The 72089-nt window shown below is 32.7% G+C and overlaps 7 protein-coding genes, 1 long non-coding RNA gene and 2 other non-coding genes across 14 annotated transcripts; 4 read left to right on the top strand and 6 right to left on the bottom strand.

Annotated features, from left to right (window-relative positions):
- Positions 1-836: 836 nt before the first annotated feature.
- Positions 837-3926, bottom strand: LOC123920046 (protein TRANSPORT INHIBITOR RESPONSE 1-like). Its single transcript, XM_045972175.1, has 3 exons — positions 3240-3926; positions 2163-2655; positions 837-2046 (listed from the first exon to the last, which is right to left on the bottom strand). Exons 1-3 carry the CDS (start codon positions 3701-3703, stop codon positions 1255-1257), a joined length of 1749 nt encoding a protein of 582 aa, XP_045828131.1. The 5' UTR covers positions 3704-3926; the 3' UTR covers positions 837-1254.
- Positions 3927-32197: 28271 nt separating this feature from the next.
- On the bottom strand, positions 32198-35600 carry LOC123919775 (tubby-like F-box protein 3). Of its 3 annotated transcripts, none has more exons than XM_045971952.1 (6): positions 35392-35600; positions 34026-34113; positions 33680-33809; positions 33419-33598; positions 32716-33210; positions 32198-32539 (listed from the first exon to the last, which is right to left on the bottom strand). In XM_045971952.1, the coding sequence occupies exons 1-5, from the start codon at positions 35413-35415 to the stop codon at positions 32736-32738; spliced, it is 897 nt and encodes a 298-aa protein (XP_045827908.1). In that variant the 5' UTR covers positions 35416-35600; the 3' UTR covers positions 32198-32539; positions 32716-32735. The 3 variants fall into 3 exon arrangements, with proteins under 3 accessions (XP_045827908.1, XP_045827838.1, XP_045827768.1); XM_045971882.1 differs by having other exon boundaries at positions 34737-35561; XM_045971812.1 differs by having other exon boundaries at positions 32720-33210; positions 34737-35540.
- Positions 35601-38366: 2766 nt separating this feature from the next.
- On the bottom strand, positions 38367-39081 carry LOC123919715. The gene is made up of 2 exons (XR_006813312.1): positions 38691-39081; positions 38367-38521 (listed from the first exon to the last, which is right to left on the bottom strand). It is a non-coding gene; the product is annotated as an uncharacterized LOC123919715 (long non-coding RNA).
- Positions 39082-43747: 4666 nt separating this feature from the next.
- On the top strand, positions 43748-48145 carry LOC123919502 (protein NETWORKED 4B-like). Of its 2 annotated transcripts, none has more exons than XM_045971522.1 (3): positions 43748-44069; positions 44653-44808; positions 45837-48145. In XM_045971522.1, the coding sequence occupies exons 2-3, from the start codon at positions 44703-44705 to the stop codon at positions 47498-47500; spliced, it is 1770 nt and encodes a 589-aa protein (XP_045827478.1). In that variant the 5' UTR covers positions 43748-44069; positions 44653-44702; the 3' UTR covers positions 47501-48145. The 2 variants fall into 2 exon arrangements, with proteins under 2 accessions (XP_045827478.1, XP_045827410.1); XM_045971454.1 differs by lacking the exon at positions 43748-44069 and adding an exon at positions 44414-44516.
- A 16-nt stretch (positions 48146-48161) lies between these two features.
- LOC123919634 (classical arabinogalactan protein 26) lies at positions 48162-48761 on the bottom strand. The gene has a single exon (XM_045971632.1). It carries the CDS (start codon positions 48759-48761, stop codon positions 48315-48317), a length of 447 nt encoding a protein of 148 aa, XP_045827588.1. The 3' UTR covers positions 48162-48314.
- A 1443-nt stretch (positions 48762-50204) lies between these two features.
- TRNAL-AAG lies at positions 50205-50285 on the top strand. Its single transcript has one exon. It is a non-coding gene; the product is annotated as a tRNA-Leu (tRNA).
- A 479-nt stretch (positions 50286-50764) lies between these two features.
- On the bottom strand, positions 50765-59430 carry LOC123919401 (protease Do-like 2, chloroplastic). Its single transcript, XM_045971360.1, has 21 exons — positions 59182-59430; positions 58861-58983; positions 57917-57967; positions 57538-57611; positions 57397-57460; positions 56983-57027; positions 56654-56761; positions 56232-56309; positions 56061-56127; positions 55847-55905; positions 55605-55704; positions 54376-54455; positions 53104-53160; positions 52921-53024; positions 52435-52522; positions 52254-52339; positions 52126-52150; positions 51968-52039; positions 51659-51709; positions 51512-51572; positions 50765-51421 (listed from the first exon to the last, which is right to left on the bottom strand). Exons 1-21 carry the CDS (start codon positions 59299-59301, stop codon positions 51171-51173), a joined length of 1764 nt encoding a protein of 587 aa, XP_045827316.1. The 5' UTR covers positions 59302-59430; the 3' UTR covers positions 50765-51170.
- A 116-nt stretch (positions 59431-59546) lies between these two features.
- TRNAP-AGG lies at positions 59547-59618 on the bottom strand. Its single transcript has one exon. It is a non-coding gene; the product is annotated as a tRNA-Pro (tRNA).
- Positions 59619-60638: 1020 nt separating this feature from the next.
- On the top strand, positions 60639-64849 carry LOC123919136 (mitochondrial substrate carrier family protein ucpB). Of its 2 annotated transcripts, none has more exons than XM_045971327.1 (9): positions 60639-60772; positions 60856-60987; positions 62166-62227; positions 62314-62550; positions 62631-62801; positions 62907-62956; positions 63674-63806; positions 64111-64148; positions 64319-64849. In XM_045971327.1, exons 1-9 carry the CDS (start codon positions 60733-60735, stop codon positions 64413-64415), a joined length of 960 nt encoding a protein of 319 aa, XP_045827283.1. In that variant the 5' UTR covers positions 60639-60732; the 3' UTR covers positions 64416-64849. The 2 variants fall into 2 exon arrangements, with proteins under 2 accessions (XP_045827283.1, XP_045827290.1); XM_045971334.1 differs by having other exon boundaries at positions 60646-60772; positions 60859-60987.
- Positions 64850-66480: 1631 nt separating this feature from the next.
- On the top strand, positions 66481-66954 carry LOC123888346 (prostatic spermine-binding protein). The gene has a single exon (XM_045937383.1). The coding sequence runs from the start codon at positions 66481-66483 to the stop codon at positions 66952-66954; it is 474 nt and encodes a 157-aa protein (XP_045793339.1).
- Positions 66955-72089: the final 5135 nt, after the last annotated feature.

Genomic DNA, 72089 nt, shown 5'->3' with positions numbered 1-72089 from the left:
TTTTACTTTTATGAGAAATACTATTTAATAGTAAAACTTTTTGAACAGAATACGGTAGCTATGCTGTCTCATGAGAAGCTAGAAAAGAATAGAAGAAATAAAGGGTTACTTCTTCTCTTTGATTATTAGTAGTATACTATGTAGTACTATATTACTTGGTCACTCAGTCTCACTTGCCTGAATATCAGGTGGTGGGTGAGTATCGTAGAAGTTGAGATTGAATCAAAGAAAAAGCTGTACTGTACTGGACACCATCCAATGTCACGTGGCTCACCAGTCGAGACTCTCTTTCCCCAATAAACATTGAATGAAAAGCAAGTGTCAACACACCAGAGAGAGGGTATTTACCACACTTCCCTTGCTATGACTGTGATGGAGTAAATTCATTTTCTTTGATAACAGTGATTAGTACGAGTACTACTCAAACAACACCAGAGATACCATTTGCAGGGAGGTTATAAGACACATCTTGTGTTGGGTTTGGTTTTTTACCCACTGTTTAAGCTGAAGCTCCCGTGAAATACGACAACCAGTTTTGGTTCCCTATGATACAAAGATATTCGATTTTGGTACGTAACAGTCCTAAACGAATCTCGCTAACCAGAAAGAAAAAGTCTAAGAAGCCTTATTGCAGTTCCAAGAACAACAGACAATAGAGAAGAAAAGAAATCTTGCATTTTCAAATGAAAAATTACCACTTCAATTAGTAAAAAGGAAACTCCATTAATTAATTATTGATTGATTACTGGTGGGATGCGATGGCCCATTTAGCCATTCCAATTGTACCTTGCATAGTTACATGAGAGATGCATCAACATTGCAAATAAATGATGATGTACTAGAATACATGGATTTTATTCCTTTGCATAGGTCAATAATAACAATGACCCCACCAATATCTTAATACTCGACCAAAGTATCATGCATATAAATTATGCAGAAGTCATTGAAAGATAATAATACAAAAATAAATAATTGAACAAGTTTAACAACTCAATCTCATGTCCACATACAACAACAAAGTTCCGGTTTTATTCGTGATTATCTAGTAGCTCAGCCAAAAGTTAAAAATGAATGGCAATGGAGCTCAAGCTTTCTGTATACCCACCCTCTGCTGTACCTTGCTCAGCAACCAACCATAACAGAAGCATAGGACGGTCAGCAGTTTAAATTCACTGTAGGGTACGTTGAGCATGTACCTGCCATCAACAAGTCACTCATCAAATGTTCTTCGTTATTGAGTAGCACAGTCATTCAAGATATGCAAGAATCATCTTCCATTGTCCATACATAACCAGGCATGTCCAATCTAGGCCCAGAAATGGTCCTGTATATGTATAGCTTCTCAACAGGACTGCTATCTGGCCTTGAATCTGGAGGTCCTCTTTCATCAATGACTTCAACATTGAGCCTGGGCAACTTCTGTCCCAACAGTTTACATGCTCCAAAACTCACTGAGCAAGAGGACATCCAAAGGGATCGCATTGTCTCCAACTTTGCAGCGTTGGCTAAAAGAGCTTTGTCACCAAAGGGGCAGTCCCTGATCTCCAGCTTCCTAAGGTTGTCACACCCAGACAGCACATGATGGAGTCCCAGATCACTATCTCCAGCAAAAGCCACAGAAAGCATCTCAAGCTTCTTAGCATGAGTCCCAATATACTCAAAAACACGGTCAGTAAGAAGCCCTGAAAGGGAAAGGCGCTGAAGGCCCTTACAATGCTCGACAATAGCTCCAAAACCAGCATCCAAAGGTTGAAGGGTAAGATAGTCAGGAGTTCGAGGCTCAATAATACAGAGTCTAAAACGAGTCATATTAGGCCTGTTCCGAGCAATTATATTTAGTGCCGCATTGGTCATTTGACGACAAAAATATAGAACTGAATGGAGCTTGGGACAACCTTCAGACACAGAAACAAGGCCCTGCTCAGTCAGTGCTACATTTAGTTCCAACCCAAATGGGTCCGAAGGAAACACTCTCAACTCCCTCAGGTCCTTACACGTTGCAGCAAGCATGTCAAGGCCAGCATCTTCTATGTAATCCAGCACCTACATATTAGTAATAACCTTAATCAGCATACATTTACAATGCAATTTTGTTGCAGTGAACCAACATACAAACATAAACATGCTTTAATGGAACATATTATATAAACCATACATACCCATAAGCGCTGCAAACTCTGGCATTGACCAACAAGCTTGATAAGATCCGGGCTTTGGATTGTAGCATAACTCAAGTTTAGTGAAGTGAGTCTAGAGCATACTGGATATGCTGCAGGAAGGTAGGATGGGAGCACATCCCAAAAGCCGGACAAGCTCTTCATTTGCTTGCACCCAGAAAATGCTGTTGTCAGGTTTGAAAAGACATCTGGCCGCATCTCGCTCGTGTAGGCTCCAGTACCTAACTCAACCAGCTGAGGAGCCCCACGAAGAAGATTGGCAAGCTTATCAAGGGGCGCAGCACGATTGAGGCGGAGAGTCTGCAAGTTAGGACACCTACTAACCAGGCGCTCTAGTGCAGGAAAATTCACCTCATTTGCTAAACAAGAGATGTTTAGAGAAACCAATGATGTGTATGAATCAGGAAAATGACTTAGCCAATGACCACAAATGTCCTCCACTTCACTCTCCCGCAAGTCCAACTCCCTCAAATTCCTACAATTCCCATAAACACCCAATAGATTAGTTAATAACACCTTAAAGGGTCACACTAGTTCATAAACTGAATCTTCGAAATTAGACACTAGGCCATTGACACCAACATCAACAATAACCCAATATTTACATTTACTTGTCTAACATTTTAGATACACCCCTAACATTCATAATACAAAAAATCAGACAAAAATTAAACTAAGATTCACATTCACATTAAAGTATCTCTAAAAAAGCCTGTTAAAATAAATTATTAAGTTTTTCAGTAAAGCATTTAGGACAGAAAACATTTCTTTTAATTAATAGTGAGTCCTTATAATTTCTAAAAATGTCTAAATATTTCCTAATCGGTCCATATTAAAAAAAAACAAAAAATGTATATTATTACCAAATATAATCTTAGATTCTAGATTATAATTTCACCTGTCAGAACTCAGAATACCAAATCTGTATATCATTTCCATATCATAACCGTACAAGTGTGAAAATCTGAACAATTCATTTCACTTAACAGTCCTAAATAAATAAAAATGACAAATAAAAAGAAGAAAGATGGGAGAGAAAAAGAGAAACTGTAAATGAACCTGCAATTGGCAGCAATGGCAGCAAGTCCATCAGTAGTGAAACCTTCACAAGAAGTAAGAACCAAAACAGTGAAATTCTTAAAAGATTTAGCAATAAGATCCAAACAATCATCACTAATTATCATTCTCTTAAGCTTAATCTCTTCCAAACAAGGATAAGCAACAGCCATAGCTTTGATCCAAGGACAAACATAACCACCCCAACCTTCAGGTACTAAATTGAAGTCAGCAAAGTGTGGTTTCCCTTTCAGTGTTATAGATCTCAGTTTCGGAAACCGTTTTATCACCATCGCCGGACTCACCGCATAACAGTTTCCGACGAAGATTCTCTTTCTACACCACCGCTCGATCTCGTACCATGATTTACATACCAACGAGATCGAGCCTCTGTCAGTTGTTGATTCAATGAATGAGAACACATGCTCGAGAACTTCTTCGGGGAAAGAGTACGCTACTCGTTGCATAACGACGTCGTTTTCTGTATTATTACAATTACAATTGAAAATGGAAAAAATTGTGGTAAAGTACGAAAGAAGAATAGAGTTAGATCTGAAATGCCATTGATGAGGTGATGAGTTCTATAGAGAGAGAGAGAGAGAGAGAGAGAGAGAGAGAGAGGATAAGAAATTTGTGTTGTGATTGTACTTGTTTGTATGTATACACGGTGGTGAGGTTAGAAAGTAACTAGGGTTAAATAGGTGTTGTCGTGAGGTGATGGGAAGAGGTTTCTGTGATTGGAGAGTGTTGTGACGCGTGGAGATGAGGTTGGTTAGGACCGTTGGATTAATTGTTGAAGATTTGAGAGAAATGAACGATAAGGATGTGGTTTTTTTAGATGAGGTGTTATCATGTCTATTGTAATGGTGTGTGGAAGGGAATCTTATGATTTGAATTATATGGTTTCATCATGAATTGCAAGTGGGGCCGCTTTTTTTTTTTTTTGTAAGATTAAGGTATCAGTAATAGTTACACATGGCAATAAAACTCATACCCGCGAGTACCAACCAAACCATACCCGCTTTGACGGGGAAAACCCGAGTTGATTGGGTTTGGGTTCGGGTTTTCCCCGATTTCAAAAGATGAGTTTGGGACGGGTAATTGGTACATTGATACACATCCCGAACTCGTCCCCGAACCCGCCCCGCTTATACTAAAAATTAGATTTCACCTCTTTTAAATTAGAAACGCTTAAACAATCTCTTAAATTACGTTCATATATTTATTTTTTATTTTAATTTAAGTATTATACAAACCATTTTCTCTATATTTTTTTTTTCTTTATTTAAAAAAATATTGTTGAGAGAAAATAATTTTGGACATTTAACTTTTTTTTTAATAAAAAAATACTAAAATATAATCTACATTCATGTAGAAAGAGGCGTAATGGGGATACCCGAAACCCGATGGGGATACCCGATCCCCGTTGGGTATGGGTTTGGGGTTATCATTTTTATCCCCGCTTGAATTTGGGATGGATTTGGGGAAACCCAAACTTTATGGGTTTGGGTTTGGGTTTGGGGAGGGCAAAACCCGTCCCCGTCCCGCCCCATTGCCATGCCTAGTAATACTAGTAGTGGTATTTTTGTCCAAAAAATGTACTAGTAGTAGTACTACTAATTAATATTACTAATAATTTACATAAAAGGCAAATTATATGAGGAATTGTGAAAGGATTGTATAGTACACTGAATTAACAAAATTTCAAGATGGTATCTTTATTTTTGGTGTTTTATTTACAATAAGGTGTGGTCATGATATTTTTATTTTTATTTTTTAGAATGGAGTGGAGTATATCCACAAAATCTATCTCAATTGGCATAAATATCGAAATTGCTAGTGTTAGACGTCAGAATTGAGGTTCAAACTCCGATTACTCCATTTTTCACACTAGACCAAACATCATAGTGACTTGTCATTATATATTTTTTTTTTTTAAGAAGCTAAATATATTCACACAAAATCAAGTATAAAGTGTACCATTTTAGGAATGGTCAGGAAAAAAAAAGTTATTGATGCAGCTGAGAATGTTATAGTTCAAGTATTGACTTTGTGTTATGAAATATTGTGTGCTAGAAATAAAAGATGTTTCGAAAGGACTCATGTTGATGTGAATATCATTGTTTAAAATACGGGTAGAACTATTTTTAATTTTAAGAATGTTAGTTGAGTATTGTTGAAAATTCTAAGTGGAGGTCCAAATATACCTATATTTGATGTTCATTGGATAGCCACATCTAGTGTTTCTTATAAGTTTAATGTTTATGCAGCACGTCCAATTGAGGAAAGTAAATGGGGAATTGATGTTGTGTTGAGAGATATGTTGATGGTGTCGTGGTTGCTGCTGCTAGCTTTTGACAAATCTTTTCATTACACCAGATTCAAAGGTGACAAAAGTTTTAGCTATGCAGAAGGATTTGAAATTTGCAAAAGATATACCTTTTTTGAATCTTATAACGGAATTAAATACTTCAATTGTGGTTTTGACGACAATCAGTAACAATCTCTTCACAATGAGTTCACTGAGCTCTCATCACCCTTTTTTATCCCCCTTTGGTTCTATTATTGAATATTGTATTAATTTTAATGTCTTTTATACAAATTAATTTTAATGTTTTCTTTCATAGTTTAAATTTTGTTCATATTAGACATGAAGCTAATTAAACTGTCTATTATTTAGCTAAATATATACACTCTTTACAATTCGGACCGAAATTCTGGCACACAGTGGACAAATGTTGTGACAAATGCTGCAACAGTTGTCTAATATAAATCACGCTGAAAACTAACAGAATAATAAAGAACACAATGAGTTTGTTAACCTGGTTTACTGCAACATCATTTACTCTGGGGAATACCAATCCAGGAGGAATCCACTATTAGTACTAGTTCTAAGTTACCAGCAAACATCCAAGTTTACAACTTATCACCTAGCTACTGTCCGTGCTAACTCTACCTAGGAACTCCTAGACATGATACCCCGTCTCACTCCCTAACTATCACACAACCTATGATATGAACACAGTAACAATCTCAACGTGAAGATACTCTTCAAGACACAAATTCTAACTCTGTACTTAAAAGCTTAAGAGTAGGCACAGAACACTAACCTTCTTGCTTAAAAGCTTTGGAGTTAGTACACAACTTACAACTCAAAACCCTAGTCCTGAGCTTGCATCAAAGTGACACAAGAAATACTCACAATTAACAAAGAACAATCTAAATCCTAAAACACACGCTTTGTCAAAACATGGCTTAGATGATTAAAAAATAGGTTTAGGTCTTCATATATATATATATATAGCCTGAGTTAGCATGAGCTTGTTGCACAAGTAAAGGCTTCAAAATACAGCTGAAATTTGCGATGGTCAACTCACAAGATTTACTCTAAAATAATTCTTCAAGAAAGATTCACTTCAAAAAATATTTGATATTTGATGCATTCCAAAAATATTGAAACATATTTTTGGAGTGAATAAAATAAACAAACCGTCTTGTGTAACTTGCAGTGGAAGACGCGTCTTGACTTGTTGGATGAGCATGAACTTATTTTTAAATCAAACTTCAAAACGATATCAGTAGAAAAATAATACACGCTCTCAGGTGACATATGTTATACACACATGCTACGACATCCTGGTCAACAACTGGCTATTATTTGTTTTTACAAAATTGTAGCCAACATTCAAAATCCAACAAAGACTATATAGGAATTGTTCTTATATTTTTTTGCCCCTTATTAGGCATGAATTGTCCTGCTTAATACCTATAATTTTGAGTTATTTCTTATAATAAATACTAATGATATATATATATATATATATATATATATATATATATATATATATATATATATAGTCAATAATAGCATTTAATCTCCGAATATTTTATAAAGTTCATGAAGTTGCGAGTTTGGATAATTTTAGTAAAAAAAAAAGTCTGATAGAACCCCTTTTATGGTTTGTGTGCAATATTGCACATGTTAGAGCAACCAAAAGTAGGAATGTTTTATTAAAAATAACAATTATATAATAAAAAATTACGCATTTAATATAAAATGCACAAATTTCAATACAAAATTACTATTTTTTTTTTTACAAAAGCAAACTTAATTCATATCATTCATCAAATATATAGTGTTCAGTACAATGAGGAATCGACTCAAATATAGAGCGACTAGATTTAGATTATATGAATCTCTGTTACAAAATTTTAATTTTTTTTAACAAAAGATGAATTAAATATGAATTTTTTAGTTTTTTGCACATGAAAATTCATAAATAATTTATCGTATGTAAAAAATTCTAAATTTTTATCAGAGATGTTCTTATAATATTATGAACATGAATACAAAAAATCATTCAAAAATGTGAAAGTATACACGAGTTGAATGAAATGTAAGGACTAAAAACATAGAAGGAAAAAACTTTAAGGACTAAAAAGTGTGAAAAAAATCTTTAGAGAATAGAGATCAAAAACATATTTAACCCTAAAAAAACTATATTTTACAAAAAAAAATTTTGAAAATTAGTCATAAAATGTTGATATTAGGCGAATGAATGAATGAATGAAATTATGAAGGGGGTGAATGAAAATGATGATGATAACATAAGCCGTCCAATCATATGTGACTGTTTTCATTCTAAATTCTGACAGTGAGATATTTGTTTTCACAATGTCTAAAAACTCATTAACCCAAACAGTCGGCCAATCTACCCATAGCCATAGGTAATGAATTGAAATGACTATAGCTTCTCTTTTAATCATCATTTTTCCATTATTTACTTTTAGTTCATCCAATCTTTAATATTATTTTATTTTTTTAAATTTATTGAAAATTTAATTTATTTAGTTCATATTATTGACTAGATACATTAGATTTTAAATAAATCTAAAAAATAAAGTATGTCTTATATTAAGGACCAAAAGGAGTATTACGAGACTACTAGTAGAGTATGAATCAGTCATCTATCATACTCCCGTTTGCGTTTTTTTTATAAGACTAATCAAAACAAACAAAAAGGAAAAAAGAAAAAACGACCGCATCGTTTCGGAAAATATCTAAAAAATCTTTTAGAAGAAATACGTGGATAGTGAGATTGAAATTATGGAGAGGCTCCAAAATTGGCTAAAATATCCGTACAAGTACTTTTTAAACTTAAAAGTTTTATTTACCTCATAAGAAGTGATAATCTCTTCACTCCAAATTTGTTTTATAATGAAAAAAAAATCTGTTCACATAAGGTAATACTAGTAATCTAGCATAGTAATTTTTTCGGTCTTAATTATAAATAAATATTCACTTTTCAGAAGTATCAAATATAGTTTTTATGTATTATTATAAGTTTGTCAATGTAGTTTGTGAAAAAATATAGTTTATAAAAAATTAAAAATACAATTTTCATTAGTAGAAACTAATAAAGTAACATAAAAACCGATTTATTTACATAAACTCAAAAATAACTTATTCCAAAATCCTAATTAATGTATCCGATTGATAATAAAAATTATATCTATACATCAGTTATACAATTTTTTTTAAAAAAACATTTATTTATAATCAAGGCCTGAAGAAATACTAATAAAAAGTTCACTTCAAACATTACAAAAAAAGAAGTATAAATAATCATTGCATCAATCTCTCTATCTATCGTTTATAAAACAATAAAAAGAACGAACTTAGTTGTCTTGCACGTATACCCATTATATTATCAGCAGTATATCGTGATTAAGATTTAAAGATACCATTAATCAATTGAGATAATTAATTAATGGGTTTAATATTAAGCCCACGCACGGTTCTCCGGGATTCTCTATCCTTCCAGTGGAACTGGCTTGGACTTTTATTAGTATTGTGTACCATTGTTTAAGGTACTCTCATTATATTGATGATTAGAGAAATGTTTTTGAGAAACAAATGCTCTCATCCAAGTTGAAATGCAAGTGAAAATAGGATCAACTCATATGAAATTAATTTGTACAAATATTACCATTATTTATAATCTTATTTGATCATGAGGTTCTACCAGGTGAAATGTAGGTATCATCTATACAATTGTGTTTATAAAAAGAATGTACCTGCAAGACACTTCGACGCTCCAATATAAAAATGTGAAGTGAGAGGTTTTTGAATAAGATACACAAGCCCTTTTGTATAAAAGGGTAGATACAAATACAAGCATCTAATGCTGAACCACGACCATCAATGTGATGGTGAGTGTAACGGTCTCGACATTGATGAATATTAAAATTTTTGTCTTAATGTTATGATTGACATTAAAGACCAATCTTGCTCATTAGACCGAACATGGCAGATTGGACCATGGTTTAACCCAGGACATTACAAATTGTCTTGTAATTCAGTCACTTGTTTAGTAGTCAGTACCATCCTTTTACATATCAAACGCATTCATACTGAGAATATAATAGAAGTTATATATATATTAAGAATATAATAACATGTATTTAAATATATTTATTGCAAAAGCTATGATAAAACTTTTCAAAATAAAAACTATACACAAATTAAATACCAACAAAGACACTAGTTGAGGATTCAAAATTTAGATTTTTTTTTTCTTTTTTTTATCAAATGCAATATTTAAATTAAGTTGTTAATATTATATTTTTCAGTACATAACTTTTATCATTGATTCCTTAGCTAGTGTGGATACTGATTAGTGATTAGCATGACTCAAAGAACTTTTCATATTTGTATATATATTCTTAGCAGTCTACTGTTGAGCCATTAGTTTAATTAGCTTCGATTGATGAGAGACATTATAATTAAAATTATTGTATTGGCTTGCTCGTGCTCTTGTTGATTTTGAAGAATATAATATTTGATTTATAATGTTTAAAATGACTTGGGTTTCTTGTTTTGTGGAAATCCTCTCCTGTACACGTGAAGTGGTGCAAACCAAGGTCGACGATGAAGAAGGAGAAGACAAAAAAAATAAATTAATTAAATGAAATAAATGTAGGGGAAGAGTAGAAGCAACTATAAGAACCCTATGGTGTGTGATAGATCGGAATGCATGGCGGCACACATGCTGGTAATATCATAAATGGAATGACAAAGACACAACTTTGCTATAACTATTAATTCCTACTATACAAGATTTGACATATTCGTGTACGTCAGCTTACTCAGTTGGTAAAGACATCACATTATATGTGCAGGAGCTGTGTTCGAATTCTGGACACTTCACTTATAAGGTGAGAAGGTGAAATTTTTAGCCACTAGACTACGTGACAAAACAAAATTGACATATTCACGGAAGTTTAGATGAGATGACACAAATTTCTTTTAGTTTAACCTATGTACTGGGTTCGATCTCTGATTTGTACATGCGACAACATTAAAACTCTTAAAAAAAATTATGTTTGAAAGATTAATTTGTAGTTGCGTGCAAATTATATCTAATTTAGGAAAAAAGAGAAAGGAAAAAAAAATGTTAAATAGTATACCCGGTGCACTAGTTAAACACATAAATAAGCAAATTTTGTCTTGAAATTCGTATATTCAATGCGTTGAAAATGTAAAGAATTTAACATATTGAATAGGATTAATTGGCTTACTGCTGTAACCAGCTCAATCATGTAAACTTCTCACTCTACCGACAAATTTAATTTACTAACTTTTGAATTATCATTTACAACTCATTCACCCACCTTAATTAGTTGATGTTGATGTATAGGGATATGTATGTGGCAACACGGATTGAGCTCATTGGGTCGATATGTTTAACCCAACTCTTTTTTGTAAGAGTATTGAAAGTTTTTATTTGTCTATGATTTGTCCTACATTAGAATGGTAGAGTCTAAATATGATAATATAATAAAGGAAAATGTTATTCCAACACAATTTTTAAATAAAAATACAATAAATATATATTTTTTATTTTTTTAATATTATTTGCATGCATCGATTTCCGTGCATGTGAGTGGTAAAAAAATATGTCAATTTTGTATCCCCAAATTTTGTGTTTAGATAACACTCCTCTATAATGAAGAAGCCAAGTTTGATTTGATCAAATTATTTAATGGTGAAGTTTATACTACACCTCGATAATTAAAGGGATATATTCAACAACTCATGCGAATAAATCATATATATATTTACAATTATTTTTAATCAATTTTTATTTCACGTGCATAACTTGTTATCATTAATTATTAGATAAATAACTCCAAAATATTAAGAGTAGCGTAAAAAAAACTTATCTAAATTTAATTTTATATTTACATCTCAAAGCTTTGAAACCACCGATCACCTCAAAATCAACATATTTTCCATCTTTTTTCTTGCGTGTGCTTTGAAATCATGTTAAAAAGGCATGTGAAATCATATATATTTATGATGAATGATTGTTTTTTTGGATGAGATTATAGGATTCTGTTGGAACAAAGAGCACAATATTGTGTAAATTGAAAATAAAATTTTTGAGTCTCACTTCGGGTACTAGAATATACTAGTGTGTATAGTATACTAGTGTGTATTTGGAAAATAATTAAATTAACTCTTATTTATTTATTTATTTAATTCATGATTAATTTGGAAAACATCACGTGGAGAATGCAAAATGAAGTAGTCAAAGGTCTTGAGTTCTGGTACCATATATCTAGCATTGTTAGTTGTTGCTTGATAGGGTAATATATTGGTTTAAGGGTTAAGCCTTTACAATTATTATAACTGCTAGCTGCCGCCACAAAAATAGAAAAAAAATAGATAATTGAGCAAATAGAAGTCGGTGGTATTGGTGTGAGCATTTGAAACCTGTGTCCTTCATGAGGTTAGTAAGAATTATGTCATTCAAAGATACTCTTGTCACATACTATTATTACTGTTAACCCGTTGGAAAATCAAATCAAGTAGTATGTTGAAAAGTATAGAGAGTACATATGGTCAGGTATTTTTTCTTCCGTTTTTGGAATATTATTAGTCGAAATGATCTTAATGAATCATATGATGCTAGTTTTATTTAAGCTCTAAGATTATGAGATGATCCGAATACTAGTGATGCAGTAACTAATACATATTTACCTGCAATTGTTTTTACATCTTAAAAGAAGTAAGAAACTCTTTGAATTTTATTTGGCTAAGATTCTTTAAGGTGTTGTTATAACTAACTAGAATGATTTTGCAAATTAGATAGTTTTGCAATAATTTTTGTTCCTAATAGTTTAGCGAAGAATTAAAGTTATGTGGTGAGTAATACTAGTATTAGTATTATTCTTATATTCAAGAGTGATTCTATTATCACAGTTCCTTCAAATTTAAAAATGGTCATAGCGTCATATTCCCTATGATTTGAATGGTCTTAGTTACCATATAAAAATGGTCTCGGTACCATATTAGAACGGTCATAGCACCGTATTAGAATGAACTTAAAACCACCATAGCGCAATGGTTTTAGTATCATATTTGAGGGTGTAATTCTTGCCCGATATCTACGGTGCAATATTTATCGGTATCAGTAGAGAACTGGGCTGTTTTATCCTGGAGACTTCGTGGTTGATCGTCTGCCTTGCACAATTTTGGGCAGTGCCGCGAAACGTCTTAAAGAAAGCGTATTCACCCGCGACTCAGTCCAGTAATCTCTTCGGTGGCTGAAAATTATTTTTTAACGATTTTGAACATCGGAAACAACAATTTTAAGACGTTTCTTTCTGCCATGTCTACCGAAGAAATTACTGGCTCAAATTATGATGTTGCTAACTAGAACAAACCATTTTGGTTTGAAGGGAATCACTTTAAAGATTGGCAATAAAAAAAAAAAAAAAAAAAAAAAAAAAAAAAAAAAATTATGTTGTTATAATAACAACAGAGTTGCTATTATTTTGAAGGAAGATATTCCAATTTTACTTTAAAAAATTTAACAAGCTATAAGGATAAATGGCTAAGTAATATTCCCTCAAATGTCTGATAACATGTCTTCGCATTGACGAAGAAGTTAGCAAGAACATAAAAAGAAAGTATTTGTTGTCTCGAACAACAACACTAAAAAGTAAATCCACCATTATGGAATGACCCTGGATCACAATGTATCTTATACAATTGTGATATACTATGTCATATGGCACATAAGTGCAGTACCGAATCAAATACCGCTACACAGACTATAACAAAAGAGTTAATTGTTATATAATTTACTAAGATCAACCTTGTTGGTAGATCAAGTGGGTGGTGGACAGTTTTTCCTTACGGGAATTTCTATATAATTTTTTGTCTTACTTTGTACTATGGGATTCAATACCTAATATAAATGGACATGAATTGATTCCATTCGTGCAATCTTCATATAGAAGCACAAAATATAATTTCCCATTTATAACGAGTACGAAACTATTCATGAAACAATTGTCTCTTATATAATGGTAAAATGAAAAGAAAGTATAAATTCTTTGATGAGCTGGTTGTTATAATCATACTTAATTTCGGCATTGAAACTCATTTTTATGAATTGGTTGTTTTGTGCTAGATAAGTGTCTAATTACAAGAACAAATTTCTAATTATGAAATTTTGAAGAAAAGACAATCTAATTTGTCTTATTTTAGAACTTGGTTTATCTGGCCTATGTTTAAATTCCAGAAATCAAGAGAGTTAAACTCACTAGTAGAGCCTATGAATATGTACTCATTGAGTATATAATTGATAGTAAAGCTAATAGGGTTTATGACCTATATGCTAAAATGGTGATAGAATCGAATGAAGTTGATTTATATAAAAACAAATTTCTCTTTAAATTGAGAAATAGTGGGGGCACTAGTGGGGGTATTGCAGCTGATCACATTCTAGTGATCAGAAGCAGTTATGAGAACATCGAACAAGATGTTACGGAACCTCGAAGAGGTAAGATAGCAATAGTTGATAAAGAGTGTGAACCTTGTTGCATGGTTTATACATTAGAAGAGAATCTAACTAGCTTTCAAGAAGCGTTGTCTTCCTTGAAGGTTGATATATGGCAAGAGGCCATAAAAGATAAGATAGATTCTCTATGGTCTAATAAGACTTGACATTTGAAAGAATTGCCTCCTGAGTACAAACCAATGAGTTGTAAATGAATTTTGAAAAATAATCTAAAACATTATAGAAATTTTGATAAATACAAGGCTCACCTTGTTGCCAATAGTTTTAGAAAAAGAAAAAAATAGATTTCTTCAAAAGTTTTTCTCTGTCACAATAATAACATCCATAATGGTACTAAAATATTTTGATGCTATTTATAACTGAATAGTACACCAAAGGGATGTCAAAACTATTTTTCCTTTGTTTTTATGGTGACTGGAAGAAGAAATTTATTTAGAACAACTTGAATATTTTGTAACTCATGGGTGACAAGAAAATTAAATTCTATAAGTTATACAGTACTTTATATGGTGTTAAATAAGCCATAAGAAATGTCATGAAGAGTTTGACAATTTGATGATATCAAATGAATTAAAAGTGAATGAAAGTGACAAATGTATTTACTATAAATTAGTAGATAGCATTTGCATTATCATATGTCTCTATGTAAATGATTTACTTGTTAGAGCAAAAATTCATGTTGTGAATGGAGTGAAATCATTGTTGTCTAACAACTTTGATAAGAAAGAGTTCGAAAAGGTAGACGTAATCTTATTTATTAAGATTATTAACTCATAAATGAGAATTCTTTAAATCAATCTCACTATGTTGAGAAGATCTTTAAGAAGTACAATTACTTTGGCAGTAAACGTACCTGCACACCTTACGATCCAAGTGTAAAATTATTTAAGAACATTGTGAAGGTGTTAAACAAATTGAGTATGTGAGCATCATTGACAGCCTTTGGTATGTCACTGATTGTATTAGACCCGACAATGCATTTGTTGTGGGTATTGTTGTCCAGGTTTATCAGTAAACCTAATAATGAGCATTGATATGCTATTGACAGGTTCATGAGATACCTTAAAAGGACCATGAATCTCAGATTATATTAGCAGAGATTTCCTGTTGTACTTGAAGGATACAGTGATGTAGATTGGAATATATTGTCATATGATTCCAAAACAACTAGTAACTATATTTAATATATAGTAGAGAACTGTATGTTGGAAATCAAAGAAACAGACCATATTGGCTCTGTCCACTATGGAATCTGAAGTGATAGCATTATCGACTGCTAATGAAGAAGCAAGACAGTTGAGATACTTGCAAGATGAGATTCCTTTGTGGAATAATCAATGCCAGATGTGTAGATCCATTGCGATAGTACCGCGGCTATTGCATAAATTGAGAACCGTTATTATAACGGTATGAGACGTCAAATAAGAAGAAAGCACAGCATAGAGAGAAAGTTACTCTCTAAGAGAGCTGTAAGAATGGGTCATGTACACACTGATGAAAGTTTAGCAGATCCTTTGACGAAAGGAATAGCTAAAAATGAAGTCCATAATACATCAAAGAAGATGAGACTAATGCCTATGAATTGCTCATAATGGTAACCCAACCTAAAAGACTGGAGATCCCAAGAATTAGGTTCCAATGGGTAAACAACAAGTTGTGAGTGGTAGTAAATGATCATGCAAGTGAAGAAGCATGAATCCTGAAGCGAATGTGAAAGGATGAGATAATAGAAACTCTTAATGAGATCTATACTCTAATATGAGTGGAGTACCAAGCTTCAGGAGTACTCCAGATAGACTCACCTATATGAATGTGGAACTGAGGCCGGTTCCTATGGAGTTTTGGGGCGAACTCCTAGAGCGTTCATGAAACCGGGATACACGTGCAGGGCCATTAAAGCACGGGCTTTTAAGATACACCTTAAGAGAGGTTGTGTGCGGGTTTGAGAAAAATCTGAGATAGAGTTCAAGACAAGCGTCACTCTTGTTAAATCGGGCTCTTACTTGCTATGTGAAGGTTCAAGACAAGCGTCACCTTTGCTTATGCACAATCTTATAGAAGCATTCTATGCTATTTTGGAATTTTCTTTTAAATTCAAGTGGGGGATTGTTGGAACAAAGAGCACAATATTGTGTAAATTGAAAATAAAATTTTTGAGTCTCACTTCGGGTACTAGAATATACTAGTGTGTATAGTATACTAGTGTGTATTTGGAAAATAATTAAATTAACTCTTATTTATTTATTTATTTAATTCATGATTAATTTGGAAAACATCACGTGGAGAATGCAAAATGAAGTAGTCAAAGGTCTTGAGTTCTGGTACCATATATCTAGCATTGTTAGTTGTTGCTTGATAGGGTAATATATTGGTTTAAGGGTTAAGCCTTTACAATTATTATAACTGCTAGCTGCCGCCACAAAAATAGAAAAAAAATAGATAATTGAGCAAATAGAAGTCGGTGGTATTGGTGTGAGCATTTGAAACCTGTGTCCTTCATGAGGTTAGTAAGAATTATGTCATTCAAAGATACTCTTGTCACATACTATTATTACTGTTAACCCGTTGGAAAATCAAATCAAGTAGTATGTTGAAAAGTATAGAGAGTACATATGGTCAGGTAATTTTTCTTCCGTTTTTGGAATATTATTAGTCGAAATGATCTTAATGAATCATATGATGCTAGTTTTATTTAAGCTCTAAGATTATGAGATGATCCGAATACTAGTGATGCAGTAACTAATACATATTTACCTGCAATTGTTTTTACATCTTAAAAGAAGTAAGAAACTCTTTGAATTTTATTTGGCTAAGATTCTTTAAGGTGTTGTTATAACTAACTAGAATGATTTTGCAAATTAGATAGTTTTGCAATAATTTTTGTTCCTAATAGTTTAGCGAAGAATTAAAGTTATGTGGTGAGTAATACTAGTATTAGTATTATTCTTATATTCAAGAGTGATTCTATTATCACAGTTCCTTCAAATTTAAAAATGGTCATAGCGTCATATTCCCTATGATTTGAATGGTCTTAGTTACCATATAAAAATGGTCTCGGTACCATATTAGAACGGTCATAGCACCGTATTAGAATGAACTTAAAACCACCATAGCGCAATGGTTTTAGTATCATATTTGAGGGTGTAATTCTTGCCCGATATCTACGGTGCAGTATTTATCGGTATCAGTAGAGAACTGGGCTGTTTTATCCTGGAGACTTCGTGGTTGATCGTCTGCCTTGCACAATTTTGGGCAGTGCCGCGAAACGTCTTAAAGAAAGCGTATTCACCCGCGACTCAGTCCAGTAATCTCTTCGGTGGCTGAAAATTATTTTTTAACGATTTTGAACATCGGAAACAACAGATTCAGATACATATAACCATGTTGGATAGTGAGATTCATTGTTCATCTTTGTGGTTGAGAGATTGAGAAAATGTTAACAACTAAGGTTTGTTCTTGTGAGAACTTTTGAAGCTAATTTCTTAGAACTTTTTTGTATATCTCGTAAAAACTCATTGACAATGAATAAAAGAGTTGCTCTATTCTCCTATATTGTTGTTTTGGTTTGATTGAATTGGCTTCCGCTTAAATTGTTATAGACTTAAATTATTTTTAGTCTCTTAACTTTATTTTAGTTTCTAATTAAGTTGATCATTTATCTTTTAAAAGTTTGAAGTTGATTTCTTATCTTTTAAAGTTGATCTCTCCCGTCAAATTTTTCACTATTATCGTTAAATTTGGACACGTGTCATCTTTCTAAGTGTGGTTTTCACGCGTAAAATTTGGTTGGTAGATCGTCGGAGTATAGTGCAAGTAGTTAGTACACAAGATGTGTGTTGTAAATTTTAAAGTACCGAATTCTATTCATCATTTTATAAATTTAGACTACATTTTTTTTCATTCTCATATCAAGGAGTTGGAGTTTTATATTTCAATAGTGTTCTAGTACACCTTAAAATCCCACATTATTTGAAAATCGAGGCAATATATAATTCATATATAACATTCATACTCAACCAAACGTCTTTTATAAATGATAAAATTGTGAAGAGCTTATAAAAAACATCTCATAAATAATATTCGTAATAATGGTTCTCCCAATTTTTTTTAAATAAATCCTGGCATGTCTTATCGTTCTCAACTTTGCTTTCTCAATCAAAAGGACAACAACATTATTTTCTAAATAGTAATTTTCGTTTTGTCTTATTTTTCAAAATAATCAATGTACATAATTTCTCGTGAGCATGAAATAAAACAGGAGCTGCAGCAAACTTTTGTTGACCTTCAAAACAGAAGAAGATATAGAAGAATAAAAAAGGTGCTATTTTTCAAGGCTATAAGGTGCAGAAGATCATTGACTACTGGATTGTATGGACTATATATGGAGTAGTACCACTTGGGAGAGAATCTTTACAAAAATTAGGTAGTTTTGATTGATTAACATAATCATAAAAATTGGTAATGTCTAAAAAGATAATGAGAATTACTACCTTTTTCATTTTCTTATCCATCTTTTTTACTTTATTGTCTTAGCATTGGACCTAATAATCGCTTGAGAGATGCACTTATATAATACTAAACTCTTTATTTATTTTTAATATGAGACATTTTTATTTATTTTTTAATTTAGTCTAATTTAACCTAAAAATCCAACTTATAAAAGAGAGTTGAAAGTGTATTTTTACATAAACTTTTTTAAGGATTTATCTTCTTTTTTTTCCTTTCACCACTAATATCTGGCCCCACTGCACGTCTAATCTGATTCGGGATCAATTCTGCCATCAAGTGGTTTTAGTTTCCTTCTGATCATAGTTGCAGGGGATAGAACTGCGATCCTCCCTACTAAGTCTAGCGTCAATCAACTACTTCACATCACAATAAATTAGGGAAAGCATAGCATAAATTGTGATTCAAACGTGATTTGTATTTAATTCGGAGAGGCCACATACGTACGTAACTAAACATGCCTTCTAGTCTACATCAAATAAGATTTTCAATTAGCTACACAATCGAAAGATTGTGATAGAGTCAAGTAATACTAAAGTTTTTTTTTTCCAAGGAACTGCAACTACATGTCCGGACAAAACAAAAAATGTAAAATATGATTATTTAAATTATACTCCCTCCGTCCCAAAATATAAGTAAAAGTAAGTCAACAAAAGTGAATGTATTTGGTCTAAATTTTGAACCAAATACATTAAATTTGTTTGACTCACTTTTGTTTATATTTTGGGACGGATGGAGTATTGGATATTTTAATTTAGTGCAAATCTAAATTATACAACATATTTGTAAGTCAACAAAAGTGAATGTATTTGGTCTAAATTTTGAACCAAATACATTAAATTTGTTTGACTCACTTTTGCTTATATTTTGTGACGGATGGAGTATTGGATAATTTAATTTAGTGCAAATCTAAATTATACAACATATTTGTATGTTTAGAACACAAAAAAAATGTGCATGATCGATGAACCATTATCTTATGTGTGAAGCAAAAGTGTGTACATCAGAATACTAAAATAGTATGTTGTGGCTTGACTATCTTGAATCTTCATTGAAATGTGGACGATATATGGAACAAAAATGGCCACTTTTGGCACAGTTTTAGTAGCAATCTTTGCATATTTTGTTTTGGGGGAACAACTTTACATTGGTAAGTGTTGTTTTAACATTTTACTTTTCAATTAATCACATCTATTTGTAATTAGTATATCAATTAAAAATGAATAGTTTGAAAAAGTTATTGAACAAATTTTACTTACTTTTCGATTGAATTTTGAATTATCAGACACTTTTCACATGAGAATCGGAGAATTAAGACAAAAAAATTATTGGCCTATACTAGATGCAATGGAAAAAAGTGATAAAAAAATAAAAGAATTCATAACAACAAATCTTTTCTTTTTTTTGACATAACCAACAAATCTTTTCTAACACACATATCAACAAGAATGCAAAACACATGCAAAGACTTCTTGCAATATACTCTAAAATGAGTAATCATAGAAGATCCTACAAAAAGGTTCAATTATATATCTTGTTGAAATTTTGAGCTAATTTGTACAATTACGAGTGAATATGAATTTATTTTTTTTTACTAAATGAATATTAATATATATTTTTGTTCACTATATATATACATACACTGAGTGGTCATATATTCATATATACTTTGTGGATTTTGCAGTGTATAGTATAGCAGCAAAAAACACACAAAAGGAAGCAAACATGACATGACTAATGGTAACAGAAAATCCATGTTATGTCCAATTTTCAAACCATTTATGACACTCCCTAAGAAAAAAATAATAATAATCTAGCTGGGTAATGCAATGCAGCGTTGCATTACATATGAAAATATGAGATCAACCTAGGAGTATGTTTACTACGGGGTCCCCCAACCATGTTAAAATTTTGAAGCAATGAATTTAACTACTAAGTAATTTGGACAGTAAAAGCTATAATAATTAATTTAATTTTGTTGCTATTTTAAGCTACAATTAGAAAGAAAGTGTACGTATACGTAGTTGTGGATGGGGTGTCATTGACATGGACTAGTCACTTTAACTAAGCTAGGAAGTCACCATTCAGTTAATTTTCATTTTTTATCCTTAAAAGTAACAACAAAGCCATGTTATGTAGACAGTCTTTTCTAAAAGGGTAAATAACTTTATGCTTATTTTTCTACTACGTGACAAATACTCATTTGGCACGCCTATTGAAAGGTCAATCCTTTGCATTTTATGTTTCATGATTTGTACAATTGTAACCTTGCAATTGTTACTTACTTTCATTAAGTATTTAGATTAGATTAAGTTATCTATATGCATTATGATTTAAGTTAATTTGTACTTTCCTTCATTTGTTGACCAAGTCATTGTGTTGACTATCAGTTAGGGTAGTTACTAGTTAGAGTAATTGTTTTTAGGTTGAGTTAATTGCTTACTTCATCGCTACCAAATTATATATATGCATGAAAACGGAGATAAATTATGTTATTGTCTGAGTTAGCTTAATTTGTTTCACTTAGTTAACATTTATTTTGCTACTAAAAAAAGTTAAAATTTATTTTGTATCTCATTATGGCCTTAATACTTATTTCTAAGCTATTAAATAAGAAATATGTGTTTATCCTATACTTAACATATTAGTTCTTGATTAAATATATCAAGAGAAATAAAATGATTGGTAGGTACTTGTAATTATATTCAAGGGCAGGAGCCATTATTTTAGTGCACAATCAGAAGTTAAATGTTTAACATTAGCGTGTAGTAAATCTTAGTGCCAAGGATTAAGTAAATTTTAGTTGATGCAAAATCAGAACATTTTAAGGGAAGGATGAAGAAGGGGAAGCCAAAAGAGTGATAAGTTTTGGAGGGAGCTGTATTAATAAATTAGGAAAGATTATATATAGGAAGATATTTCAATATACACAAAATAGAATCACATGGATTTTAAGTGAGTAGGAAGATTTTAATCTGATGCGTCAATTAAATCTGATGGTTACTATTAATAGTTCTCATTTCTCACAATAATTATCAGTTCTCACCGGATACACTCCCTATATATATATATATTATTACCTCTGTCCCTAATTATAAGACAATGTTTGACCACTGCATGTATGTCAATGCATAATTTTCATCACTAATATATTTAATTGTCTATTAGTAAAAATTATAAAAATTTAATATTTTGAAAATACTCATAAAAACAAATTGAACAAGATCTTATATGCTAATATTTACATTTATATATTATTAAAAAAATACGATCAAAACAAGGTAAATGAATAGTACATTTTTGTCAAAGAGGGTCTTATAATTAATTAGGGACGGAAGTAGTAGTTCTTAAGTTCCATTTATTAATTACTAGATATCTCACAATCATAAAATTATAATTAATCCTAAGTTAATCAATCATAGAATTAAAATTATAGCATACAATCATAAAAATTAAAAATGCATAAAACACCACAATCATTTGATCACATGAATAATATTAAACTCTATTTGAACTTCAAATAATTCCAACAATAAGAGTTTTATCTCATAGTTGGTGAGCTTAGTAAAACATACAACCAGAGATCTAATGCTACCTTCTTCAAAAAAAAGAGATCTAATGCTACACATCAAATAGAGATAAGAAATGCACACTTAACAAAACACCACAAGTCCACAACCAAAATCTATCTTTCGACAACTGTTGATATCTTAAGCGACGTTCCACTGGTCGTCAGCTTCATAGGCAGAAATGGAACGAAGGCTAGGGTTTAAAAATGGAGGCGTAGCTAAATCGGATCTTGCAACGACGGCAGGCATGGTCTAATGATGACTTATATATGGTAGCTGACAATTTTTGTGTCTGCTAATCTAGTGTTTAATGACTCCTTATATAATAGTATTTCATTAATATATTTAATTATCTATTATAAAAAATTATGAAAATTTTATATTTTGAAAATATTCGTCGAGACAAATTGAACAATATCTTATTTGCTAACATTTGGTTTTATATATTAATAAAGATTTATGGTCAAAGTAAATGATCTGAATAGTGTACAATAATCTAAAACAACAAATAAAAAAGAACGGAGAGAGTAGCTTCTTGGATCTTGGGCCAACAATAATTTTGATGTTGATAGTCCAATAAAATAAGGCATATTCATTTGATTTGTACGCGCAACAAGTTGCCCTATCCTTGAGAGGCACCAATTGATCTAATACATTCATGCTCGCGCTCACGCTTTGAGTGCTCTGTGACTAACCGCATTTCTCGATTATATAGAATCATGTGTTGTGACTCTCAACAACATAAGAAGGCATCAAAGCCATTGCGTTTGAATCATATAAGCACGACACGAAGCATCACCAGACTAAACTCTACACATAAAAAACACGCGAAATCCACGAAACAAAACACCTAATGAGCTTAACCGACTCAAAATACTAAAAATTTAATCAGAATAACCCAACAATAATAATGATCAACATCTTAACAGAGAATAATTCAAGTATCAAGGTCTAAAAACCCTCACGTATAAAGATCATCAATGTGTCATATACATGAGTATTATGAGTTTCTTCCCTACTCATAAAAATAAATAATGAAAGGCTGAAATATATTATTCAATCTATGATTTGTTTGACACAGTCAGTTTTTTTTTTTTAATTTAGATAAATGCAAAAAATTAAAAAATGCAACTTTTTAAACATATACTGTTATACATATTCTTTTATAAAAAAATGTACATAATCTACAAGAAGAAATAATATATAATGATTAAAACATAGTATATAAATACACCAAAATTTTCAGAATGATACTACTAATATCACATGAACGAAAAAAATAGTTTAGTACAAGTCTTAGGTGTACGTAATCGAGTTTTGAATAACGTGATACCGATATTGGAGGTTGGATTTGTTTGATTTTGTTATATTTGGACCCAAACATTAGATTATTTTACACCAGTTTAATTGTTTGAATTGGATTTTTTTTGTTTGTTTATAGAATGTAGTCATTGAAGATCGAACATAATTTCATGTATCCTGTTTATATGGAATAGGATTTTCTGCATTAATCTTTTTACGCAGTTTCACGCTGTGTTAAATCAGGATCATCCGATCTAATCTGAATGGTTCAGATTGATTTGTACTCAGGGACAGAACTAGGTAGATAATAAATGGGGCGGTCGCCACCCTCAAAATGAATGATGCTGTAGTACCCACCCTGCGTACATATTATCCGCCCCTGTTAATCTCATCTAAGATAATTAGTGTTCGCCACCGGTAAACAATTTATCACACCTTTCTAACTAAAAGGTATAAAATAATATTTTTCATAATGGCTCCACTAACTAAAATCAAGGCAACACTAAGGGTGCGTTTGTTTCATGGTTACAAAAATTAATCCCAGGAACAACTTTCCCTGGCATGACTTTCTAAGGAATAAATTTTTCAAAAAAGTGTTTGGATACATTATTAATTCCCAGGAATCTTTTATTTAATTTTTCTTAAAATAATTAATATATTTTATTTTTGAAAAAAATAAAAGAAAGAAAGAGGGAACATTTGTGAAATCGTGGGTAGATAGTGGTGTAGGCTGGTAGTTTTATACATAACTGATTTTGTTCCTTGGGAATAAAATATTCCTGCGTCTATTAGAAGAGATTAATAATCCTGGCAACGTGGGAAAAAACCATTTCCCTGGAATAATTATTTCCTTGGAACTATTGTTGGTTCCATTTTAACAAACACGGGTAATTTTATTTTCAGCCTTAGATTCCCAGGAATATGTTTAGAATCCATGAAACAAACACACCCTAAATACTTTGTTTTACTATGATTTATTTTGGTTATAGGATAAAAGTTTATATTAAGTCACTATGTTTTGATATCTAGTGGTGAGAGATTTTTGTATTATATATGAGGTTCTAGGTTTAATCCTCATTGTCAACATTGTAAAAAAAAATTTACATTGATCATTATATTGTAAGAAGTTTATTTGTTGGAACGGTTACGAGGTTTACCAGATGAGAGTCCCGATAATTCAAAATTCGGTTACGAGGTAAATTAAGCCTGACAAAAAATTATTTCCACAAAATATGGAATTTGGATTCTCCCGAATAGTTCATCGACAATATTCTACGTAACTCATAAATTAGTATATGTTAATTGTTATGTTAGTTTTTTTTTTCTTCTCTTTACCAAGACTTGAACAATTATTGATAGAAGATAGTGATTGTTGACCTATGTTGTGTGGCACATGTTATCTTTTCGCCACCCTCGACTATTTTTTCTGGTTCCGTCCCTGTTTGTACTTATTTTATATAGATGCAATATGAACCGATCGATCTGAAATGGACGGATGAGATCTAAAACAGCGTGTAACTTTGTGAATTACAACTGCAGGACATCTTGATCCCTGTTTATACTTGATCCCTGTTTATACCTCTCATTACTTGACTAAATTTAGTATTTTTATACACTAGTGCTTAAATGAAATGATACGAGTCTCTTCTAGCTTAACCAAACTAGATTCTAGCTGGGGTCGATCCCTAACTAGCTTGGGTATACAGTAGCATTAAAACTCTTAGAGAAAGTTTGTTGTCCATTTGAGTTTTACAAGACTCGAGAGATTAATCTTTGTAGTTGCATGCATGCAGAAAATAATCGATTTTTTTTTTAAAAAAAAAAAAACTTAGTAGCTTTGATTAAATTGGATTTTCAAATTTATTAAATGATTGGTTTGTATAGCCCTAAAAATATACGTGAAGCAATGGTATGAATAATCAATAATCTACCATGTTCCGTGGGGGACATTATCTATAATTATTTGTATTTTGCATATAGGTGACATTATTTTTTTTTAGGTAAACCGGATATCATTTGTGCCTAGTTATAAGAATTAATCTTTCGAGCCTTGTGAGATCAAATATGTGACAAATTCTTTTAAAGAATTTTAACATTGTTGCATGTCTAAATAATAAATCAAATTCAGGATATTGGTTAAATTAGAAAAGACCTATACTATCTCATCTAATAGCTGACATTATTTGTTATAATTGTTCAAGTTTTTTCTTTTTTGGACAAAATAATGGTTCAAGTGTTGGGACTATACGTGAGTGATTCACTGTAAATATAACTATCAAATCTCCCCCACCACCACAAACTTATTAAAACTGAAATAAATTAAAGAAAACAAAAATATGAAAAGGAAGGATTTCATAAATTAAAGCTGTAGCTCTATGAGTTATCAATTTCACCTGTAGATGTATGCAGCATTTATCATGGTACAATGAAGCTTTACTGTTCATTGATAATTAAGTGTGGTCCATAAGTTGGAAGCCATAAGTTGGTATAAATGGTTGTGATTCATGCACTGTTCTCTTTTTGGACATTAAAAATAGGACCACACATTCAAGTTGCCTTTGTCTATTAGGGACCAATTTTTTTTTGTGACATTGACTTGTTCTTGAACCCGTACATTATTAGCTAGGATCCTTAACGTAATTGAATTCTAAAATCATCTAACATTGTATTATAACTTATGAATTATGATCATTAGTTTAACTTCCATCTGAATCTGTTTCAATAGCCTAATTTTTTTTTTTTATAAAACATTAGCGTGCACAAGCATCACATGATAACTATGACATCCCAACTATGTTGGCACCCCATAATCATCACCTATCATTTGCAGCACCCTAAAAAATTTATTAAAAAGAAAGAAAAAAGAAACAAACTTGGGGGGACTAGACCAAAACCCAAGGAAACAAAAATACAAGGAACATGTCACTGCCTCATTAAAAACATTTCCTGGAAAACCCCAAGGGATAAAACCAAGGATAAGGGAAAAAGAGTGCAATGGATTTAATGAAATCTAAAAGACGGAAGACCCATTAAATTGCTAATATAATCTCCTTGAACACTAGGCGGAACATTATCCCACCAATAAAAACCATCAACATTGATGCCTAAAGCAGCCATTTTATCTGCACAACAGTTCCCTTCACGATAAATGTGTGTCACTCTAAAATGCATGGTTTTAGTCAACTCCAAGCAATTGAACCATCTATTACGGAGCTTCCAAGGGACAATGAGGGAGGACTTAAAAGCTAAATTAACCAATTGTGAATCGGATTCAAGCCAAAGATAATTCCACCCTTTTGAATGAGCGACCTCAATAGCATTCATAACACCTATAAGCTCAGCATGGAGGGCGTAAGAATTTCCAATATTAATAGAAAAACCTCCAAGAAAAGTAGCAGTATAGTCTCTAAAAAGACCCCCACAAGAAGCAATACCGGGGTTACCCAGCGCTGAACCATCTGTGTTGCATTTAACCCAATTATAAAGCGGAGGATGCCACCATACTTCTTTGATGACAGGTGCATTGGGATGATGGACATTGACATTAAAAGCTTTCAAAATGACGAATTCCTGCATAGAAACGAAAGAAGATTTTTTAGATAAATTGCCAGATAAAGAAATATTGGAGATAATTGTGTTGATTGCAGATCTCCAATGGATAGATTTCCCCTCAAACCTGTGTTGGTTCCTGCACCACCATATAATAGTAAAAATATTAATAACTGCAGCAATAACAACAATTTTACATTGAGAGTTCCAATTTTTGTTACAAATATCAAAAATAGAACTAACAGTACTCGTGTCAATTCGCAAGGAAATAACAGAGGCAAACCAATGCCAAATAGCCTTAGAAAAAGAACAATCACAAAAAATATGATGTATGGTTTCAGCCTCCTTCCCACAAAGATCGCATTTTGAGACAATATAACAACCTCTATGACAGAGAAGATCATCCGTAGGTAATCTATTATGCATAATTCTCCACATCAAACAAGATTTAGAAGGAGGAATATCCTCACACCAAATAATTTTAGCCCAAGGAATATGTTGCCCTATAGGCCTGTGAAACAAGTAAGCATCTTTAAAAGAAATGACCCCACTATCAGAATGAATCCATCTCAACTCATTGTTAGCTTTAGTAATGGGAATAGTGACAGAATTTAATAACGGCACCAAATTAGGATAGATCGAAGTAATAGAGTGAGGAATAAGCCAATGGTCATTAACACTTTTTCTTTTAATACACTACTTTAGAAATCCTATATATGGTAGTTGTGTAGTTTATATACAATACTTACATCTTTCAAACCATCGAGACACCTTTCGTGACGGGTTAACCCTAAAACAAACAATATCTCGAAAATGTGAACATGAGGTCGGATCGGAACATTAATTTTATTTATTTATTTTTTGTTTCGGTGCAAGTTGGCATTAATGAGAAATGAGGAGTGTGGTGTGGTCATAAATCATTGTTGATTTGAGATGTATCTATTTTGTTATCTTTCTCATCAATATAACTTTCATTTTCGTTCTCTCAATGATGTGGTTACTGCATGGTCTATTAATATTTAATTAGGATTCATATTTTTCAAGCTCCATACGCATCCTTTTCTTTATCCTTCAAGATTTTTTCAACTCTTTGTCCTATAAATTCGGAGTGGTGATAAGTGATTACGACGAGCAAGTCATTTTACTCAACATGAAAGGAAAAAATACTACTAGTGCAAAGTAACCGATTACGTATGCCATTAATGACTTTATCCATAAACAAAGAAATTCATATCTGCCAAAATAAATATCAAACTGCCAACAATTAGTTTGAATTTTGGATGAGTGTAAAGGAATGTGGTCATCTTAAATAAGTGTTTAGAGGTTTGTACTTTATAATAACATGATTATAAAGAAGAAAATCAAACTTTAATTTTGTTCAAAAAATAAATCACAATTCATTTTGTTGGAAAATAAAACATATTTATAAAAATATGCTATTGCAGTGATTTTTAGTAAAATCTTTAGACGAGTTGAATTTTAGAGGCTCACTAAATGTAAAGATATTTTTTAGGAGTCAGAGACCATTGAAGGTTAACTTATGTATTTACATATTATATTATCTAACCTTGCGGCTCTTCTATTAAAAATCAAAAGGTTAATACAAAAAAATCGTAAGATTGAAACTCGTATCAAAGAAAACTATGTTGGCAAAACTATACTATTATTAAACAACTATTATCCTTGTAGTTTTTTTTTTTTTGAACAAGTATCCTTGTAGTTATAATTTAATAATTCCTCTAATTATTTTTATATGAAACAATAAGTTAACAAAAGTTAAAGTATTTGGTTAATGTTATAGACCAAATAAATTAATTTTTGTTGACAAGTTTGTCTCTTACAAAAAGAGTGTAAGTCACATACCATTATTTTCATCTCTAAACTAATTTCATTGGACAAATAGTAGTTGTCCTGAATTATACTTTTGGTCTGGGTTAAGCCTAATGCCAGGTTCATCGGTTCAACGCTACAATCATTGGTTTATATAAGCATTGCACTACAACCTTATCAAATATGCTTTATTCTAACTTGTCTTCAATTCAACTTCATACCAATTTGGGCGTCAGAGTGTTTTTCCAGGTGCATCCCCCTTTTTTCATCGTCATTGTCAATCCAATTCGGAGCAATCCTTCCATCAATCAACTACGGTGAATTTTCTATCCTCTCTTTTATCCTATTAAAATAATTATGAGCTCGTTTTGGAACAATAGTATTCATTATTAGTGTGTAATTATTGGTTTCTTCTAGTGTACCCCTTGATAATTTGGAGTACCACATGCAAACCTATTTATGTGACATGTTTTTATATTTGTTTTAGATAAATACCCCTTAAATTATCAGAAGGTAGAGTATATCTCACCGTAATTATTATTTTTGCAGTTATTTTCCCTAAAACAAAATAATCCTTGCGGTTAGTTATTTACCAATCTACAAAATGTTAGCTCCATTGTAAAATCCGCCATAACTACTTGTCATATGTAGGTCCATTAAAATTTGATGTCTTCAGGCCCAAAAAATCCTTTGGGTTTAAAAGATCTGGCCCAGAGAGATAGCAAGCACATAAATTCTCCAATGGTATATTTTTTTAAATAAAAAATGGGAAGAAAATTTAATTATTAATGACGGTGACACGTCCCACTTAGCTCAGTTGGCATTATATACGCAGGGGTGAGGTTCGAACCAATCATCTCACTTATCCACTGTGGAATTTCTAACAAGTTAAAAAAAAAATAACGGTCACACTGACTATACCTTTAAAATTGTCATATTACAAAGTCAAATTCTTAACGCTGAGTTGATGGACTCTAATTGAACATCATATTGTGATTGTTATTTTATTTTAGGTTTAATTAACTTTATATCCCTTCGATTCAGACTATGTGTAATTTTTGTCGCTCTAAGCTTTTTTTGATAGGAGAAAACTATCATGTGCCCTTAGGGCCCCTTAGGGCATCTGCCTACAAATCCGTGCATTCAATTTGGTAAAAGTCAAAATACTACTCCCTCCGATACTTTATATAAGAAAAAAAAACATTTTTTAGATACATATGTATCTGAAAAATGTATTTTTTCTTGTATTAAGGATCAGAGTAAATACTTTTTTCAATGTAAGTTTTCCACTTTTGAGTTTTTAAACCACAACCAACAAACAAAGCGATCGGCCAATTGTTGTAGTATTTTTTAGAGTTTTTATTATATTTCAAAAGTTAAATTAAACTGAGCCTATCTTAATATCTTACCAAAACAAAAAAAAACTAAGCCGAAAATGCTGTAACAGTACACATTAATTACCTTCTTGATGAGATTAGCAGAGCCGAAAATGCTTATCCTCATATGTCTGGATTAAATGCAACACGAACGGGGCGCTAGTGTCTCAGAACCAACAAGCTGGTTGTGGTGGAGTTTTTAGAAATGAGTCAGGAGCTTGGTTGGGGGTTTTACTCGAAAGTTAGGAAGCTATTCAGCACTTATGGCCGAACTCTGGGCCATTTTATCAGCACTACAACTTGCCAAAGAGAGAGGATATGGCAAAGTTATTTTGGGGTCGGACTCAACAGTCGCCATGGATCTTATTGTGAAGGGTTGTCCTGATAATCATCCTTCATCAATCGCCTTAAGACGCAGGAATGGAGGTAACCTTCCAACATAAGTATAGGCGGGCAAACTAGGTGGCAAACTGGCTTGCGGGTCAAGCTTTATATCTACCCCATGAATATGCATGTTTTTAATAGCCCTTTGCCGGGTTGCTCAAACCTCTTGTGGCAGGACTGTGCTGGAGTTTATTTTAATCGTAGAGTTCAAGTAGCCTAAAGACTTCCCTTGTATAAAAAAAAAAAAAAAAAAAAACCTAAGCCTATCAGAATACTGTTTTGCACGTGGTTTATTTCCACATTTCTCTAATTTCTATTTGCACTGCTTTGACCGAAGTTCCTCAATTTTGCTTATTCAAAGGCCATTTATTTTCTCCTATATTCATGGTTACTTCCTCATTATTAGGAACAGAAAGATACATGACTCACTTATCACATAAAACTACGTTCCTTTCATTATTTATGCTGACTAAGAAAAACGATCATATATTAGTGACTATATATACTATCAGCTGCAGAACACAGAAAGCACCTGCAGAAAACAACACACATGCTCCTCACAAAATTTATGGGTTACATCTTCCTGTTAATAATTATTCTTGCCAGTTCTGTATCCTCAGTTCTACCGAGAAGGGTCTGGTAAATCCTAGGGATTAGTTTATATTATGTGGACAATCCTTAAGGACAGTGTCATCAGCAAGTCTCAAACTACTTGATATTCTACTTATCCGAAGATGTGATGGTGGTAAAGTGATACAACAATATCGAGGACAGATAAGTTTACATGATCTCTATTTTATTTACTCTCAGTAATATTTAATTGGTGTCAAGGTTTCCCTTAAATTTGCTTAATATACAACAAGACACCAATCAGCCTCGGCACAATAACTTAGAATTGAATAGTGGTTGGTGATGATGACAGTATTATTGACATGAAAGGGGACAGCATTTTGTGTGCACCATGTGTTGTAGTATTACTAACACGCGGTGTTGTTGCCGTGACAGTGAAGAATGTGCCACTGCCAACCAAAATCAATTACCGTATAATGGAATTATCTGAGAGGCTAAGAGCACGGGAAGAGAAGTGGACCAACTCTTAGAAAGAAAAAAAAAGCCAGTTTTGGATTTGATTGCAAGTGAGATAGGACCCAAAACAAATGAATAAGTGACAAGAAAGAAGCCTTTAGTCTAACTCAAAAGCCAATGCATGTAATGCATGGGACTGATGGGACAATTTATAATAGATACACATAAAAATGCTGTATGCACGACACTGACCGGGATCTGCTGCAGTTAATGCGGTGTACAGTTTCACACCGGAAGCTATCTCAGCCGTTGATTTGAGATCGGACAATTCATAATATACATACAGTTTCATAATAATAACCGAACTCAGCCGTCCTAAAGTAGTGCATGACGCACTGTCCGTCTAATCCAAATCAGTATGCACACCAGCCAAATTATTATAGCTTAATAATTTTAGTGCCGTAAGGTTAATAAACGATTCTTAACAGTTATTAATTTGTTGCACACAAACACAGGAATAACACAACAAAGACTTGTGTGCAAAATTTGCACTGTAAAATATGGGATTTCTTTGAAAACTATGTAGCAACAACAGCAGGAAATTACATTCTCAAAACAAAAGCCATCAAACAGAAACAACTGGAAAGTTCACAAACCAATTGCCTCTAAGGTCATTGTCTACAAACTCATGGCCAAAAAAAGATAAGTTGGTTTACAAACTAACACACAAAAAATACAACATAAATTTCATGTTTGTTACACATAATGCACATACAAGTCACATACAACAGTATATACATTACAGGGGAGATACTTTGAAGCCGAGTTGGACTAAACAGAAAGCAGACCTGCAATACTGTGCAGGCAATTCCAACCACAGCTAACACCTGCCAAGTAAAAATCAGCAACTTTGTAAGCCTTCATTAATCATTAGCCTCAATGATCACATAAATGAGCAACTTTGTAATTGTTAAACTGAATCAAATGCTTTGATGTTATTGAACTTTATTAAAAAGTTATTCAGATAGACTAAGTGATAGTATTCGATTAGCACTAAGAATACCTGCCTGTTAGTTCCAGCAATCATTCACAAGCAATCTTGGTGTCAAAACTGCTAAGGCATATTGCAAATGCTTCAAAGGCGGAGATTGGATACTGGTAATCCATAGTGAATACATCCTTTCCAACTTTTCCAAACTGTAGAATAACATTTTCCTGAGCCTGTTCAGAAACACCATTTTTGGGAGATGCAACCAGCTGAAAATTCTTAACGGAAGCAACTGTCACACGTCCGTTGAAGTTCAAACACCAGCATTGGAGTTGTTCGTGCCACCTAGGAGCCTTGTTTTTTAACACCAGCATTCCATCGTTTTGCCCAGTCAAAGGTACTAACGATTGGAGATTCTCTGTGCGGGTTGATTTTGATCTGAAGAATGGGATAGATGGAGAAGTATCAATTCTGCTATGAAGAAATCGAGTCTGTGTTGGGGCCACACCTCCAGGTTCAACAGCTGAGGCAGGGATGGCATCCATAACACATTGCATTATCCTAGGGCCCCTGTTAACATTTTGTTAACTAACTTGTAGTTATTCAAATAATAAATCAAAATCATAAGTAATAATCAGTGGGAAATAGAGCCAACTCTAGAAAGCAAACTGAGAAACATTAACAGAGAAAGATTCAACAATGATTTTCATCTGATGATTTCCAGACCACAATATTATCTTTACCCAAAAGAGAGACATGTCAGTAAGAAGAGCCATACCTAGAGCCCAAAACATTCAGATCATATGAGACGTGCACAATGGGATAGTTGCCTGCAGGAACTCTTGGAGACACTTGTTTGAGACTAACCATCCTGGTGGAACGAGACTTCGCAACGTTGGCTCCATAGATTGGAGGGTGTGCATCATACACGGTAAATTTGGTGCCCAGAAAGTTTGATCTATTACCAATGAACAAAAGAGTGATTTCAGACTTAGAAGATAATAATTAACAAGTGATCTCAAATGTCAAACTAAAATACCTCAACTTCCCAATATAAGTGCTACTCCCTCTTGATACATCATCGCAGTTTAGAGAAATGATGTAGTCAGTGTGGGTTGCACGTCGGCACTTGCGTGCAGCAAGAAGGAACTTGCCGTCATCAGTTGAGGCTGCAAAAGTAAATCAACATTACAAATGCATCAAAGGCCACATAGAAAAAGATATGAGAGATCTTCTCTTAATATTGATTATGCAACAAGGTAGTCATCCATTTTACCTAGTTCATGCAACAAGGTAAAATGGATGACTACTAGTCAAACTCATGTGTCATGAAGTTTAGAAAACATTATACCACGCATTAAATTTGAATCTCTGGTAGCACTCACCTTGGTTCAAACTGAGAAAAAGATAATATGTTTGGTTACTGCGATTTCGTTTAATATAGCACTGAATGAGAGAGTCCCTTGGACCAGGCTGCATGATGAAAAACAAGTATATTCAGTACTACACACACATTAGATGAAACTTTTGCATCTTAGTAGAAAAAATTGTATCAAAACTCGATGCTTATTTCAAGTTACAACTGTTGAGCTATACATATCTACAGTTCACCATTAGTATCAAAAGTAACGAAGTTGTCAATGTTTCATTTTTATTTATGCTTTATAGTCACTTAAATTATAACATGAAGAGTCATTAAACAGACAGGCAATGAGGGTGTATATACTAGCATTAGCACACCGATGCCACTAAGCACAAGGAAGCTAATTGAAGAAAGCAACTTCCATATTTCATAAAATTATAACTTAATATTGAACAAGTTCATTTACAAAAGTTCTCCAAATCCAACAATCAATCTTGTTGTCTCACTAACTCACTCATCAACCTTTCTCAATAAAGGTTACACTGTACCGATGAAGAAATATTATGACAATACTGTAAAGAAAACCAAACCACTTCAGCTCAAAAGGATATCTAATCAATAACAATAACAAAGTTCTCTGATCTTAACTCAAGAGGCTATAAGTCACAACATGAACAATAGCAATTTTGCAGCTGAAAAAATAATATACATTGAGATTGTGACAAAGGACTACCTGCTTCAAGGAGATAGGGAATGTCAACTTGCTGGATTGTTGAGGAGGTTTGACAATTTCCTTAACAATTTCTCTCCAACTCCTGCAAACACCGGCGCAAGCAACAACATTTTTCCGGGCAGGCCAATTATCATCAGAGACTTCAATTCTCATGAGCACATCCCTCAAAAGCTCAGGGGGCATGTTAGCCCAACAACTCTGCTTCATGCCATCAACCACCAAAGAACCATGGGCAACACTAATATCACAGTGTGACTGTGACCTTGATCTTAAACCATACCCAAATTTCACCTCAAATCCCTTCCTTTCCATAATTATACTCCTAAAAGACATTGTCAACCCTAATTCAACTCTACCCAATTGCTCAATTCTACTCAATTACCTAATTCTCCTAAACCATGATGAACTAATAAATAAAGATCAAATTTTTAACAGAAAAAAATTCTCCAAAATCTCAATTCTACTAAAATTTCCCAATTTTTCTCAACCATGATAAGCTAATAAATAAAAATCAAACTTTTAACAGAAAAAAAAAACTCTCTTGAAGATGAAACTTAACACTATGAATAACCAGAATTGCATGTACAAAATTGAACTTGCATTTGGGAAATTTTGAAAATTAAAATTGCAGAAATGTAAAATCAAGTACAAAAACCAAGAAATTGGAACAAAAACACATGAATTCGCCTGGTCTCTACCCTCGAGGTGATGTGAACAACAGTTGATGAGAGAGTTGAGGCAGAGAGAGTGAGGGGAAAGGAGAGAACATAGACAGAGTAAAGTGAGAAACGGAATTGACCAGGAAAGAGAGAAATGGTTTTATATGAGGTAAGTGGATTTGGGCTGTTTGGGTTGGGACTTTATCCAATGGGTTTTGTTTGGTGCCAATCAAAAATGTCTACCCAACTTTCTTAAAAATCACACCCCTCTGAATTTTGACAGAAAAAAGTACAGATTTTTTTATCTAGAGGGATAAATTTGGACAAGAGTGGTTTTTAAGAATCATGGGTGGAAGAAAATGCTCTCTTATCACAATCTAATGGGATTAGGACAAATTTTTTTTTGGTAGATAGACAAAATGATTCTAGTCATTGTAAAATTCACACATAAATGAAGAAGTTTAGATTGAAACACCGATCACGATGTCTGATCTAACAATTTATTTATGACTCTGTTTTCTCTCATTTACTTTGATGGAAGAAAGCAAGGGAATTCATACATTTTTGTTCCAATTTATCTGTTTATTTACTTGATTTTACATTGGTGCAATTATAAGTTCAATTTTGTACATGCGATTTTGGTTACTCATAGTGTTTGGTTTTTCATCTTCAAAAGATTTTTTATTAAAAATTTGATTTTTCTTTATCGGCTCATTGTGGTTTAGAAGAATTGGGTAATTTTAGTAGAATTGAGAATTTGAAGAGTTTTTTTCTGTTAAAATTTGATCTTTAATAACCAGCTCATCATGGTTTAGAAGAATTGGGTAATTTAGTAGAATTGAGAAATTGGGTAGGGTTTGATTGGGGTTAACTATGTCTTTTAGGAATATGATTATGGATAGGAAGGGATTTGAGGTAAAACTTGGGTATGGTTTGAGATCAAGGTCACTGTCACACTTTGATTCTCTCTTGTTTTAGACTTCATGAAGTGAACAATCTCAATTACTACTATGAAATTATCCAAGATAGATCTACAAGGAACAAAAACTCACTAGTTATCGAAATGCATTTAATCGGTATTGTTCTCAATTAATTGGCAAGCAAAATCGTAAAGAACAATAAAAAATTGGAAACAATATCTAAATTGATTATGCCACGAATAAACATTTACAAAATTAATAAAGATGATGCTCGTTTTGAAAGACGGCCTACAGAACTTCCTAAGTTTAGTCAGAAATGAAAAAAGAACACAAAGCCCGTTTAGTTACTCCACATGATCCTAATTAAAAATGGGTGGAAGATAAGTAAGTTTTTATAAAATAGATTATTTTATCTAAATTGTTCCTCCTCTAGAGATTTTTTTTAATGAACTTTATTCTTTGATGTAAAAAAATTAGTTGAATTTAACAAGTATGCGTTGTCATTGTAAAATACTTTTACTTTGACGTTGATGACAGTCAATTATATGATGTTTTTAGTACTATTTTAGAGTAATTTTAGTAGCAATTGAAGACCAAATGCAGGCAAATACCTAAAGTTACGAAGTTACTTAACCAAGAATGAAGAAAAGTGGAAAATGCACAAAAAAGGGTAGAAAAGGAAGAAATTGAAGAAGCCATCGTAGAACGATGAAGAAATACCACATCGTACCAAAAATGACATAACATGAGCTACGATTGTCAGATCGAGAACCGTGACCATGCGATGGAAAGCTAAGACAAAGAACTACAACTTTCGTGTTGAAGCAAAAATCAAATTATGGACGCCATCGTGGCTACGATGGGTTACATCGTGGCCACAATGACAAGCAAACATAGCCGAAAACGCACAAACTATCGTACCCACGATGAGATTGATCGCAGCACAATGAAAGACAGTTTAACAACAAAGAATATCAAAAGCAAATCTTTCATCGTGCCAAGATAAGATCTATCGTGGCCACAATGAGGCGAATTTGAACGTCATCGTGGCTACCATGAATACGATGGGTCGCAGAAAAAAGCCAAAACCAGCTGAAAAACTATAAATAGAGCTCTCCCCCTTCACAATTATAAATTATGAAAAATGTTAAACAGTGCCCCCGGGACACTGGTTAAGCATGTTAAAATATAAATTTTATCTCGAAATGCGTGCATTCAATGTCTCAAAAGTACAAAAAGTTGTCTTTTTAATATAAATTTTATTTTTTATTTCATTTTTAAGTATGCTTAACAAGTGCCCCGGGGACACTGTTTAGCATGACCTATAAATTATTTATTCAGAAGTTCAGAGAACTATAAGCTCTCTAAAGAGAAAAGGATGAGGAGTAAGGAGGGCTAAGGATCTCTCAAGAGAGGGAGACTCTCCCCCACCATCGGGAGACGAACCTCCTCCACAAAGAATCGAGGTTATTTTTATGCATGTTTTCTTTATTGTTCAATATGCTTAATAGTAGCTAAGTCCCTTTAGGTTAGGGAAAGTAGATGAACTCCCCTAGGACTGCTTGAGACATGTAATCTGGTTATATTTCAAGTCTATTTACAAATTGCTATTCATTTATTATCTGTTAGTATCTGTATTTATCGTTTTATACACTAGTATATATGAACGCGCGCATATTCTGTTAGTAACTAAGGTCGAAGTGGATATCGTGACACATCTAAGACTACAGAATCAAATAGATACTATAACCTACCAATATGAGACTATTAAATTCAGTAGGGTAAATAAGGTTTTACCCCCCTGGAAAATATGGGAGTTTTGTCTTACCCCCTGCAAAAAAAATAATTGTGATCACCCCCTGTAATATCAAGATTCCATCGTTTACCCCCCTAAGTGCCAATTGGACATGGAATCTTATTTTTTTTATGACATGGCATGCATGTGTGGATTTTAATTCATTTTTTATTAATTTAATTATTGACATATAGATAAATATATTACCTATTAATTTTTTTTAAAAAAAAACTAATTTTATTTTTTGCTTCAAAAAAAAAAACTAATTTTTATAAAACAAACAATATTTAACACTTAAATCTTCATCTCATTATTCAAAGTTCATCAAACTCTCTTTCATCTTCATCTTCTTCAAACATAGTGACCCATGATCTTCATCTTCAACAACAACCCATCTCTTTCTCTCTAATCCTGAATCAAATAAAAAACAAGAAAAAAATCAAAATTATCAAAAAAATCAACAAATCAAAATCACTATAAATTCGAGCATAAATAACAAGAACAACAACAATCAATCTCTTTGTTCATAACAAAACCCAGAAATTCATAACAAAACCCAAAAATTAAATCAGCAACAAACCCATGTCATGCATTTTTCAAATCGGAAGCTGAATGGCAGCAGAAAAAAGAAACATGGTGCTTCTCAAAACAGAAACGCATAAACCCAATGAATCCAGAACCCAGAAATATGAAGCTATGTGTTTGAGTTCTGATTTCGAATCTACAAAACCCAATGAACTCGGATTTCACAAACATGAAACATGAAACATGAATTTTCAAAATTAGGGATTGAAATTGGGAATTTTTGGAGAAGAAGTGGGTTTGTAGAAATTGAAAGTTTGTAGAAAGAGAGAGATTGAATTACCTAGAAGATGGATTAAAGCTGTATAGTGTAGAGAAGAAGAGGGATTGAGGCTTGTGGGATTGTTCATCGATCTTCTTCTACCTTCTCCAAAACAAAACTCAATGAAAGAGCTTTTTTTTTTAAAATAAAAAATATAATTTTTTTTATAAGAATAAAAAATATAATTTTATTCTGTATATGTTTTCTTTTTAATTTTAATTTTAAACATAAGTGACTCACTTATGTTATTTTATATATTTTTTTTAAGGATGTAACCAAATATATATATATATATATATATATATATATATATATATATATATATATATATATATATATATATAGAGTCAGGATCCGTTGACACCAACTAGTTTGACACCAAATGTTACACCTCTCAATAACGTTTTAACCGATATAAATTTTATAAAATCCACCGTTGGATTGAAAGTTTACATCATATAGATCATTTGTGTAAAATTTCAGACAAATCCAAAATCATTTGATATGCTATTGAGACACATAAAGATTAACGGCATTTAAAAAAATACAAAAACCGTTAATTTTGATGTATCTCAATAACATATCAAATGATTTTGGATTTATTTGAAATTTTACACAAATGATCTATATGATGTAAACTTTCAATCCAACGGTGGATTTTATAAAATTTATATCGGTTAAAACGTTATTGAGAGGTGTAACATTTGGTGTCAAACTAGTTGGTGTCAACGGATCCTGACTCATATATATATATATATATATATATATATATATATATATATATATATATATATATATATATATATATATGGGGTTTTCTAACATAGACCCTAGTTAGGTCTAAGTTAGCAAGGTGCACCTTTTCAATTGGACCAAAATATCTATTCTTTTAATTTTTGAAAGAATAGAGCAACAGGGGCATTTCTGTAATTTTCTGCAATTTTGTCAACCATATACACGCGCCCCACCTTCTTAAACCATTAATAGACGCGGATCCAGTGTCGCGCGCGTACCGAAGGACCATGGTTACAGACCGTTGATTTCCATCAGACAGCCAAAATCTGATCTCATCAAGACCGTTGAGTTCAAAGTATTAAATGAACAAAAATCACGTCCAGCCAACCATTGTGTGACACGTGTCCTACTTTTAAAAAGCAAATTTTTCTCTCTCCAGGGTGTAATCCAGTGTGGCGCACGCGCTGGAATCTGATGGATCAGGATGATCTGGGCTGTCGGATTGATCAGACAGTCTTGATGAGATCAGATATTGGCTGTCTGATGGAAATCAACGGTCTGTAACCATGGTCCTTCGGTACGCGCGCGACACTGGATCCGCGTCTATTAATGGGTATTTTGGTCCAATTGAAAAGGTGCACCTTGCTAACTTAGACCTAACTAGGGTCTAAGTTAGAAAACCCCATATATATATATATATATATATATATATATATATATATATATATATATATATATATATATATATATATATATTTAAGGTAAATAGTTATTTTTTAAATAAGAATTTTTAAAAAATCCACACATGCATGCCATGTCACCAGAAAAATTAAGATTCCATGTCCAATTGGCATCCAGGGGGGTAAACGATGGAATCTTGATATTACAGGGGGGTGATCACAATTTTTTTTTTTTGTAGGGGGGTAAGAAAAAACTCCCATATTTTGTAGGGGGTAAAACCTTATTTACCCAATTCAGTATTTGCGGTTAGGTTTGAGATTAAGAATCACACATAGTTGAATTATGTACTGATATTAGGGAACCAATTACGCTAGAGAACTTGTTAAATTAGGAACCTCTAAAGGTAAGGACGTCCATTTAAAGGCTGAACTCGTTAAGGGTAAGGACATGAAATAACGAAGACTAAACCTAGTTTGATTGGTTTGACCTAAACAGATTACAATAGAAGTAGGTATAGTTATAATAGGCTTACTTTAATAGAAATTAATCTCCAGATAATGCTTCAATAGTGAGAAGGTATAACATCAGTTACCTAGCAGAAATAGGGGAGGGATTCGAAAGCACTTAACCTACTTTTATCATCTTGAACTTTTTCTTTTATCTTTAGTCTTATACTATTTAACTCTGTCTCAAAACCTTTTCCAAACAAACAAAGCAAAATCAAACTATCCTAATTACTAACTGAAACTGGTAGCTTTGACACAATCCCGGTGGAGACGATAACTTACTACTTTATTACTTGGTAGAGATTCTGTACACTTGTAGAGCCATCATCAGACGTTTAATCAGAACCAACCAAAAATTTCACACCACATTATTGTTCTACTTGCACAACTAGTTATTTAGTTTCACATCCCCTTTCTCTCTATTATTTACACTCACGAAGCTTATAGAAGACTCTAGAGATGAACCCGTCAATTCACTCTTTTGATTATGTAATTTTCAAAATCCTAAAATCCTCATAGTTCAATATGATGATTAACACATAAAATATTTTGCTAAATCACATTTTTAGTACTTTAAGTTAATTTTAGATTTCACTCTGGTCTCTTAATAGTAATACATGGCCGATATTCGAATTCAAAATTTCTCACTTCCCATGCTTCACATTCTCTATATATACTACCATGTATCCCCTCAAAGACACTTCCATTTGCTTCACTTCTCATCTCATTTCTGATTTTTTGTTTCTTGTTGACAGAACGAACCACGTTTGCATTGCATTGCTTGATCTATATCTTTTTTCTTTTTGGTAGTGATCTTTGTAGTGTTTTCTCCCTTACCCTATTAAAATTCTTTGACACATCGATTTTATTATAATTAAGTTATGGGTCTTGTTAACATGTGCCCTTAGGGCACATGTTAAGATATACCAAAATAGAAATTCAACATTTAATGATACAAGAAATTTAATGCTTCAAAAGTCAAAATGCACAAATTAGCATTTAATAATTTCTATTTTTGCTTCCTTAACATGTGCCTTAAGGGCACAAGTTAACATTCTCCTTAAGTTATTGCTTCAATAACTAGATATTTATGTTAGAATTTCCACATAACCTTTAAAAACCGTAGCATCTACTAATCTCTTGGTTCTACGTACTAACCCCCTCGAAGTAGCAATTAATGTAATTACCAATGGTGGTGATGGTAACAATGCAATGTAGATTACCAATGTCTTGATTCTGCAAACCATTGAAGTAACAATTAATGCAATTCGTGAAAATTAGCAACGATCTCTAATTTAATAATCTTCGTGAATTATCAATGATGGTGGTTATACCAATGTTTTTTGTGGATTACCAATGTATTGGTTATACAAATCCACAAAGTATCAATTAATGCAATTCGTACATATTACCATTGACGTCACATTTAATAATCCTCACGGATTATTAATGGTGGTGATTGTATCAATGCTTCGCGGATTGTCAATGGTGGTAACCGTGCATTAATAACATATGTATAACATTCCAGATTTTTATGCAAAACTTCTCGCCTAATTCTTTTAATTTTAAAACAAATACTATTTTTTTTATAACAAAACTTTTATTTTTCAAATCACATATGGATTGAATTTTGTTACTTAGCCGACATTATAACAGCCACTTTTTATTTCTACTGGTGTATGATATATGGCTATGACATAAAATTATACAGAAAGTGAAATAAAAATAATAAATTTTTAATTCATTAAATGAATAATTGTTAATTTTTTAATCTATAATAAATTGTTTCACAATGATGCAATGTATAGAAAAAAAATTGTTTCTCAAGTTGTATCTCTTTGTATAAAGAGAGGCAAACAAATATAAATTTCTATACCTTATATTGAAATTTATAAAATTTATTCATCCCTTGCTTATATTATTTTCAATATAGTTCTCTAAAATAATAAAATTATGAATAATGCTAGCGACGCACTCTTTAACAAACACACTCTAACACACTCTCTTTTATTGGTTGAAATTCACATGGGTTCCATAAAAAATGTGGACCCATATAACTTTTATGGGACCCATATAAATTTTAACCAATAGAAAAGAGTGTGTTAGAGTGTGTTTGTTAAAGAGTGTGTTGCTAGCACTGCTCTAAAATTATTATCTACCTTTTATTGCTCTTTTTTTTTTGTCGTTGATATAGACTTACTTTTATTGGTCCTTCACATCATACAATATATTTTAATGTTAACGGTACATTTTAAAAAAATATTACTGTTTAAAAGAATCCTTAAAAATATAGCATATTTCATTTTTTGTCCCTCTATATAGTGTCACTAGTGGAACCTTTAACAATAAAGATTGAATTTGTAGATATAAAATATTTGGACATCATTTTTGAAGAAAAATATTACATGGAGTTAAAATGAAAAACGATACTTCTTCAATTTCTTATCACTATAAACAAAATCAAATACATTAATTATTTTTTAGCTTCAGTAAATAACTAATGTATGTAGTTTATATCTAATCTACATAGATCAGATACATCAGTTATAAAAAATGAAAAAAGTATATAATCAAAGTCAAAAATATATAATTAGTAAAAAAATAAATTAACCTTTTATTTGTTTCATTTTTTGCCAAGAAATTTAACCTTTTATTGACCAGTAGTCCAGTAGTACTAGTATAGTTTTTGTTTTTGACTAAACATATAAATGAAAGTTTATTTATGATATGTTTGACCGTTTGATTCACATTTCACATCCATCCAACGCCCACTGTCTCACGAACGCTTCCTCCTGTTTTTATTCATGAATTCCATTTCACAATTTGCCAAACCATAAACACATACTACTAATGACCAATGAGAATTCAACTAATCAATTAATAATAATTATTAAAATCTCCATATTAAGCAGCATTATTTATTTACCAAAATAATCTCCTTTAGGTTTCCCACTTTCCCTCCCTCTCTTATAATTTGAAAAGAAACCCCCCACAGCACAGCACCCTCTGTCTCTACTGAAACCCAAGTCAAACAAATTTTGAATCTCAGTAACTGTTCAACTCGAGGATTTTGCTGTCTATGTCAAATACACGTGTTTCATCATCACTGGTTCACACCTTTCCAATAAAACAAACTAAATCAAAACCAAAAACTCTGTTTCTAGTTTCTACCGCTCTCTGCAATTTGAGTGAGGTAAGTGTTTCTTTTTTTCTTCTTCTTCATAATGGGTATTGCAAAGTTCGATTCTTTTTCACTTTTTCTTCATGTTTATACCCATTCGCAAACTTTTTATCAACTGGGTTAGCGTTTAAAATCAAGAACAAAGAAAAAGTTCCCATTTTTATTTTACGTCTTTATCTATGTGCTGCTTGTGAATATCGAAGAGGTAGTGTGTGTTTCATGTAAATTTGATTTTTTCAGTGCTTTTCAATTTTCATTCTGATTAATATTACGTCATTTTCTTATCTCTTACGTAGTACTGTATAATTTTTGAATTTTTTTACTCAATATTTTAGTTTGTGTTTTTTTTTTAGAAAAATAAGTTTTTCCTTTGGATTTTTTTGACTCAATATTTAATTTTTTTTAGAAAGTTTTGCATTTGGGATTAGGATGTGCTAGTTGTTGGTCATCATCATAATGGTGATTCCTTAATTTTTGTTTATGGAATTTATTGTTATATTCTATTCTATTGTATGTTTAATGTTGTTTAATGTTTTTCCATATATATACTCTTTTTCTTTGACTAACTTTTTTTTATTATATATATATGTACTAGGCTTTTGGTATTGGTGATATCTAAGTAAGAAGAAAGTGAGGAAGAAGGTGATGACTGAAATTACTATGAAGAATCAACTTTCACAGCCACACTGGTGGTGGCTTGATGAAAACACCACCGTTAGAAGATCAACATGGCTTCAATCTACAGTCACTGGTATAGTATCCACTTATTTTGTTTCATTTTTTTTTTATATTATAAAGTATCAACTATATATATATTCAAGATAATTACATATGAATGAATGTTAGCCGAATAACAAACTGCGACGCTAACCTTTTCTTTTGATGACTAAACCAATCCTCTTGAAAACTACATCCATATTGTTATGTTGTTTTATTTTTTATTTTCTGTTTAAAATATTTTTTTTGACGCACTGTTTAAAATATTTTTAATTAGTGCTATGTTGTTTTATTTTGTTTTAAGAATTAGGCAAATGAAATTTGAGTATAATTAGTAGGTTGGTCTTGTTTTGAACTTCAAACACATGGAATTTTGGACATGAAAATTGAATGATTGATGATGGATTGCAAGAAATGCATTCAATGATGGTGGTTTGGTTGATGGAGTCTAACCTTTGTAATAAGGGCATACCATATGAATGACCATCTCTCACCAATCATTCTTTTTTCCCAATTAGTCTTTCTCTTTGCCTATTAACTTTGTGGACCCACATGATTCTCTATACTAAAAACACTTGATAAGAGTTCCGCCGGAGGGAAACTTTCTCCGTTCGAATTCTGGTTGGGAGAGATATCTATATTTATTGTTTGACTGTGTCTCAAATAGGATTAGTTCCGGCGGAGGGAAACTTTGTGAAAAAAAGGAGTTACTTTTCAAAAGAAGAGGGCATAAAGAGAGAAAATATAACCTTGAGCATATAGTATGGAACAGTGAAAAGAGGTTATGAGCCTTTGTTATTAATTATTTCTAGAGTGTTGCTTTTGAAAACCTTTTTTTCTCTTGACTTTTTTGGTTGTTTTCCTATGCAATTTAGGGCACATGGTATCTTGGTTTTTGTAATCACATACTAGAGTGTAAATATGGAACATGATTTTATTGTTTTTGAGCCTTTTGTGAATACATACTAGAGTGTAAATATGGTACATGATTTTATTGTTGTTATGAGAGGTAATGAATGAAATTAAGTGATATGTATATATGTTTGTTTATGTTTATGGCAGAGCTGAATGAGAAGACAAAGACAATGTTAAAATTAATTGAAGAAGATGCAGATTCCTTCGCGCAACGAGCTGAGATGTTTTACAAGAAGAGACCAGAGCTTGTGAGCATGGTTGAAGATTTCTATAGGAGACACCGCTTGTTAGCTGAACGGTATGATCAAGTCAGACCTGAATCCGGAATTCGCCTGCTCAACCCTCCTGCTTCATGTAAGCATTCTCAATCAGAGAAGTTAACGAGTTTTGATGATGATCGTGGTTATGATAGCTATAGCTATTCTGAGAGTTGTGATGTAGAGGAATCTGTGGAATCTGAAATTGATGATCCTGAGCACGAAGAGGAAGAACATGAGGAAGTTCGGTCTGTGGCTGCAAATGATGTGATGAAGCTGAGGAAGGAAATTGAGATACTTGGTGAAAAGAAGAAGGGTCATAAGGATCAAATCAAGCAAATTCAAAAAGATGACATGCTTGATGTAATGAAGTTGAGGGAAGAAATAGAGCGATCCGAGAAAGAGAATGAAGCACATAAGGATGAACTCAAGCAGGAAATTTCCATTTCTAATGAAGTAGTAATGAAGTTGAGGGAAGAAATAGAACAATTCCAGCAGAAAGATACCATTCACGATCATCAAGTAATGAAGTTGAGGGAAGAGATACAACGACTCAATAAAGAGAATGAAGCACTGAAGGATGAACTCAAGCAGAAAGACACCGTTTCTAATGAAGTAATGAAGTTGAGGGAAAAGATAGAGCGACTCGAGAAAGAGAATGAAGCGCAGAAGAATGAATTCAAGCAGAAAGACACCGTTTCTAATGAAGTAATGAAGTTCAGGGAAAAGATAGAGCGACTCGAGAAAGAAAATGAAGCAAAGAAGGATGAACTCAAGCAGAAAGACACCATTTCTAATGAAGTAATGAAGTTCAGTGAAAAGATAGAACAACTCGAGAAAGAGAATGAAGCACAGAAGGATGAACTGAAGCAGAAAAACACCATTTCTGATGAAGTAATGAAGTTGAAGGAACAAATAGAACAACTCAAGAAAGAGAATGAGGCACAAAAGGATGAACTCAAGCAGAAAGCTACAATTTGCAATGAAGTAATGAAGTTGAGGGAAGAATTAGAAGAAACACACAAGAAAGAGAATGAAGCTCAGAAAGATGAACTCAAGGAGGAAGATACCACCATTTGTGATGAAGTAATGAAGTTGAGGAAAGAGATAGAACGACTCGAGAAAGAGAATGAAGCACAGAATGATGAACTCAAGGAGAAACATATCATTTGCAATGAAGTGCTGAAGTTGAGAGAAGAATTAGAAAGACACAGGGAAGAGAATGAAGCTCGAAAAGATGAACTCATGCATAAACTTACCATTTATGATGAAGTAATGATGTTGAAGGAAGAGAGGGAGAGTTTTAGAGAAGAGAATAGGACACAGAAGGATGATCTGAAACAGAAAGACAAAGAGAAAATAGAGGTAATAAGACAGCTCAGTTCAACAATAGATTTGCTGAAGCAGGAGAATGTAAAGATGAGAAACTTCATAGCTAAGGAATCTGCCAAAAAATGGAAGACACCATTTAAGTTCAACAAACTCATTGGAACATTCTCAGAGAAATTGCTTAATGGGATTCCAAAGACTAAGCCTAGTCTGGTAGCTCTCTAGATATGGTTCAAAAATTTAAAATACCATGCTGTTCTATAAAACAATATTATAAAGATATATTGATACATATGTTAGGGCCTTATCAGAATTTCCTTAGAATCAATTCAATATGTTTCTTAGTGTTTAAATGCTAGTGTACTTTCTTATAGAACTATATGAATAATTTTTTACCAATATTCCAATTGTTACAATTTTTTATTCATTTATCTATACTGTATTCAACCCAATGTGCCCATCTCACTTTTTCATGCCTTAAAAGTTTAATTTCCACTACTCTATCTTAATGCAAAGTGCACCAAAAGAAGAGTCATTAAAAGCTTCTTTTTTGCCACATAAGAGAGCATTCATTGTTCAATTGATTGCTAAAGCCAATGATCTTTATAAATAAATAGGAAGTTGTCCCTGCATTCCTAAAATCTATGGTATATTCCTCACTTTAAGGCTATTATATAAATAGATATCAAAAGAATATAGTAATAAAAACAAAGTAACATACACTAAAAAACAAAGAGTAAAGCTTTAGACACCTCATGTTTTCTATGTCACTTATCTGGAATTCGAATAGTACTGGTCATTCTTAACTTACCTCTAATGGAACTCTGGATTATTAGGGTCATCTTTCCGTAAAAATCATAGGGTTAAGACTAAAAAACTGATATCATAGAACAATGACAAAGAATCATCCCCATTTACTATTTCTACATTCAAATTACTCATAAGACAGACACATAAAATGTTCACTAACTAGTCTTAAATTTATAGAACATTATTACATGCTTTAAGAACACAAGCAGAAACAAACATTAACATGTACTCACATACCATGAAGCTGAATTATGCAAATTAACATGATAACAAGATGTAAAATTGAAAACAATGAGAGAGATGCACCCTGAGAAGAAGGGGCTATAGCCGGCGACGTAGACTCTGACGGTGGAAAAGCCAAAACAGGCCCTTGAGGAGTTGAGATATCTGGATTTGGAGGGCTAGGACTTGAAGGAATTGTTGGTAATGAAGAATCTGATGGAGAGAAAGCAGCTCTTCCAGGAGTAGGAAACAGTGGCTCCATATCTGGTGACATAGCAGGAGAGAACACAGGAGTTTCTGGTAATGTAGTTGGTGCTGCTGAGATTTCTGGTAAGGTAGTTGGTGCTGCTGAGATTGCTGAAATATGCATGTTTTTTGCAGAAGCTAAAGTCAATGAACAATTGCATGATATTAATGCTATGAATATTGTTGAAAATGACCAAAAGGAAGCCATAAGTGACTCTTTTTGAAGTTCTTAAGAGATAAATGTTTTTGGAGATAATTATGAAGAGGTTTATGATTGAAGCATAGAACTTTCAAAAGGGTCTATAAGAAGTGGTGGTGGGCACATAACTTTTAGTGGTAGTTGATAATTGGAAGCTTTTTTTTTCATCTCACAGCTTGCACATAAAACTTTGTATGCTACAAGACAAAGTTGATAAGTAATTTACATTGTGGAGCACATGAATTCTGAAGTGTCTTAGCATAAAAGTAAACACTAAATAATACTATTAAGAAAAAACATTGGTATGAGTTAGTTACTAGGAATTGAGGATATGCAAATTTTTCATGTCAATTTTTTTTACTTTTTATGGCTTGCCTAATTTTCTAGAGAGACCCTTTAGGGAGTTCCACTGGACCTTCATTGAGTACACGTGGTAGGTCCTAAGTCTATGAAAATATGATGATAATGCTAAAGAATTGCAGGGTAAAAATTTGAAGAATAGAGAAATTCTTAATTTCTTAGGCATGAAGTAATTAAACAATGTTTAGTTGATTATAACTTACTCTAATCTTCAAACCATACAAGCCTATTTATTTTATTGGAGTGAAATAAAAAAAGAAGAGTGCTTCATTTACACATAATGAATCATTAAAAATTTAGAATTCAACATTGAACCCTAAATTAAGTGAGTGGTTCCTTCTAACTAGATGTGAATAAAAAAGCCTATAAAAAGAAAAAAAAAATTATAAGTAAAAGTCAAATTTTTGGTATACTAGAATTTACAACACTCACACACTGCGCATCAATCACTTGTGCTAGATTCAGATAAAAGATTATTAAAACTCTTTGAACTAATTAATGTTAGAATGAAATATTTTATAGCAATGATGCATCAAAATGAACTCAAAAGTTATAGTAAATTTTTTTAAAATAGTTTTTTTAATTTGATAAGCAGTAAATAGTCATTTTATTGTAGCACTCCAAACTATATAGCAAAAAGGGATAAACATATAGTAGTATTTAGGTAAAAAGAAGTCCAACCAAATAGTAAAAGGAGTAGGCAGGGGAATCCTATGTTATTGTTTTTTCTTCTCTAATGCTACATGCACATTCCTTCATTAATTTGGTGGGATCATGTTGATGGGTCACTTGGCACTATGTTTTTTCTATTTTGAATGTGTGATATTTTAATTTAATTAATTAATCACGGACAGCACATATGGAAGAAAGAACATGTTTTTGATTGTTGGATAGTACTATACATACAACTTTCACAATATGAATGGTAACAAGACAAGTATAGTGTGAATGGTAGTGACTAGTGAGAGTGAGAAGTAACATTATGGAGAAGGTGTCACTTGCATATGTCAAACAACTGAACCCACTTTTTACTGTTTTTCGATTAGTTTGTGTTTGTAAATAAAAGAGTTACCGTACAAAATATATCAACATGTTGAGATGGCCGAGTTGGTCTAAGGCGCCAGATTAAGGTTCTGGTCCGAAAGGGCGTGGGTTCAAATCCCACTCTCAACAATCATATTTTTTTTTTCAAATCTTAGAACATGCCCTCATTGAGCTTGACTTCAAAGTAGTTTGATACAAAATTCTCAACATTTAGGCATGTGTTACTAGTTTTGGAGTGTGATCTAAGAATGTAGAGCTATCATTCAATCCATAACAGAACATTACTCTTAAGTTTATTAGACGATAAACAAATATGATTGCTCGACTATTAGCAAGAGCGACAATATCGTCATCTAGTTGCTTTTATGTAGGACTGTAGGTTATAATAATTGTTATATTACATATTGCATTACACAAGTTCTATTTAAATAAAAAATAAATACTAGTATAAGTCTTCTACTGTCAAACCAAAAAAGAAATCTAGACTCAACAGAAGGTCTTGAATATGATGGTTTTTCCTTGTAGATAAAATTTAAAATTTTCCATGCATGAGGCTCCTTTAATTCTTGAAATACACCATGAAATTTTGCATTAATTGCGTCAAAGAATAGCTGTAACTTGCAAGAGTCACTCTTATGTGCATTATTATTTCCCCAGAAATATAGAATACACCTTAAATTAGAGAATCAAACCTGAAGAGATCTTCTGAGTTTATCAAATCAAGAGTCGCACTAAAAGAATAAAAAATACAACATGGAAGAAAAAGCGATTAGCTCTTGTCTATAGTCCTATACTCCTATACTCCTATCCCTTCTCTAAAACAATTTAACAAGAGAGGGAGAGAGAACAAATCATCGACTCTAGCATTTTCACTCGGTAGCATAAAATTATTCATGTGGTGACATCAAAGGTTGCCCCTGATACTGTTTGCTGCCCAAAATTGTGACCATATGCTTCAAATATGGTCTCCAAGAGAAATTTCACACTAACATGACATCTTTGGGTGAAAATTAGCTATGCCCAGAACAATCCATCGTGGCTAACTTCGTTATTTGAAACCGGGGTATCACCAAATTCCTGGTCTGCTGGTTGGTCATCTTCTACTTCTAGTGAATCCACATAAGGTTCCTGAAGATCAGGAGATCTTTCAGATTGGATACCATAGTCATCGATCAAGGATGTTGTAGTAGCAATAACATCTTCTCTCAACAAAACAGCAGCATAGCAATCTTCAAATTCAAAACACATATACTTGTCCTTGCATGCTGAAAAGGAGCAAAGCAATGGAACAATCATGAGACGACACATTGCAAAAGAAAATGAACGCACAATAGATGGGTAAAGAAATAACTTACAATCAATGAGATGAGCAAGATGTTGAATATTTTTAATTCGAACTCCGTTGAATTTTATAACCTGCATAAAATATCATTTTAAGAGAAACATACACGAAGTAGTGATCCAGTGGGAGGGAATCAATGTCACAGATGGAAATGACTTGCCTGCATATTGCTCATATCTTCGTAACCTATGTTGTAATTGTTTGCCATGACCTGTCATCAATCAGAAATCGTAGTAATTATTTTACCACACAAAGCAGCTAAATATCTGACCAGAAAATGCTAAATGCTATTATTGGACTAAGACAAATAAATTGATATTAGCAAATATTTTAAACAAGACACGTAAAATGAGATGTCGGGAGTAAGATCAATGTCACAACAAGTAAAATGTTACATGTGATGCAAATATCTCAAGGATGCAATCAAATATCATTCACAATTTTTGAAGAAATTAAATATGCAACCAACCTGTGAAAGGATTACAATCTGTTCTCCTTTAAACTTCGGAAATGAATAGCGTGCCTTTGCCAACAACTTTAGCTGAACAAAGTGGAAAAAAAACAATCACAAACTCAAATTTTTCCAGCTTTGTGCTTTAAGGCTAGCCCAAAAAATTTAGAACTTACCCCTATAGTGTCTTCATGTTCCTCCCTGTTAAAAATTTCATAATTAATGAAATAAATACTAGTTCATAAAAAGCCCTGCCCCGTCCCACAAAGAAAACCACTATATATAAAGAATAAATACAACATACTCAATATATGGCTCTGAAAGAGGTGTGAACACTAAGCCGGCAATTATTAAGTAGGAAGGCTGACCTTCATCAATATGAAAGGGGACCTTGAAGAGAAAAAAAAAAATTGCAAAACAAAGAGCATCAGATTAACAGAATCATGGAAATGATTGATACCAAATTTCTACGACAAATCACATACCAAATTAACTCTTGGATTTAAAATAACTTTAACTTTCATTGATGTTCCGGCTCTGATGATACCAAGTTCTGCAGTATCACCTGCAAATCTGTATAACATTGTTATTCGAAGCATATGAATGGTCCATACCCCATAAAAACAAATGTCAAATGCTTTGATCCTTGGTTCATGATATTCTTAAATAAGACATCATAATAAGCGACAAAGTAAACATATAGGAGTATCTGCAATATAAAATGCATTACATAATATTTGAGGAACCAATAGTGAACTATTATATATACCTACACAATTTCAAGTAGCAATTATAATACCGATATAAAGCAAAAGCATGGGGGTAGCAAGAAAGTAATACTGTTAATATTACAAAGTTGAATCTCACAATTATAGTTTTCGTTGTGCAACAACAATACTTAATTATGTGATAAACTGTAAATCAAATTCAGATTTTGATGTCTTTAATTTCGAAGAGAAAGAACCTCTTACTTTTGACTGATGAGGTAGTGGAAGGCAATTCTCTCATTTGAGCGGAATGGAACTGTTCCTTCACATCCAACACGCAGGTCATCAAAGCTGACAATCACATCACCCTATAATGGAAAGTTTAATCTAAAATGTTAACGCCCGATCCAATTGGTGTAACTTACTCAGAATTCACAATCACTATACCTCCTTTAATACATTTTTTGCATCCGAAGTTGGTTCAACTCTACGTACCAATACACCCTGCACAAAACATAAAGGGTGACATTAAAATTGATGATATAAAATTATTTATTGTTGAAGTTACAAGCTCCGTTTGAGAGTTTGAAGGGGAGGAACGGGAGGACTTTGGAGGGAGGAAATGAGAGGGGAAAAAAAGAGAAAGCTTTTACATTTTTTGAGTGTGTTTTTGTAGAGAATGTGAAGAGAATGTTTATGATAAATTTATTTTTAATTTTGAGATTATTATAAAGAGATGAAAAGGATTTGAAGAGTCTTAGATTTTATATTGGGCCTAACTCATCCCTACAAAACCGGCTTGTAAGGTGAGGGTTGCCAAAGCTATATAAACGCTACACAGGCCATATCTCTTAGCAATGTGGGACTAAATCCACCCCTTCACACCCAACACAATGAAGGTGTTGGAGGCTGCAATGAAGGCAACTCAAATGCCGCAATTAGGCAGATGGGGGCGGACCGCAATGAAGGCGGAATATCCAACACACCCCCTCACGCTCAGGCCCAATGGGCCTGAAGCGTGGACGATGCGGGAAGCCCAACAATAGATCTAGGATAGGCTCTGATACCATCTTAGAAATGGATATTGGGCCTAACTTATCCCTACAAAACCGGCTTGTAAGGTGAGGGTTGCCTAAGCTATAAACACTACACAGGCCATATCTCTTAACAATGTGGGACTAAATCCACCCCTTCACACCCAACACAATGAAGGTGTTGGAGGCTGCAATGAAGGCAACTCAAATGCCGCAATTAGGCATATGGGGGCGGACCGCAATGAAGGCGGAATATCCAACACACCCCCTCACGCTCTGATACCATCTTAGATTTTATATTGGGCCTAACTCATCCCTACAAAACCAGCTTGAAAGGTGAGGGTTGCCAAAGCTATATAAACGCTACACAGGCCATATCTCTTAGCAATGTGGGACTAAATCCACCCCTTCACACCCAACACAATGAAGGTGTTGGAGGCTGCAATGAAGGCAACTCAAATGCCGCAATTAGGCAGATGGGGGCGGACCGCAATGAAGGCGGAATATCCAACAAAGAGTTTGTCTAAGTCCTCCAAAATCCTCCTCTAATACATTTTTTTGAGTTCTCTCACATTAGGGGGATTTTGTATTATGAAGAAAACTAACCCCCCATGCATAACATAACTACATTCGTTGTATGACAATAACCTGTTTCAACCACTGAAGATTTAAACCAAAGACATACCTCGTTAGACTGTATTTTCAAACATGCACGCAGCGCAGGATTCTCCAACTTTTGTATAAGTACACCGAGGCAAGGGAAACCTAAAAATGAAAACATAGTTTTAGACCACCAGCATAGTTTGCATATTAAGCTTTATTGGAGGTTTGATTCCTAATCGATACAACATGATATGTTTTCTTGCATACACCAGCGATAACGTTTTGCCCAGATTCAAGCTGGAATTAAAAGATTCCAGGCGTTATAGGACATTACGGGCAATGTAGTCAGGTTCTCGCACCGGGTCTTAGGTTCTTACGATCCTACGAGCTCGTGAAGGCCAAACGAGCTTAGAACCCATGTAGGTTCCTTTTTTGATCTGTCTGTAGTCAGGTTCTCGCACCAGGTCATAGGTTCTTACGATCCTAGAGGTTTTTCTTTACCTGAGCTCTAGACGGCGTCGTTGTGAACCTCGCCGGCAGTTAGTGCATGTTTGTTCTCACTCCTTTCTCACTTTGGTTCACTCCTCTCTCACTTTCAACTATCTCTTTCACTCAAACCTCTGTCCTACATGAAACCCCTCGGTTTTCATTTTGTTTTTTTTTTAACCCTGCTGATGCTTCTTCCAACCCTCTGTTATGAACTTATGAACATTTGGAATGATCTCTATGAAATATTAATTAATTATGTTTATTTTGTTTATGTATTATATTTTTTGTGTGTTTATGTGTATATGTATATATGTGAAGTTACAATTTTACCCTTAGTAGGATCTTACGAATCGAGCTACGATCCCGATCTTACGATTCTCAACCAGCCTACCGATCCTACGTAGGATCTCGAACCTGACTACATTGATTACGGGAATACATACTTGGACTCCAACTTACATGCATTTACATATCTAGAACTGATATTATTATCACCTTTCTTTACTATAGACATGAAAAGTGATTAATTCATGCGCCAAAAACAAAAAACACACATGAACATTTTTAGGAGGTCAATAAATTGGCATGTAAAAGACAACATGGACAGGATCATAGACTTCATCCTATAAGAGTAAAAGATGTTACTATCTTGAGTAATTTGTAGCTTTTATCAGTAAGACATTATGCAGGACTGACAGTCATACAAAGTGATATTTAGAGTTACAGACAAAACACTAAATTTCCCTATGCAGTATGATTCAATGCCTACAGTAAACATAGCGATGCACCAAAATATGTAACTATTTTAGAAGAACTTCTTACCTGAATACTTTCCATTCTTTTCATAGTCAGTAAGAAAATGAGATACAACTGTTGTTGGAATCACATATCCGATATTCTCAACATCTTCAGCTTTGAGAGCCTAGAAATATTGTCCATTAGAAAATGGCTCGAAATGAAGACAACATACTGAAACTTCTGATCAATTAGCACAAGATTATCTGGCAAGAACCAACTCCCAGAAATCCTTAATACATCAACTAGCTGTGTACCATAAAATCTACCTGAAATGCCACTCCGATGCACTTTCCTTGGTCATTGAACGCTGGACCTCCGCTATTACCTAAAATTTAACGAGTGTGAATTATGTCTATTACACTATCACATCAAATATATATAACTCCATAAAGAATGAAGGAGTTATTTCGACACTCGGTGGCAGTATAACACTATATAGATCGAGAAATGATAGTTAAAGTCACTTTTAGATATACTGACCAGGATTTATTGCTGCATCAATTTGAATGCCCAATAAGTCAGACGATCCATGAGCATATGAACAAACCTGGTTACAATTTTCGTTCAAAACTGAAAACTAAAACTAAAAAAAAAAACTTGATTGATTTCAAAGCAGATTAGTAGTTAAGTTCCACATCTAATATATCAAACCTCTACACGAGATACAACTCCCTTTGTCACTGAAATTGTGTCTCCTCCAAGAGGATATCCCACAACCGTTACAGAATCCTTCAAGTTAGAGAAAGAATAAACAAAGTTTAGTACAAAACATGCAAACAGGAAAATATTAAGAAAATTTATACAAGATATAATATGTTTGTATACTAATTCGTGTGTGTGTTTGGTCAAATTTGGCTCTCCAATGTGCTCCTAAAAATGTAGGAGTACATCTGATTTGTAGTAATTTAATAGATTTCAGGCTTTCTAAGTTCACCCTTTATTCTTTTACAATTTCAGTTCATTCACACTAGGAACTCCAATGGGAGTTCTTAGATGGTTTTTAGATGAACTTTAAGGATTTTTATTAGGTTCACAGGTATATTTACAAAAAGACAACAGTGACAGTTATAAACCTGAAGATTCGGCAAACGTCCAAATCTAAGAGGCTTCGCATCTTTCCAAAACTCCTCATTTTCTACTGAAAGCAAAGCTAAATCACAACTAACAGCTCTGGCTAAAACCTGTACATTCCATCAGTGAGAATAAAGTAAGAATCATGACATGTACACATGTGCTAAATAATAATATCAACTTCTAAGAGTTTTCCCTTGTCAGTAGAATACTATTGTTTGGAAAAAATGTTATGTCAATGTTTAAGAAAATTGTTCTAACACCCAAAGCTTCATCAGATAATAATAGTATACTGAAAAAAACAAGGACAGCACCTTCATGGGAGACATACCTTAGCCACATATTTCGAATCATCCCCTCTTTTCTTGACTTTAACCTGCGATTATCCCAAAAGAAAAATCATAACAATTGAATCTGCTTAAATTTATTTGCACATCAGACGTTACAATTACATGGATAAAGTGAAAATATCTAAGGAATAACAATAAAATGTTTTAGTCTAATTGGGCATGCAATGTATAACTTTGATGTACAAATTTGTAATAAGATAACGATTAATACAATAAATCTAGGAACTGTCTTCTAAGATTATGGTTTTCTACAATCTGAACAATCAGGAAATTTCTCCTAAAATTCCACTTTTGGTTGGCTATTTCATAAATAAGATCCATCTAGAAGCCAATTATAAGAAATTTATAATACACAATCTAAAATATACTGAAGAAATGACAACTCGCGAAATTACCTGTGTATCATGCTCCACACAATGTGCATTGGTTAATAGTTTCCTACCTTTGATCATAAATGCACTGCACAAGATGTGGCCTGTAAGTATAAAAAGATAGGGATTCGTACTATTCTACAGTTAAGGTATTCAAAATCTTGCCTTCCAGTGCTTGCGTATTGTCTTTGCTTTTGCCAGGGAAGTGAATAATCTGGGGGAGTATGCGTGCAGTACACCTAAAGATGTCATTGCAACAAAGAGAAAGTGTGTATAAGAGCAATGCAAATATGGAAAGCAACAATATTATATGAAATTAATAAGATGTTGATTGCTCAAATGCTGAAATCAATAGACGACCAAGAGACATGTTATGAAAGCACAACATCCAACCAGAACACAAACACAGATGTCAAACAGAATCACGGCGTGAAATAAACTACAAGTTTGTGTTTTGGCTTTGAAATTGGAGGTGCAACCCTTCAAGCCCTCTGAGACAATATAAAATGATTCATAAACAGGAATAAAAAGAGTTAAACTTCACCTTCACAACAGCACTGAGTAAATCCAAATCTCGTAAAACACTTGATTCAACCTGAAATTAAACATAATCATTTGAAGAGGAAAGGAGAAGCATGCAAAGAGATTTTTTTTTTTTGGAATAAGCATTTAATTCCAACCTTGTAAGAAAAAGGTTCTTAACAGTTTATGAGTAGTGATTATAAAGAAGTTAGAATAAAGGACTTATAAAAAAGCTGTGGTGCATAAGTTGAATTCAACTTATAAAAAGCCATCAGTTATAATACTCAGAGTCATAGTTATAGCAAGATCATTTCAGCTTTACTTTTCCTATAAGCTAGCTCTATATCAATTATTTGAAGACTAGAGGAAGTTGCTCCAACCCATGGTCAAAAGGCATGCCACAAGCACCGGGAATCAAACCGAAAACCTATTTGTTAACGATGTTCGGTCCTACTGGTGGATTTAACTCTAATTGACCAGCACAAACATACTCTTAATTCAATTATCAGGTATGCAGCACAGCTGCAAATTATGGGGTACAAATGTCGAATTCAGAAACAAAAACAGTGATTTAATTAAGTTTCCACACAACAAGTCAGGGGATTTGGACAAACCCTTGTAGATCTACTGATCTCTCCCTCTAGATTTCCTTTTGAGTCATTAACCCTAACCCTAAACCTAACTTGTTCAATACATATTTAATAAGGGAATTTAAACATGGCCTGAAAATATAACCCGTGCATGTTTGGATTGACGGTGGAATTGTCAGAATCACAGTGAACCACCACGGTTTCGACAAAAGCTATACTTTTGAGCTTCTACAAAATCAAGGTGCCACTGTAATTATGCAAAACTCACTACCGCTCATCCAAAGTTACACGAAATTAGTGATATATCGGTGCTAATACACCAACATCGAAATGCACGAGACTAAATTGGGAATTGAATCAGTTGCCACAACAGTACCTCCCTAAGCAATTCTCCCACCGTAATGTCCTTATCTTTCTTAGCTGCCACCATATTCCCTCCAGTAGACCTTTCATCTTTTGATGATAGCTCCAAAGGATTCTTTTGCCATCCAACATTCTTCTGAAATTTCAATACATCAAAAAAATAAAAATTAATAAATAAACATTATGTAGTATCTCATTGTATTTATATTTCATTGCTAACACTTTCCTATTTATGCCACTAACAACAAGTTAAAACAGTTTAAAGAACAAAAAAATGCCATTTTTCAACCAGAAAAATAAAAAAGAATTAAATTTTGGGAAAATTAGGATTTACTTTGGGGTTGGCATCGAAAGGGTTGCGGCTGCAACGGATGTGTGTATGAGTGTGTCTATGTTTGATTGTGGAAGATGGTAAAGAGAACATGGAACAGTAACTAGATAATGTAACTGCCATTTTCACTACACAATCAGAGACAGAAAAAAAAAGAGAGAGTTACAACAGAGTTGAGTTTGAAGTGTGTCTTTGTACTTGGTTGTTCTTGTTTTCTTATCCTCTTTTCTGCTAACTCGTTCTATTTATCTTATGTTTGAATTTTTCATTTATTTAATTAACTGATATGTTAATTTAATTTATGTTAATTATGTGTGACGATAATTAATTAAAATTAATATAAAAAATGTGTGAAAAAAACAAAAAAAGGGGCATTCCGAGAATTGAACTCGGGACCTCTCGCACCCTAAGCGAGAATCATACCACTAGACCAAATGCCCTTATGATGGTAAAGGTGTTCCCGAATATTAATTAGTTGCATTACTTCAACCGTATGTCAATAATTATTTTTGTGCAACAAACAATTAAATCATATTTATATTATTGTGATTTAAGTTTGGTAATATGAAAGTTTTTTATGTTCCTGAATAGCTTTCTTCAATAGGGTTTCTGCTTTGCGTAAATGTTTTGTTAGAAGATATGATTTTCATTTATTTTTGTTGAATTATACGTATTTGATATTTTCCTTCTTATTTCAATTTTTGTTGTTTTAAGCAGACTCTATTCTAGCTCTGTCTTTGCTACACTTATGGTTATGTGTTCAAATAACACTAGGTATAATATTTGAGTAATGTTACGTCGCTCAATACCGTTATTTTTTTTTTTATACATCAATATCGTTATTTTTTATTTGTCTCAATAACATATTAAAATACAAAAGAATAAATAAAAACAAGTGAGAGACCAAGCATACTAATTATATTTTGACAAACAATTTGTATATGATTACAAAATTTTATATGATCATTTCAATATAATAAATTATTTGATAAATATTATTTACATAAATGTAATAAAGATTTCTTAAAATTAAAATGATGAGTTAAAATTTACAATCATGTTGTATTTCAATCTATATAATATTTATTTTCACATAACATACATAATTCAAATAGTTATATTTAATACATGAAAAATACTATTTTTTACAATACATATTGATAAGTACATAGTTATTGGTGCTATCCGTTATTGAAAAGGCATTGCAATAGTAATATTTAATTCATAAGAATGAAATAAAAAAATCAATCGTCTATGAATCATATAATATTCAAATTTAATTTTTTAATTTAAAAATAATAAATATATTAACTGTTTTTTATATTTTTAAACTAATATTCATAATACATAAATTTTTAAATAAAAAATAAAATTCTTTATTTCAGATTAAATTAAAAATTAAATTATCAACTACAAGTATAGGAACATGTGTTTTTGTTTGCCTCATTTAATTTCCCTCGCGTGATTCTCTCATCAATGGTAAAGGGAGCATAACATAGATCTCTGCTTGTAGAAAGCTACTGTAAATACACATAGAATCATAGATAGAGAATAATGTCTGGGAATTCTAGTTCCGATAATTCCGCACTTTCAGGTTTGTTACGAACGAGTTTGGTTGTTTTATCCATTTCCCCAAACATAACAACTAACAATGCATTCCCGTGCGTGATTTGTTAGGAGGAGGAGGAGGAGCCGCGAAGAATGATGAAAAGAAGAAGAATTGGTCTACGTCCCCTTCAACTCTTTTCAATCACTTTGCCACAAGTGGTCTTTCCGTCGCAATTGCTACATCAATTACTCATCCTCTAGGTCAGTTAGTGCCTGCTTCTCAATTTCATCTTTTTCTGTTATATAGATAGATTTCGAGACTCAATTCTATTAACAATGAGGTTGCATTTGGTAGGGATTTACTTTAGAGTGGAAACCATTGATGAGTGTTTGATATTGTAGCAAAATTCATGTAAATGCATCACAACATAGAAATATATTATTTTGGTAATTGGTTTTCTCTTTAATGGTTATAATCTCTTAATTTTTAACTTTCTAACTTTATAGACTGTTAAATTTAAAGAATAGAGAAAGAATAGAGGTCCACAAATCCTAGCTCAAATTGGTAGAAATGCTGAAATTGCTAGTGTTGGATGTCATGACTGGGGTTCGAACTCCGATCCCTCCACTTTGTGTGTGTGAGTTTTCAATGGTTTTGCCATTTCATCTATCAACAAAAAAAAATAAAAATTTAAAGAACAGAGAGGAGTGATTTTAACAGACGGGAAAAAACAAATGTTGGGAGGGGATGGATGGATCCTCTTTATTTGGTTTGGAGGAGTGGGAAAAGAAATATTTTTCTTTTGACAGTAAACAGCCGTCAGTTAATTGAAAACAAAAACAAGATACAGATATTTTCGACTAGCATAGGGGCATGCCCTTGATAAGTCATAGATCCAACAGTAACAGATAACTGAGCTAAATTACGAGCTATAATATTGAGTTAACAGGTAATGGAAAACAAACAAATTTACTGTTACCATTATAATAGTAAATACTTTAGAGTAATCCCTCAATTGGATCCTTAGAGATTAAAGTGTTGCCATGTTAGCTCTTGATTTTTGTCACCAAATTTGTCTACATGGTGGCTGAAAGTGATGGCAAAAGAACAATGTTATGATGCTTAATATATTGAGGATAGATTTTAGGTGGTTACTTCATAAGGGGCAGGCCAAATTGTCTTTTTTAGTTTTTCATAGGTTCCATCTACTGGAGTTAATCTTATTTAAGGCATTGTCGAACACTAAAATGTGGGTCAAATTGAAAATTTATTGACATAAGAAATGAAATCAATAACTATAGTAATGATGTTATCGTTAAGTTGGTGTAGTTTACATTGAGTCCTTTAATGTGTTGAGAAGAAACACATTTATTTGAGTTTTGGAAGAACATAAAACAAATCTTTAAATATATTTAACTTGTTTCTACATGCCATGCAGATGTATTGAAAGTGAGGCTACAAATGCAACTTGTTGGTCAGAAAGGTCCTTTGAGTGGAATGGTAGTTCACTGAGTTCAACCTTTCCTCTTTAGAGCTTATCTATCACATTATAATACAAAACTTTTGTCAATTAAGCAATTTTCCAGGGACAATTATTTTTAAGTGTGGTGAAAAATGAAGGACCTAAGTCTTTGTATCTGGGTTTGACACCTGCTTTAACAAGGTCAGTGGTTTATGGAGGACTACGCTTGGGTTTGTATGAACCTTCTAAGCATGCGTGTGATCTTGCTTTTGGCTCCTCCAATGTTTTAGTTAAAATTGCTTCGGGAATGTTTGCTGGTGCTTTTGCAACTGCACTGACCAATCCAATGGAAGTTCTCAAGGTGAGCTATCACATCTTTTTCTAATACCGTAAGTATTATTTTTTTATTTTGTCCTACAAAAATGATATTCCTGCAATCAGGTGCGTTTGCAAATGAGTTCAGACATGGGAAAGAGTGGACCAATTGTAGAGCTTCGGAGGACTATATCTGAAGAGGGAATCAAAGCTCTGTGGAAGGGGGTGGGCCCTGCCATGGCCAGAGCAGCTGCCTTGACCGCATCCCAGTTGGCTACTTATGATGAAACCAAGCAGGTAAGTTTTTGTTCATCTATTATTCCTCCGCCTAATTTACTTTTACCTTTATTTTCAAATAAATCATTGCTTTTTAATAACTTGTTTTGCTTCCTCCTTATACAGATTCTAGTCAAGTGGACATCTCTCAGAGAAGGATTTCATCTACATCTGATGTATGGCTCTCCCGTCAATTTTATTTCTTCATATCTTTCTTAGTGCAGACTGAACCAAAGTTAATGAAGTATCATTAGAGCCTGATGATTGACCAAAATCATGTGGGCAACAACTTTAAAATAGCGAAGAATCTTGAAGAAAGAAATTTGCATTACTAATGTTTTATTTTGCTTATAACATTGAAACTGAAGTGCATATTTTGTTATAAAGCTATTTTTGTTCATCTCATTAATTGAAACAGTGATTTTCCACTTTGGCACGCGTTAGGTCATAGGTGTAGGTTGAGGGAGATTAAGTTAAATAGTAAGTGTGAGTTTAGTTGGGACTGAGAATAGTAACTGTGAGATTAGTTGGGACTGAAATATTTAAAGGCATGTAATGCTATATAATACAACACCAAGGGATGCGGGAAATTGGTGGATTAGTGGTACCAGTTGGAATTGTTGCTATGTGACTAGAAGATCACAGATTAGTGTCTTGACATTAGCTTCTTGCAAATGCAAGATTAGGCAGCTAATCTGCAAAACATACTCAATGAATCTGATTCTTCCTTGATCTCTGCAAGGCAAAAGATTTATAGCATCAGATTGCGATTTTTCTTCCTATCAGTCACCAGACAAATCTGAATTCATTTGAATTTTGTCATTATTTTGAAATCAAAATAGTTTTCCACTATCTGATGTAACTTAGCTAATTGTATTATGTACCTTATACAGCTCCAGCACAGTTGCAGGGATACTGAGCACCCTCATAACTGCTCCCGTGGATATGGTTAAAACACGTCTCATGTTGCAACGAGAATCCAAGGGTGGTAGAATATATAAAAATGGCTTTAACTGTGCATACCAGGTATTAACATTGTTTTCTCATCTCCCAAACCAGCAGTACTTTGTTTGTTCTATACCAATCTTTGCTTCTTTATTTTAAGTGCTTGACTTTAGTTCAAAACTTGGTACTGTGCTATATAAGTTCTATACTACTTTCATGCATTCTTTGACTCTGACTTGGCTTTCCTAATTCTTAATGATTAGCTTATAATGGAGTGATATTGAAGTGACTTCCATATAACCCAATAATGAAGAAAACAAATGATTTATTTTCTCGTATGGCATTCAATTTTGATATTTTAGTGCATTTTTATTTGTGGTTTCAGGTCCTGCTTAAGGAGGGTCCAAGGGCACTTTACAAAGGGTGAGTTTTATGTTTGGTATGCATTTTTGCATCGAGCTAGTTTGTTTTACTTCATCCATAACTTTAATACACTATCTAACATCCGAGGTTCTTGTAAGACCTCTTGAAAATTATCAATGGGACTTATAAACTCAAAGCATGCAAAATGTTCACGTGATACCTTTTGTCAGGGGCTTTACAATATTTGCAAGATTAGGACCACAAACCACAATTACATTTATATTATGTGAGGAGCTAAGGAAACATTCTGGCTTGGACGCAATTTAGTGACAGGAGTCTCCACTGCTGACTATACTGATTCTTGACGTGCTGAATAACTACTCTTTTTGCATTCAAGCCGCGGTTGGGGAATTCTTTTCGATAGTTAATATCTACATTCTACATTGGTGATTTGAGGTTTGTTCCCAGAGAGCCAACCAGATCATATTTTTACTCACAATTATGCAGACCCTTTTAAGTGATTATTGTTTTGCTCCTTCTGATACCACCACCATTGTATTAGTATAAACAAAAGGATGTTGATTCTTTTGTTTCTATCACCATCACATCACTGTATTATAGAGAAAATAATATTGCTCAACCCCCAGATTAAGAAGGGACTTCTCTCTCAAATGTTGCAGTCTAGTTTCTTATACTTTAGTTCTGCTGGTTCTATAATTTTGGTTGACGAGTTATTTAAATTGCGTGGGATTTTGAAGAAATTGTCAAGCGTCAATACATTTCTTGCATTTTTTTTTATTACATTAAAGCTGATTGCATACTACTTAAATCTCTCATTTTTTTTTTTGCAAAGATTAAACGGTGACTTTTTGTTGCATTTGTTTAACAAATAACATTAGTGTATTATATTTAGGCTTTGTTTGATAAGGCCAAATATTGAGCTTATAGCTATAAGCTCTGTTTGGTAATAGTTTTTAAAAAAGAGCTTATAATTTAGTTTACTAGCTTATAGTTTATTTTTTAAACACTATTTCAAGTAGCTTATAGCTTATCATATTTTCTTCCAATTTTACCCCTATCATCTTACTTGAAAAAATTAAATATTAATTAAAACATATCTTTTTTATATCATTCCATACTTATAAGCTAGCTTAATCGTTAATTTTACCAAACACTACAAATTCAATCAATTAGCTTATTCGTTATAAGTTAAAAGCTAGTTTATAAGCTATCCGCTATAAGTTCATCCACCGTAATCTAACTTATCAACTATTCACTATTTTTTACCATTTAGTATACTCTAAAAAAATACTACTCTTTATTTACTTTTAGTATTAGCCACTAAATATGACAGCTGCACATACAAATCTTTCACCGTTTCACGCCACCACCAACTAAATAAACAAATTCGGGTGTTCATAAATTACTTATTTTGAACAACCCAAATCAAGTTTTTTTTTTTTAACGTAACCCAAATCAAGTTATAAACTTTTTGTTAAGAAGTTCCATATCAGTTGTGATATAGTCTGACTAAGTGTGTATAAACTAGAGACAATCTTCACTTTATAAGTCGGTTTTGTAAGGATGAGTTAGACCTAATATTCAATTCTAAGATGATATTAGAGTCTATCCACGATTTGTTGGGCCACTTCGTCGGACCGCCTGCAATCAGGTTTCTGATCGGGCCCTCCACCATTCATATCCGCGCCTCAAGCCCATAGCGCTTGGCGCGAGCGGAGGTGTTAAGAAGTCCCACATCGGTTGCAATATGGTCTGACTAAGTATTTATAAACCAGAGGCAATCCTCACTTTACAAGCCGGTTTTGTAAGTATTCTCAATTCTAAGTTTTTTACACAAACAACCGAAATGAAGTTAAATCACGTAACCAACAACTTTTATTAATTTATTTATGTAGATAGATAAATATGGATAAAATTAAGACAAGTGTGGAGAATCCATTCACGTTATATTATACCACTTGTCCATATAGTATATTTGTAGAATTGAGCATGTGTTGGCTTATATTATAGTACTATGCAAGTTGCAATGTTTCTAGAAAACCATCACACCAACTATAGCCGTGCGGGTGCGCATCCTTTTCATTATTTATTGATTGATTTAACAAATTGAGTCCAATTTGGAGGAGCCTTTTAACTATTCATTATCAACGTGTAAACAATATTGGTCGGTTCTTTAATTTCATTTGTCACCAAAAAGTGTCAACAGTATATATAGGTTAATAGACCCCCACGTTTATTTTGCCAATTCTATTTTTTAGTTACTTCATTTTCTTGAATATTGTGAGATACTACGTATATACCCTTGTTAGAGGAGAGTGGTTATATATTATATATTGTACAATCCCCACACATCATACTAATTACTAGATCGATGGATAGGAAGAAAAACAACACTAATGATTTTTTCTCTTACGTTCGTTTTGAAGCTAGTGGTGATTCTGAAGCTGATAATAATTGTGATGATTCCAATATGAATATGGATTGGGAAATAGCAAGGCCATCGGTGGTATATGATGATGATGATAATGACGATGCTTTGTCTTGCAGCTACGATGAATCTGCATCTGCATCTGCTGCTGATGATGAACATGATGATCAGTCTTATGATGAACATCATGATGATGATGATGATGATGATGATGAGAGAGATGTTGTTGGTAATTATGGAACATCATATTGTGAAGAAGATGATGATGAAGATGATGATGAGGTGAATAATGATCAACAATATTATGAGAAGAAGAAGAAGAAATCGTATGTGTCCAATTTTGATTCAGGTGGGAGAGAGTCTATGGATGAGATGGAAAAGAACAGGCTGTTTTGGGAAGCTTGTTTGGCCTCTTGATTAATCCAATATACTCATTTTGCTTAATTAGCCTTTTTTTATTAGAAGGCTTTTAATTAGCTTACCTTAGCCTTTTGTCCCTCTTGTCATATAATGTATTATTATTAATTGAATGAATGGTACTTATGTATAGTTTATTGATTAATTTGTTTCATACGTAAATCGCTAGTGTTCAATTCATGTTGTCCAATTTTTATTTTACTCATTTTTTTTCATTTCAACTATCAACGACTATGTGATCGAGCTCAACTGATTTTTATTTTTTTAAATGGCAAAAGATATTTTATAAAGAAAATGAAAGGGATGCAAAAAGTATCAGAAGTACTTAAACTAGATCAAGAAAAGGGAATAAATACAAGAAAATATTTAAAAAGAAAATAGAATATACCAAGGTCCGGCAAGCCCTCAAACCAAGCATAAAACTAATCCGTCTCAGTTAGCGCCACAAGACTAGTGATCAAGCACACAACTCGTAGAAAGTACAAGAATGACCGGAGGTCTTATCAAGAAACCATTTTCACGGACCGAATTTTAATTTTGTTCATCAATTGTTCAACATTCACCGATTTACTAAAAACAATAGAATCATTAAGAAAATTTTAGATAGACCACACAATTGAATGAAAGCTAAATCTAGTTTAACCCTAGCTATGTCCCTTCAAGTGGTTAATGAATTTAATTAAAATAGACAAATTATTCTCAAGAATTCAAATTTAAATTCTTAGAAGAAATAATTTTTGATCAATTTTTATTTATATATCGGATAAACTCCAAATTATCAAATCTACTAACCTTGATATGGAAGTTAGAAAAAAAAATTCTACCATCAACTGGCGTCAAGTGGTTTTTTTTATAAACCGGGTATATATTATCTGCGTGCAACTGCAAAAACTAATCGCTTGAGCCTTGTGGGACCCAAATGAGTGACAAACTCTTCTTAAGAATTTTAACATTGCTGCATGTCTAAGTCAGGGATCGAACACAGGATCTTGATTAAGTTAGAAGAGACCCGCGCCATCTAGCGTTACTAACATCTATCTGTTACTAACAAAAAAAAAAATATGCTTCAAAAAAACAAATAAAATATATGCAAACGAAAAGTCTACAAAGAGTTGAAATTGTTAAATATGCTTGGAACTAATCCCAAAAGCTAGCTCAAAAGGTGAGGTTGCCCTCACATATTTATACACTTCACATTACGGGAACCTAAGCAAGGGTGAACTAGCTTTTGGGGATGAGATCCAAACATATTTAACATAGTATCAGAGCTGGGTTAAGGACTGCAATGTGGGCATTTGACCCAGGATCACGCTAGGCGTGAGGGTGGGTGTTGAATGTGTTGTTGTGTTATTTGAGATTGTTTGAAGTCCCACATTGCTTAGGTTCTCGGGATGTGAAGTGTATAAATATGTGAGGGCAACCTCACCCTTTGAGCTAGCTTTTGGGGATGAGTTCCAAGCATATTTAACATGGTATCAGAGCCGGGTTAAGGACTGCAACGTGGGCATTTAACCCAGGACCACTGCTTAGGTTCCCGGAATGTGAAATGTATAAATACGTAAGGGCAACCTCACGTTTTGAGCTAGCTTTTGGGATCTGATCCAAGAATATTTAATAGGAATAAGGATCATTTTCTCTATTGATCTGAAGATTTCTAAGATAGCTGCATAAAAACGGTTAAATAAAGGCTTAATTAGTAAAATGGTCCCTTAAAGACATTTTTGGTTTTAGATTGGTCCCTTAAAGAAAAAAAGGTCCAAAAAGGTCCCTTAAAGAAAAAAAAGTCTGAATATGTCCCTTAAAGACATCTCCGTTAATCAGTTTGGTCCCTAAATAGGACCAAACTGATTAACGGAGATGTCTTTAAGGGACCTATTCGGACTTTTTTTTCTTTAAGGGACCTATTTGGACCTTTTTTTCTTTAAGGGACCAATCGGAAACAAAAAATGTCTTTAAGGGACCATTTTACTAATTACTCCTTAAATAAAACTACGTGTACTCATTTTTATCAATACTAGTCCCACACCCGTGCGATGCACGGATGTTATGCGGTATTTTATATTATAATGTTGAAAAATCATTCGTATAAATTGAAACAATAAGTATTATGAAAATTATAATAATAACATCAATAAAAACAAAATAATAATAATAAAGTGATGTTCCTTAAAAAAAAATATAATAAAGTGATGTAAATATAAGATAGATATATATTAAAGATGTGTTTATACATTTCGAAAAGATTACAATGAATCCTATTGCATCTACCAAAATAAGTTGGTAATCCATAAATTGTCATGTCACTATGAAAACGGTTTATGGTCATACTCATACACTGTGGTTAGATTAGTGGTTGCACAACTATCTAGGAATTATATATATCGATGCTTATACATTTAAAAAACTTATTTATACATCAGATTTGAAGTTACTTTAGTATCTTCTTCATTAACATGTGCATATATGACATGTGCATATATGACACATGTTAAGGTAGTAAAAATAGAAATTATGTCTTAGAATTTGTGCATTTTAACTTTTCAAGCATTAAATATCTTGTATCATTAAATGTTAAATTTCTATATTAAGATACCTTATCATGTACCCTATATGCACATATTAACGAGACCCTACACATAACCAACACGTTTCTTCTCCAAATCAAGTTAAATCACGTAACCAACAACTTTATATATATAAATATATGGATAAATAAAGATAAGGCTGCAGGAGAATCCATTCACGTTAAATCATTGTCCATCATTATTCTATAGTAGCACCTTTTCTAGAAGGTTACACTGTTTTTTGTTATGCTATAGTTACAATGTATCTAGAAAATCATCACCAAACATACTCATAGGCATAGCCGCATTCTATCTTTCCCTTAATTTAATAACTACAGTACGTAGTTACAAAATTGAGTCCAATTTGGAGGAGGCTATAAACAAAACAAAAGCGTGGTACATGTCGGTATCTGTCACTAAAAGTGTCAAACAATAAACCCCACGTTTATTTTGCTTAATACTTTCTTTTCTATCTTTATTTTGAGTGACACGATTGTACAAGAGTGGTTGTAGGATTCTCAAAAAGTCAAAAAGAAAAACAGAGATTCATGGATAGGAAGAAGAAGAACCAACAATAATGATTTGTTTTTTCTTATTACTTTCGTTTTGAAGTAAGTGGTGATTCTGAATTAGCTGAATTTTGATATTCCCAACTTTAATAATATGGATTGTGAAATAAGTATTAGATCATTGGTATATGGTGATGATGATAATGACGATGCCATGTCTTGCAAGAAGATCAGAAGATCATAATGAAGAGAGAGATATTATTTATGGAACATCATATTATGAAGAAGATGATGATGACGACGAGGTTCATGATCAACAACATCATCATCAGAAGAAAAATCGTGTGTGTCGACTAATTTTGATGAGCCGATGGATGAGATGGAAAAAAACAAGCAGTTCTGGGAAGCTTGCTTGGCATCTTGATTCATTCATTGAAAATGTAGAAGTGATAAAATGATTTGATGATATCCTAACAAAGTCGGAACACCATCAAACCAACCATCAACAACAACACCCCAAAGATAACATTGATAACAAATAAAGAAAACAAAAAAGATGGGGGCTACACCAAACCCATCAAAGAAGATCAACAAAAACGAAAATTAGGGAGACCGGCTCTATTACGAAAAAAGTCATCCCTAATGCAATTGGGCAAAAAATCCCAGCAAATAATCCCATTACAAAACTCATATTAGCTAACTTATCAGCACAATTGTTACCTTCTCTCTATATATTATGAGAAATTCTTAAATGAAAACTTCTAACAATATTTAAACAATTAGCCCATCAATTTTGCAATTTCCACGGAACAATTAGAAAATTGGTAAAAATTTGGACCGTCAGCAGAGAATCGCATTCCAACCAAAGAGACCTCCAACCTCTATCATGAGCCATCTCAATGGACAACATGACAACAGTGAGCTCAGCAAAAAGAGAATTAGAAATGCCAAGATTACAAGAAAACTCGCTGATAGTTTGATATTAGTATAACAAAATTAAAGTGTTTAATAAATTGTGTACCCAAAAAAAAAAGTGTTTACTAAATTTAACTCTGATAACTCGTAAAAGGGCCTTAAGGGACATACCAACTTATTCCCGATTATTAATTTTATTTAAATTTTAAACAATTTTTTTTAGTATCAGTAACTAATTTTCTTTTTATTCAATCAGATCGGCGCCCTAAAAAAATTGTGTTTAAAATTTAAATAAAATTAACAATCAAGAATAAGTGGATCCGCCTCTTAAAGGGTTGGCCCCTTAAGACTTTTTTTACAGCTCTAGATGACCACGGCTCGATCCTCGCAATTGCGATCAGAGGGGTTAGAACCACTTGATGTCAGAACTGATCCAAACTAGATTAAAACCAGGGGTGAGAGAAAAGAAAAAGGCAAAAGTAAATATATGTATTTTCTCTACATTAACTTTTTGCGTTTCATTAATTACTATTGGAATCTTTTATGTAGGGTGCTCACGGTTCAGTTTGGATTGGTTTTGTGATAAAAATCCATCCGATCCAAAGTTAAAATTACTCATGATTTGGTTCGGTTTTGGATGGCTAATTAAAATAATCTGATCCAACCCGATCCAAATTTGTGCGGTTTAATTTGGATCGGTTTTTGGATATCCAAATTACAAATTAAATTTTATTTAATTAAATATTAATATTATAATAGATGGTAAAATAATATATTTGATGTCAAATATAAGACATAATACGTTAAAAATTAATATTTTCCAATGACAATTATCAAATATATTTGAAACCTATGAAATAGTAAAAAGAAATAGATGAAATTGAACTAATATGTGTTATTTAGAAAATTTAAAACCAACAATTAATATGTTAATGTAATATATCGCACTAATAAAAAGTTAAATAATTAACTATTAAAAATTATGTATGTGGATTGGTTCGATTTGGATCGGTTTTGAAAAATTGATCCAAAATTCGATCCAGCGATTTTCACAAAAGGACATCCAAACACATCCAAAAATATTCAATTTTTTGCGGTTTTTGGATCGATTTGCGGTTATTTTTTGGATTGGTTTAGATTTGAACAC

Source organism: Trifolium pratense, linkage group LG1 (assembly GCF_020283565.1).
Source record: "Trifolium pratense cultivar HEN17-A07 linkage group LG1, ARS_RC_1.1, whole genome shotgun sequence".
Taxonomy (NCBI): Eukaryota; Viridiplantae; Streptophyta; class Magnoliopsida; order Fabales; family Fabaceae; genus Trifolium; species Trifolium pratense.
The sequence above is the reverse complement of the archived record's forward strand: the minus strand, read 5'-3'. Positions and strand labels throughout refer to the sequence as shown.

Bases quoted from the DNA above. Each gene is read 5' to 3' on its own strand.
- LOC123920046 (XM_045972175.1), bottom strand. From the start codon at position 3,703: ATGCAACGAGTAGCGTACTCTTTCCCCGAAGAAGTTCTCGAGCATGTG. The intron at 2,656-3,239 runs GTTCATTTACAG...TGGGAATTGTAG, and splicing joins GCCATTGCTGCCAATTGCAG to GAATTTGAGGGAGTTGGACT. The intron at 2,047-2,162 runs GTATGTATGGTT...ACTAATATGTAG, and splicing joins AGAGTTTGCAGCGCTTATGG to GTGCTGGATTACATAGAAGA.
- LOC123919775 (XM_045971882.1), bottom strand. From the start codon at position 35,069: ATGTCTTTTAGGAGTATAATTATGGAAAGGAAGGGATTTGAGGTGAAA. The intron at 34,114-34,736 runs GTAGTCCTTTGT...TTCATCATGCAG, and splicing joins TCCCTATCTCCTTGAAGCAG to CCTGGTCCAAGGGACTCTCT. The intron at 33,211-33,418 runs GTATGGCTCTTC...AAATGTTAACAG, and splicing joins CTGAATGTTTTGGGCTCTAG to GGGCCCTAGGATAATGCAAT.
- LOC123919502 (XM_045971522.1), top strand. From the start codon at position 44,703: ATGACTGAAATTACTATGAAGAATCAACTTTCACAGCCACACTGGTGG. The intron at 44,809-45,836 runs GTATAGTATCCA...TGTTTATGGCAG, and splicing joins GCTTCAATCTACAGTCACTG to AGCTGAATGAGAAGACAAAG.
- LOC123919634 (XM_045971632.1), bottom strand. From the start codon at position 48,761: ATGGCTTCCTTTTGGTCATTTTCAACAATATTCATAGCATTAATATCA.
- LOC123919401 (XM_045971360.1), bottom strand. From the start codon at position 59,301: ATGGCAGTTACATTATCTAGTTACTGTTCCATGTTCTCTTTACCATCT. The intron at 54,456-55,604 runs GTAAGAAGTTCT...TTTCATTTTTAG, and splicing joins AAAGAATGGAAAGTATTCAG to GTTTCCCTTGCCTCGGTGTA. The intron at 52,340-52,434 runs GTATGTGATTTG...TTTCTCTTCAAG, and splicing joins TAAATCCAAGAGTTAATTTG to GTCCCCTTTCATATTGATGA.
- LOC123919136 (XM_045971327.1), top strand. From the start codon at position 60,733: ATGTCTGGGAATTCTAGTTCCGATAATTCCGCACTTTCAG. The intron at 62,551-62,630 runs GTGAGCTATCAC...TCCTGCAATCAG, and splicing joins ATCCAATGGAAGTTCTCAAG to GTGCGTTTGCAAATGAGTTC. The intron at 63,807-64,110 runs GTATTAACATTG...TTGTGGTTTCAG, and splicing joins GCTTTAACTGTGCATACCAG to GTCCTGCTTAAGGAGGGTCC.
- LOC123888346 (XM_045937383.1), top strand. From the start codon at position 66,481: ATGGATAGGAAGAAAAACAACACTAATGATTTTTTCTCTTACGTTCGT.